The sequence below is a fragment of the Schistocerca cancellata genome, chromosome 9, assembly GCF_023864275.1.
Source record: "Schistocerca cancellata isolate TAMUIC-IGC-003103 chromosome 9, iqSchCanc2.1, whole genome shotgun sequence".
Classification (NCBI taxonomy): domain Eukaryota; kingdom Metazoa; phylum Arthropoda; class Insecta; order Orthoptera; family Acrididae; genus Schistocerca; species Schistocerca cancellata.
In genome coordinates, this window is record NC_064634.1 from 443139746 (window position 1) to 443211834 (window position 72089).

Below are 72089 nucleotides of genomic sequence, written 5' to 3' on the forward strand. Positions count from 1 at the left end.
ATACAGGCGACTATGAAGGCATTTCATCAGAAGTTCTCATAATGATTATCATGAAAAACTCATAATTCTGGATCTTAACGAGGTAGGAGGAAACGAAATAATACAGAAAACTGATAAATGTTGGTTATCCAGACAGAATAGAGAGGAATAGAAAAGTAATAAAGGACTCTGAAGCATATCATATGAAAAGATGTTTTATTCTTTATTACCTTATTACTTCGAAGAAACCATCAACCTGTAAGAAATTCTTATATCACAGAGTCTATATGTCACAGCAAATACAGAAGACAATAAGCATTAAGCGTAAAAAGCAGTCTCTGTTTCTTATTGATATATTTATTTTTTATTTTAAGGAAACAAACAAGGCTTGAGGAAGCGACGACATACTGTTCTGGCCACTCACTTGTGTTTCAGGTCTCTTTGTATTACGAGGTACATGTTGATTTATGGAACAATAATTTTATCCGAGATTACTGGTGTCTGCAATTACTGTAGTAATCTTTCTCATTAGCATATTAATTTTATTTCATGATCTCATATGTTTCAGGTAGATGAATCAAATAGAACCTGCAGATCTATTTTTACGAACTCATGTGGATGCCCATATAGTATGTTTATGATCAAAGAGCCTGCAAACAATGATGGTGTTTAGTAGCCACTAGGTCTGACACTTCAAGAGATCAAGATGCGCAGAGGCGTAGGCATTTGAATGAAGCTGATTCAGTCTAATAGAAAACTCCATTGTATCCCGATGTTTATCGTATTACTAACCACATAGTGCCATCACAATCGTAGCGTGTCTGTCCCGGGGCTAGTCTTTCTTCATACGTAGCATACTTTCATCAGATTTCAAATATTACTCGTTTATCTGGCGCAAAGGAAAAATAGTTTATAACACGAAAACCATTCCTGAAGACAGTGATGGAAATAGATAGCAAATGTAAAGAGAGGATACGATGACAGAACTACGATATTCCAGGAAAATAAATGGAGAATATGGAAAGGTGTTTTGGAGATGACAGCCTGGAGATTCATCACGACAGGACATTGCGTCACTGATAAAAGAGGAGGCGATAGGTGAGGTCCACAGTAACTACTCAGTGAGTGATGGTATCTCGCACTCTGGAGGACGGTGGTTCATAAGACCATACGGATATGCAGATTCAGGTTTTCCGTGATTTCTCATAACTATTCGAGGCACTTGTCAGAGTGGTCCCTGAGAAACGGCGCAGCCGACGTCTGTTCTTACAATTCCCCAAACGTTGCTTGCACTCCATCTCTAACGATCTTGTCATCGACAGGACGTTAAGTCCGAATCATTCTCCTTTCCTTCGATCAGCTGTGAAACACTGAAGGCAATCGGTAGTTGTAATAAACATTTGTATTCTGGATAATGCTGATCACCGGAGTTGTATGTTTATTGATTTATCTTGGTTCCCTGTTAATGTGCAGTGCACTTACCTAAATCATATACTTCTAGAAAGCGTATTGATTAGTGTACAACTATGGAATTAGCCCCGCAGAAGGAACTTTAAATGGGGAATAAAGTTACATGACACAAACTCTGAAGATCAATTATTCATATTTATTGTAACAGTATAAAATATTTTAATTTCGTAAGTGTTCCTGCTTTGTTGTCTTCTGCCTTCATGAACGACCTGGCTTTCAGTCTTGTGGCCTGTTTTTGGGCAGCGACTGGAACAGAGAAACAACAAACTTACAAAGGTACAGAAAACAGGCAGGTCACACAGATCAAAACTTATTGAAGCTTCAGTCTGCTGACCTAGGTGGTGCAAAAGCCATTGAATTTGTAGCTGGAGTATTTTAAATATAGTTATTATGTAATAAAAAATTAATTAATTAATTAATTTGTGTAAAGGAAGCTTATGTTAAAGTGACACGTTCCACATCGCTACGAAATGTCGTATTCATGATCTTTGGAATAAGGATTAATGTATGTGTGTATGTATGTACGCTTTGTTGTGTAGTCAATGTGTCACGTTAATGTATAAATTGTATAAATAAATTAGTATAGTTAATTTCTCTTTATTAATAATGGAAAAGAAGGATGTAATAATATAACATATAATAAGAATACATTATTCGAATATTAGATCTAAACTTTTTATTGATGATAAAACAATTAAGGTGGTGTGGTCATAAGAGACACGTTATATTCTTGTATAAATTTATATGTAATAATTCCTATTTTCTTCGTTATACTGTTATGTAAAAGGTTGGTTGGTTGGTTAACCAACCATCTTAAGTAAGGTTTAACTATTATTGAAAATTTTTGTGTTCTGTCAAAAGTTATATACGTGCTCATGTATTCACCTTTTCTTTACCTCATACGTTATCCTATCTCACCAGTTTCTCTGACACCTGCTGCTGCCTTTACATATTCTCATCTTTGCGATTTAAAATATTACTCAATATTTTATTAATGTTCTGTTACCTGATCAACGTAAAATTTAAGTTGTTCACTGCAACATTAAACTTTTAAGCGGTATCCCCACCCAACCCAGGACTGTGCTCCTCACTGCTAACTACCATTTCAGAAACTCTACAAAATGCTACCTTAAGGTTGGCAGAAACTACCCTCTGTCGTATGACGGGCCATTTAACAGTTAAAAATTACTTCAGTCCATCTCTGGAAAGTACATAAATTCTCTTGTGATAAGATTCCTCTTTACGGTGGTAGTTCGAACAACGCACAGTAGATTGAAATGTTCTATACGTGAATCTACAAACGAAATATTACCATCTCCTTTTATCTTCACGTTCTGTCAAAAGAGATTTTTTTGTGAAATGTGCATATGAAATATTGACAACAAACACTTGAGACACGTTGAGAACTCTTAAAGGCCAATAACTTGAACTTGCAACGGACTGCAGACAACTGTGGTGCATAAACACAGCGATGTTTTAAGCGGGTCTCTCCTAGTCCTTACAGCTCCAATTACGTATAACAAATAATGATACAGAAAAACTGTTCGTGTTGCCATCTTCCGCAGCTTTCTCATTTTTTTTTCTAACGCGCTGTATTTTAAGAAAATTTTGCTTTAAGTACAAAGCATTACCTTTGCCGATTTTGAAAACATTCTTGGATTCGTAATATTTTTTTCATTTTAATTCCGATGCAGATAAAAGCATTTTTCTTCTTGCTTTTAATATATTTTCTATATATTATTTGTGGCGTTTATTGCTGTAAGCGGTAGAAAGAAAATTACCCTCTTCCATGTACTTCATAAAGTTTTCAGAGTATAGACGCAGATGTAGATACCTATAGTTGGTATAACAGTGAAGAGTAGCCTATGGAATATAAACTGAATACTTTGTGGGACACAAAGAAAATTTTTCTTTCAAAGTATGAATCGTTAAAAATGAAGTACGTAGATGTGGCAGCCCTGAGTTCTGGCTGAACTACCTTCATCCCGGACAAAGTAATGCTTGTTAGTGCTTTTGAGCTTATTTTGCTAAAACAGACGAATTCCCGAAATTAATACAGCGTCGTATCTCTTGATTGCCATCTTCTTTGTAGAATGATTTGCTTAAATAAAAGTCCTCGGTATTAAGTCCATAAGTGGTATGCCGAGTGAGTAGACGCCAATAGGCACGCCAATAGAATGGCCATTTCGTTGATTCTTGTCCTGCCGTCTAGCTCAGTTTCCCCCTTCTCCCATTGCTTGTCTGAGCTCCGTGTCTAATGATGTCTTCGCTGTCTCAACTGCTAGAAATTACGATACAAACAAAGAAAAGCGCTGCCAAATCTATCAAAATTAATGGTAGGAAATATATTGTATTCGATTTGCTGATATGTCATACTTTTAGCAAATCCTGTAAAAGAACATAATTTTTGTTAAAAGCTGTATCTAATGTCTTGGACAACTATAAACTGACCATAATGACAAAAGTCTAAAATATGCTAATAGGTAAATCGAACAAACGACTAAAGGAAACGAGGTAAAAAATGCAAATGAATTTTCGTGCATGGGCAGTACCTCAAGGAAGAGTGTAAAGAATCTGGCGGATGATATCTCAAGCTCCACGTCGCTCTTCGCAGATTATACGGTTGTCTATAAGAATGTAGCAATGTCAGAAGTCTGTACGAACTGCTGGAGTAGCTGCAGAGGAATAATCTACGGTACAAGACTGGCAGTTGACCTTGAACGTAAATAAATGTAACGTACTGTGGGTGAAGAGATGAAGGAATCCGTTGATGTACGATTACACTGTTAGCGACAAATCGACAGAAACAGAAAATACTGTAAAATACCTAGAAGTTAACATTTGGAGCGACCTAAGGTGGAATTCATTGCAATAAGATTGCAATGCTTAAGCTAGCCTTGGAAATGAAAGTCATTTATCAACAGAAACCCACTTTCATGCAGGAACAGCAAAGAAATTCATTGCGTGATTTTGTTAGAGCATTTTAAGTATGATTGTGAAATATGGATTCTGGTGAAACAGAAAAGGAAAAATTAGAAGTACGGTAACAGAGATTTAGATACGGAGAAGATACACAAAAGTGTTTTAGACCGAAAAATTGCTACAAAAAATACCAAAAGAAATTAAAGAGAGAAAGCACTTGAGATTATGGGTGGATGCTGCATAAACCATGAAGTATCCATCACAAAGCGACTCAAATCATCCTGTCATCTGGAATCTTCATCTGATGATGGTTATTATAACCAAAACAAGTTACCTCCATAGGCCGAAAATAAATTGCGATTTGGAGTGTTGCTTTATATGTTTTATAAAATCTTCATAGATAAACATTACACAAAGAATGAAATCAAAATTCTCGACAAATCGTTGTTGCACACAGTGTATTAATTAATTTGTTGGCAACAAGTTTCAGTCATCAAGAGACCATCTTCAGGTGTATGTATACAACGAAAAATCAAAATAAGAAACAAAGAGTCATTACAAAAACAACAGTAAATATAGTACTCAACATTTATAACCTACTGAGAAATTGCATTGTGAAATCTTATTCAGATGTGTGACAACTCCTGTACTTATACTTACGTGCTAATGTCACCATAAAATGGTTACAATGTCTGTACCTTCATATGTTGGGTTCACTTTTAGTACATGGCTATTCAGTTCCATTCTCCTCAAGCCTTGAAGTTTAATTTAGGTTACTTAAGATCACAATTGACTTAGGGTTGATTGTACTTTACATAAACCATGAAGTAAGCAAGACACATAATGTTTTGTATGTTGGTTACGTAAATTTGTTACTCGGTCGTCAATACGGTGTGTTCACTCTTCCTGACATTTTATGTTTGTTGTATTCTGCTATGACCATAGATCGTACGGAGAATATTGTTAAGGTTTTGACAACATGGGATTTTCAGCCATTATGTTGATGTAATACTGTCTTCATATTTCCAACTACCCTAATAAATATATGAATAATGGTGTAAGATGACATGAATGCTCGGAAAGTTATTTATAAAAGGATGTTAGATGATTGTCTGCAGAGTGTGTTCATCCTTTCTAAACATTTTGCTTTGTACAAAGCTGTAGTCCACAGTGACCGTTCGTCACTTGCCTTCATGTTTCCACTTACTCGTTCGTATTTTGCCATTGTGTCAACAATAATAAGGTACCATAGATCCAGTGACACCTTTAATTTATAATTACAAAGTACTCTTTGGATCCGTAGAGCATCTCTTCCTGCCAGTATGACACTTTTGACGATCTACTCATTACTGAGAATTACATGTCACGTTTATAATTTCAAGTGCCTCAAGACAGTATTACTGGACACTGTAGTGCTCCAGATTTCCATTGCAACGGAGCTGTTGGCTTAAGCAATGATGGCTTGTAGTTGGTTATGAGTTGCCGCATGCCCGATGACATTTTCGCAGTGTAATTTCTCAGTAGTTAATAACGCTGAGTATTATGTTTACGATTGTTTTTGGAATGATTCATTGTGATTTAATTTAATATTCCGCTGAGTGTAAACACCTGAATGTGGCCTGTAGTGACTAAAACTGGTTATGCAGTAAGTTGATTAATACAGCTGTGTGCCACCATGATTTTTCAGCAATTTTTACAAAGTGTAAATCATCACCTCCTCAAAATTATGTATGAAGTAAATTATTTGGGCATCTAGTTTAAATGATAATTAAATGGACACCCTAGCTGCAAACAGGCGTTGATGTACTTCATTGGGGACATGTTGAAAATGTGTGCCCCGACCGGGACTTGAACCCGGGATCTCCTGTTTACATGGCAGACGCTCTATCCATCTTTTTTTTAAGACGCCAGCTTTTTTTACCCCTAGACCACTTTTTTTTCTTAGTGCGCGACGCTTACCGTTACGCAACTTTTCTTTTCTTCATAAGGAAGGAAAGTAAACATTTGCTCCAATTTGTAATAAGAATAGAATGAACAAAGTGTATATCATTTCTAGGCTGCCGTAGCGCAATATAAGAAATGAAATGTCTTCTTGAGGGTTTTTTTTTTTTTGAGCCAAGTAGTAAACAGAAATTTTTATGGTGCACAAAAGACTATCACTTCATAATTGAAGGAAAGTTGCGCCGCTGCTCTGCGAGAGAAGGGAAATGTGAAAACGAAAATGGGAAAGAAAAAAATGCCTTCTGCATTGGTGAGCATCTGAATAGTATCGTAAAATTCCGACAAGTACTAAAGTCCCAGGAAGCAGCATCTGAGCCACCGTGGGCACAGAGGATAGTGCGCCTGCAGGGACTTATCCCTTGCACGATCCCCGTGAGATCCACATTCCCAACATGTCCACACCACTACATTCGTAGTGCGCCTAATAGATGTTTGCCCATCATACTCATTACTCGTGGCAGATTAATCTGCCAAGTCCCGTACGAGTTCGGGCATAGCGTGTGCGTTCGCACAAGAAGGTCAATGGCCGGGAATCCATATATTTTAACTATATATGGCGGTAGTATCTGTTCCCGAAAGAACAGTTACCGTGGATGACCATGCAGCTTTGCTAGAAATGAAATGATAATTAAATGGACACCCTAGCTGGAAACAGGCGTTGATGTACTTCATTGGGGACATGTTGAAAATGTGTGCCCCGACCGGGACTCGAACCCGGGATCTCTTGCTTACATGGCAGAAGCTCTATCCATCTGAACCACCGCGGGCACAGAGGATAGTGCGTCTGCAGGGGCTTATCCCTTGCACGCTCCCCGTGAGATCCACATTCCCAACATGTCCACACCACTACATTCGTAGTGCGCCTAATAGATGTTTGCCCATCATGTAAGCAAGAGATACCGTGTTCGAGTCCCGGTCGGGGCACACATTTTCAACATGTCCCCAATGAAGTACATCAACGCCTGTTTGCAGCTAGGGTGTCCATTTAATTATCATTTCATTTCTAGCAAAGCTGCATGGTCATCCACGGTAACTGTTCTTTCGGGAACAGATACTACCGCCATATATAGTCATCTAGTTTAACACAATAACTTCATAAAAGACATCTTAGAAAAAAAAATCCTGGGAAGAATCATGAGGCTGGCTACGAACATCAGCACCGCACAGTATCATCAGTGGACAACTGCAACCAAATGGTAAAGACGCGAGGGACATAGAAAGATGGTAACGTCATCAAGGCGTTGCTTTTAGCGTCTGATAATGAGGGGTGATGAGTCTATAAAAGACCGAATCGCTTAACTCGTTGTCGGGATGATACAAGAATGTGAAAAGTGTGTGAAATCAACACATTCGAACTGTTTAGCGCTGTCGTCCATTGGTACACAGCCTAAGTTACTCGTGTGTACTGCTATGTAAGGTAGAAACGCAGGCAAAGAGCACATACTGTCAGCAAGGAGAGAGCCACGCTATCGTCAAGAAGTACCGCGTGTTCCACAGGTTTGTGTGATTTTAGTCTTGCAATCTGTCTACTCCTATGTTTTAACACGTTGTAAATGGTGCAGACATATTACAGCAGTTATAACCTGTTTTGCATTTAGATTTTTATTACTGTCTCCGATGCCTAAATAGCTGAAGGATGAAACCTGTTTTAAACGCTTGTTGTTTAAAGTAAGTGTATTTCGAAGTAGAACTTAGCTCCAAAAGTATTTCACTCTAGACTTAGTTTTAGTGTTTTCTGTAGTTGTGTTAATAATGTTTTTCTACGATTAGCGTATGCACTTCATTACAGGGCGTATCAAAAAGAAACGTCCGATTTAAGAAAAATTGTTATTTGAGATGTGCGTCAACATCATACTGTTGGAAAAAGCAAACTCTCGAATTTTACGTGTTCCCGCTAGGTAGCAACAGTGTGCGCCCACTTCAGTTCTAGTAAAAATGGTGTCGGAACAATATAAAGCGTTTTGTGTTCTACGTATTGCACAGTGCGCGTCAGTAATAAATGTTCAGAGTGACTTTCGTAATAGGTATGGTGTGGATCCTCCTATAGCACACAGCATTAGACGATGGCATGAACAATTCCGAGAAGTGGGCTGTGTGAAGGCAAATCGCCGGGCCGTCCCCGTGTGTGTGACACAGACATCGAATTCATCCGCCACAGTTTCGCAGGGAGTCCGCAGAAATCCGTTCGCCGTGCAGCTCAACAGCTCAACGTGCCCCTGATGTCCGCCTGGCGTGAGTTGTGTCGACCTTTACACATGAAACTATACAATATTCAGCTACTGCATGCTCTTCGTGAAGGTGACAAAAAATAACGTAGGCTTCCGCATCCATTGTCACAGTCAATAAAATGTCTCCGGTCTTGTGATCGCAGTAAACAAAATCATCCTGAAGAAGATCACTTGCAAATGGTTCAAATGGCTCTGAGCACTATGGGACTTAACATCTGATGTCATCAGTCATCTAGAACTTAGAACTACTTAAACCTAATTAACCTAAGGACATCACACACATCCATGCCCGAGGCAGGATTCGAACCTCCGACCGTAGCAGTCGCGCGGTTCCAGACTGAAGCACCTAGAACCGCTCAGCCACACAGGCCGGCAAGGTCATTTCCAACAGTGACCGAAACATCGGTAGTTTTATACAATGACGATGCGGTCACAAACCCAGAAAAAAATTATTGACAACAACAACCCGTGGAGTTCTGTAATTTCGTTTTTGGCAGTATTGAGGATAATATTACTGGCCTCCAAAGTCGCCAGAACTCACTGTATGTGATTATTTCTTGATGGGGTTTATAAAATACTCTGTTTATGTTCCTCCGTTACCAACAACAATGAATGAACTGAGACATCGCATAACAGCAGCTGTGTAAGTTGTAACTCAAGACATGTTCGCTGCAGTGTTGGAACGATTTGAATACCGCATTGACATATGCTATGCATCTCACGGGTGGGGAGGGGGAGGGGGCATATTCAACACCTATGGAAAGGTATCGAAAAAAAACTTCCTGAGTTTCCCGCTCATTGTATATGTTTATTACACTCATGCTCAAAAACAAAGGATAATTGCAGAATGTGGTGCCACACAACGGGGCACAACACACAACTGGCGCTAATAGAATAGGCACATAGGGAACACACACGACGCAGATCTGTAAGTCCACTGTATTGGTGATAAATTGAGAAAAGCATCCCGAAACACATGTGCTACAAAACGCCACTGTTTCCTGCGCATGTACCCCGACATCGATATGGGATATGATCACCATGCACAGGTACACAGGCCGCACAACGGGTTGGCGCACTCTGGATCAGGTGGTCCAGCAGCTGCTGGGGTATAGCCTCCCATGCTTGCACCAATGCCTGTCGGAGCTCCTGAAGTGTCCTATGGATTTGAAGACGTGCAGCGATACGTCGACCGAGAGCATCCCAGACGTGCTCGATGGGGTTTAGGTCTGGAGAACAGGCAGGCCATTCCATTCGCCTGATATCTTCTGTTTCAAGGTACTCCTCCACGATGGCAGGTCGGTGCGGCCGTGCGTTATCATCCATCAGATGGAAGGTGGGAGCCACTGAACCCTTGAAAAGGCGGACATACTGGTGAAAAATGACGTCCCGATACACCTAACCTGTTATAGTTCTTCTGTCAAAGACATGCAGGGGTGCACGCGCACCAATTGTAATCCCACCCCACACCATCAAACCAGGACCTCCATACTGGTCCCTTTCAAGGATATTAAGGGATTGGTATCTGGTTCCTGATTCACGCCAGATGAAAACCCGGCGAAAATCACTGTTCAGACTGTACCTGGACTCGTCCGTGAACATAACCTGGGACCACTGTTCCAATGACCATGTACTGTGTTCTTGACACCAGGCTTTATGGGCTCTCTTGTGACCAGGCGTCAGTGGAATGCACCATGCAGGTCTCTGTGTGACTAAACCATGTCTGTTCAGTCGTCTGTAGACTGTGTGTCTGGAGATAACTGTTCCAGTGACTGCGGTAAGGTCCCAAGCAAGGCTACCTGCAGTACTCCGTGGTCGTATGTGGGCACTGATGGTGAGATATCGGTTTCTTGTTGTACATTGTGGACGCCCCGTACCGTAGCTCATGGACACGTTTCCTGTCTGCTTGAATCGTTGCCATAATCTTGAGATCACACTTTGAGGCACACGGAAGTCCCGTGCTACGACCTGCTGTGTTAAACCGGCCTCCAGTTGCCCTAGTATTCTACCCCTCATAACGTCATCACTATGTGTTCTTTGAGGCATTTTTAACACACAGTCACCATTAGCACGTCTTGAAATGTCTGCACACTTACTCGCTGCACCGTACTCCGACATGCACCAACACACCTCTGCGTATGCGGACTCCTGCCAGCGCCATCATGCGACGACCACAGGTCAAATGCACCGCATGGTCATACCGCGAGGTGATTTAAACCCGCAAACCGCCCATCAGCGCGTTGTTTCACCATGTATCAGCATTATCCTTAATTTATGAGCATGAGTGTAGTTTCAGAAATATAGATGTACCTATTCGAATGATTCTTTTTGACACCGCGCTCTATTGTTACCGGTTTTAAAGATAAACATCTTCAGATCTGTTATAGAAAACATAAAAGAACTACGTTTAATGACCACATTACAACAAATGTAATAGTCTACCATTCTCATTTGTATAGCTTCTATGAGTGATGCAGGTATAATGTGCAGAACTACCAATTTATCCCGCCACTCAACACAAAATGTATCCTGTTGTACGCTTTTCTGTACATCACGCACACAACACGATCTGAACGTACTGTGGGTGGTACTACCATCTTTATATAGGATATTTCTCAAAGCCTATTACAGGCTTCCTCGGGGTGTAGACAGAACTTTGCACATAAATTTTTCACAAGCAAATATTGCGTTTGGATATAAAATCAATTTGAAGAAGCGATTACTTTCAGATCTTCCTCATCTCTGTAAGACCAATAACTCGTAAGAGAGTGCCGTCGTCAGTACCTGTTGCATTTAAGACGTCACGTATTATTTCTGTCCGAGTACAGCAGTGACTGCCAGAAACCGGCGACTCCGCAACTAGAACGGCAGACTGTTCAGATCCGCGGACTCATCACTCTCCCGTCTTTGATGAGGAAGTCCTCCGTCACGTAGAAGAGAACCCGACGACGAGTTCTCGGAACACTGCACAATGGCACAGACTCCTGTTGTCAGAGCTCGTTGGCTCGCTGTGGGCACCCCGTGAAGCGGCAGATTTGGAGGCGATACGATGTTCAAGCATGCTTTACATACAAAAAGTGAATTTCCCGTCATGGGCTCTATTTCAAAACTTTGTCTACTAAATCGCTCTATATCCCTAGGAGCCTGCAACAAGAACTGTGAAACACCCTGTGTAATCACACGCAAACAAGATAGGCCGCATGCTTCATCATGTCTGATATAATGAATTATACACCACGAAATAATAAATGTAAAAAATCACGTAAGTTTTCATTAAAAACTGACCTGCATTCATTGAAATTTTACAACTATAAATGTAATACACTCCTGGAAATTGAAATAAGAACACCGTGAATTCATTGTCCCAGGAAGGGGAAACTTTATTGACACATTCCTGGGGTCAGATACATCACATGATCACACTGACAGAACCACAGGCACATAGACACAGGCAACAGAGCATGCACAATGTCGGCACTAGTACAGTGTATATCCATCTTTCGCAGCAATGCAGGCTGCTATTCTCCCATGGAGACGATCGTAGAGATGCTGGATGTAGTCCTGTGGAACGGCTTGCCATGCCATTTCCACCTGGCGCCTCAGTTGGACCAGCGTTCGTGCTGGACGTGCAGACCGCGTGAGACGACGCTTCATCCAGTCCCAAACATGCTCAATGGGGGACAGATCCGGAGATCTTGCTGGCCAGGGTAGTTGACTTACACCTTCTAGGGCACGTTGGGTGGCACGGGATACATGCGGACGTGCATTGTCCTGTTGGAACAGCAAGTTCCCTTGCCGGTCTAGGAATGGTAGAACGATGGGTTCGAAGACGGTTTGGATGTACCGTGCACTATTCAGTGTCCCCTCGACGATCACCAGTGGTGTACGGCCAGTGTAGGAGATCGCCCCCCACACCATAATGCCGGGTGTTGGCCCTGTGTGCCTCGGTCGTATGCAGTCCTGATTGTGGCACTCACCTGCACGGCGCCAAACACGCATACGACCATCATTGGCACCAAGGCAGAAGCGACTCTCATCGCTGAAGACGACACGTCTCCATTCGTCCCTCCATTCACGCCTGTCCACACCACTGGAGGCAGGCTGCACGATGTTGGGGCGTGAGCGGAAGACAGCCTAACGGTGTGCGGGACCGTAGCCCAGCTTCATGGAGACGGTTGCGAATGGTCCTCGCCGATACCCCAGGAGCAACAGTGTCCCTAATTTGCTGGGAAGTGGCGGTGCGGTCCCCTACGGCACTGCGTAGGATCCTACGGTCTTGGCGTGCATCCGTGCGTCGCTGCGGTCCGGTCCCAGGTCGACGGGCACGTGCACCTTCCGCCGACCACTGGCGACAACATCGATGTACTGTGGAGACCTCACGCCCCACGTGTTGAGCAATTCGGCGGTACGTCCACCCGGCCTCCCGCATGCCCACTATACGCCCTCGCTCAAAGTCCGTCAACTGCACATACGGTTCACGTCCACGCTGTCGCGGCATGCTACCAGTGTTAAAGACTGCGATGGAGCTCCGTATGCCACGGCAAACTGGCTGACACTGACGGCGGCGGTGCACAAATGCTGCGCAGCTAGCGCCATTCGACGGCCAACACCGCGGTTCCTGGTGTGTCCGCTGTGCCGTGCGTGTGATCATTGCTTGTACAGCCCTCTCGCAGTGTCCGGAGCAAGTATGGTGGGTCTGACACACCGGTGTCAATGTGTTCTTTTTTCCATTTCCAGGAGTGTAAGAATGAAAGGAAAATAAAATAATGACAAATAATGCATACTGATTTTTTCTTATTAAAATAACAGAAATGTTAGTGGAACTAAAATCACTCTTTATTTATTTTATTTTATTCTTGTGGTACTTGGGAAGCTTTTCATCTGAAAATGGCCAACGATGAAATCGGTGATTATAATGAAGAGAATTTGCGAAATTAATCGTAGTAAAACTTCCACAAGATCTGAAGCATAGTACTTATTCTAAAATCGGATTATGCACAATGACTTTACTCCAGACTGCATTTTACCTTTATAACACTGTCACTTTAACCTAAGGTTTCGTAATTTAAGATCTCGTAGTAAATTATATTCTTTTTTTTTTGTAGTTTTATTAGACTATGTGGGAAAAAATGGAATATAATAATCTTTTTTGATATCTTCCTGTTATTTTGGCCAATTTGCACAGTCACATAGTCACTTACAAAAAACACTTTTATTAAAAAAGCCGTGGTCCACAAGCCATTAATGATGAACACAGTAGATGCATTTCTGAGAGAAACGTGTTTCATATCTCTTCTCTGAACCCCATTCAGCTTTACTTCGTTTTCCTAAGCACTGTGAAGAAATACAGAAATATATGTTGGTACGAAATGAGAAATCCGTGGTTCTGGTCACTTATTGCTGCGAATGCATTCCTATAAATGTTAGACGATACATGAAAATTAGGACCAGGTACAGCAGCAATCCAGGATTTCTCGCTCCTCGTGCACAGCTTTCTTAACAGTGTTCTTGCGCCGTTTTAAGTGTGTCTCAACGTGGCCACTGGAGTAAATGGCGAGATGCACGAAATTCTTATTTCGTGGTCACTGTCGTGCCTCAGAACAACTGCCAGCGTTAACGATGCACAAGCTGTGATGGTCGACACCACAGTGTTTTAGCTGACACAAGTGGGCCTACCTGAACCTATGAGGCCCTGTTGATGACGTTTAAGTACCCAGCGACTCCTGCGTACCATGCCTACTGTAAGCACAGAGGTGCTGTTTGATTTGATTCTCGTACGAATTCATAGCACATCACTCTTCTGGCCTACGTACGAACAGCAAACCGGGGGATCCCACTTCTCACCAATCTCCGTACATTTGACAACTGTTACTGTTGTTTACAACTTAAAAGGGGCAGGTGACATTCCCTTGGTACGACACACGAACGACACATCGTTTCTTGTTTTTAAACTGTACAAACGATTCAGGAGACAATCTGAGCAACCCTCTTAGATTATTTGCAGTTGAGGCTGTCCCTTGCCTTACTAGAATATCAACACTAATTACACAATGATGTGGTTAAGGTATCTGCACTGTGCAAAAAGTGGCAGTTGAGCCATGATGAAAAGCCTGAGTTCATCCAAGCTAGTACTAGAAAAATCTATTAAATTTAGTTTACACGATAAATCACACAAATTCAAAATTTGTCAGTTCAATTTAATTTCTAGAGTTACAGTAACGAAGAAGATACATTGGGAAAATCGTGTAGAATAACTTATGGGGAAGATGAACCTAAGATTGCGGTTTACGGCAGAACGCTCAGAAGAGTCAACTTCTCCTGAACAGACTACCTGCATAACGGTTGTCCGTCCTATTTTGGAGTACTGCTGCGCGGTTTGGGAAGTTCAAATGTTCAAATGTGTGTGAAATCTTATGGGACTTAACTGCTAAGGTCATCGGTCCCTAAGCTTACACACTACTTAGCCTAAATTATTCTAAGGACAAACACACACACACCCATGCCCGGGGGAGGACTCGGACCTGCGCCGGGACCAGCCTCACAATCCGTGTCTGCAGCGCCGTAGACCGCTCGGCTAATCCCGCGCGGCGGTTTGGGAAGCTTACGTGATTTACAGGAGAGTGTTTTGCCTTGGAACACTTCACAGAATTTCGTTTCTAGTCAGGGCTGTAATAGAACTTAAATACATTTTCTTATTCCATTTTCGATGGTGTTCACTTCGTGTGTGATGCAGTCTTTTTCAGAAATTACCAAAATTACTCCGGAAAATTAAGGTTTTCCCAAATGTCAATCACTGTTCCAAGATATGACATGGGCATGTGCCTAGAAATAAAAACCCTATTTAAATCTGAAAGTGTTATAATCGAGAAAATCTTGTTACTATTGTATTTAATAGTCTGTAAGTTACTATTGTATTTAACAGTCTCATAGTGCACAGAGCCATTTAACAGTCTATGAGTTGCATTATTACTCAACTACACACCAGTAATCACAAAGTGAAATCAAGAAGAAATATTATCAAAACTCTTTTAAAAGTTAAAACACTTTGAAAATTCACACATATTTCCATTCTCAATAGAGGGAACATTGTAGAAACACTAAACAAACTCAATTCATTATGAAATGCCATGCGTTCCATGGTAGAAGACCTTCCACTGTTTCGAGGTACGAGATGGTGCACGACCCACAGACTTAAGCGTCCGCACGTTATGTAAATACATTGAAGCGCCAAAGAAACTGGTATAGGCACGTACATTCAAATACAGAGGTATGTAAACAGGAAGAGTACGGCACTGAAGTAGACAACGCCTATTTAAGACAAGTGTCTGGCTCAATTGTTAGATCGCGATGAAGTGTGGATTTTCCCGTACGACCATTTCACGAGTGCAGCATGAATATCAGAAATGCGGTAAAACATCAAATCTCCGACATCGATGCGGCGGGAAAAAATCCTGCAAGAACGGGACCAACGACGACTGAAGAGAATCGTTCTCTATGACAGAAGTGCAACCTTTTCGCAAATTGATGCAGATTTTAATGCTGTGCCGTCAACAACTATGAGCGTGCGAATCATTCAACGAAACATCATCGAAATGGGATTTCGGACCCGAAGGCTGACTTGTGTACCGTAGGTGACTGCACGACACAAGGCTTTACGCCTCACCTGGGCTCCTCAACACCGACATTGTACTGTTGATGACTGGAAACATGTTGCCTGGTCGGACGAGTCTCGTTTCAAATTGCATCGAAAGGATGAACGTGTTCGGGTATGGAGACAACCTCATGAATCCATGGACCCTTCATATCAGCAGGGACTGTCCAAGCTGGTGGTGCCTCTGTCACTGTGCGGGGCGTGTGCAGTTGGAGTGAAATGCGATCCCTGATATGACTGTTGACAGGTGACTCGTACGTAACCCTCCTGTCTGGTCACCTGCATCCATTCATGTCCATTGTGCATTCCGACGGACTCGGGCAATTCCAGTAGGACAATGAGCGACCCCACACGTTCATAATTGCTAAAGAGTGGCTCCAGGAACACTCTTCTGAGTTTAAACTCTTTCTCTCGCCACTAAACTCCCTAGACGTGAACATTATTGAGCATATCTGAGATGCCTTGGAACGTGCTCTTCAGAAGAGATCTCTAACCCCTCGTACTCCAACGGATTTATGGACAGCTCTGCAGGATTCATTGTGTAAATTCCCTCGAGCACTATTTCAGACATTAGTCGAGTCCTTGCCACTTCCCGCTGCTGCGCTTCCGCGTGCTCGTGGGGGCGCTACACGATATAAGGCATATGTACGTTTCTTTGGCTCTTCAGTGTATGAAAAAGATTGATAAGGGAATTAAAGTTTAGGGAGTAGGAATCAAAACTTCGAGGTTGAGCAGTGGAAAATACACTCCCGGAAATGGAAAAAAGAACACATTGACACCGGTGTGTCAGACCCACCATACTTGCTCCGGACACTGCGAGAGGGCTGTACAAGCAATGATCACACGCACGGCACAGCGGACACACCAGGAACCGCGGTGTTGGCCGTCGAATGGCGCTAGCTGCGCAGCATTTGTGCACCGCCGCCGTCAGTGTCAGCCAGTTTGCCGTGGCATACGGAGCTCCATCGCAGTCTTTAACACTGGTAGCATGCCGCGACAGCGTGGACGTGAACCGTATGTGCAGTTGACGGACTTTGAGCGAGGGCGTATAGTGGGCATGCGGGAGGCCGGGTGGACGTACCGCCGAATTGCTCAACACGTGGGGCGTGAGGTCTCCACAGTACATCGATGTTGTCGCCAGTGGTCGGCGGAAGGTGCACGTGCCCGTCGACCTGGTACCGGACCGCAGCGACGCACGGATGCACGCCAAGACCGTAGGATCCTACGCAGTGCCGTAGGGGACCGCACCGCCACTTCCCAGCAAATTAGGGACACTGTTGCTCCTGGGGTATCGGCGAGGACCATTCGCAACCGTCTCCATGAAGCTGGGCTACGGTCCCGCACACCGTTAGGCCGTCTTTCGCTCACGCCCCAACATCGTGCAGCCCGCCTCCAGTGGTGTCGCGACAGGCGTGAATGGAAGGACGAATGGAGACGTGTCGTCTTCAGCGATGAGAGTCGCTTCTGCCTTGGTGCCAATGATGGTCGTATGCGTGTTTGGCGCCGTGCAGGTGAGCGCCACAATCAGGACTGCATACGACCGAGGCACACAGGGCCAACACCCGGCATCATGGTGTGGGGAGCGATCTCCTACACTGGCCGTACACCACTGGTGATCGTCGAGGGGACACTGAATAGTGCACGGTACATCCAAACCGTCTTCGAACCCATCGTTCTACCATTCCTAGACCGGCAAGGGAACTTGCTGTTCCAACAGGACAATGCACGTCCGCATGTATCCCGTGCCACCCAACGTGCTCTAGAAGGTGTAAGTCAACTACCCTGGCCAGCAAGATCTCCGGATCTGTCCCCCATTGAGCATGTTTGGGACTGGATGAAGCGTCGTCTCACGCGGTCTGCACGTCCAGCACGAACGCTGGTCCAACTGAGGCGCCAGGTGGAAATGGCATGGCAAGCCGTTCCACAGGACTACATCCAGCATCTCTACGATCGTCTCCATGGGAGAATAGCAGCCTGCATTGCTGCGAAAGGTGGATATACACTGTACTAGTGCCGACATTGTGCATGCTCTGTTGCCTGTGTCTATGTGCCTGTGGTTCTGTCAGTGTGATCATGTGATGTATCTGACGCCAGGAATGTGTCAATAAAGTTTCCCCTTCCTGGGACAATGAATTCACGGTGTTCTTATTTCAATTTCCAGGAGTGTAGTTTAGTCAAGACGGCATAGGACTTGGAAGAGCTGTTTAACGGAATGTGTAGTGTCTTGAAAGAAGATTGTAGGATGAACATTAACAAAAGTAAAACAAAGATAATGTAGTATAGTCGAAGAAAGTCAGGTGATGCTGAGGGAATTAGATTAGGAGATACGGCATTAGAAGTGGTATGTGAGTTTAGTGACGACGGGCATGCAAGAAGTAATGCAACAAATTTTTTCTCGGCCAGTCTCGGTTGAAAAACTGCGAAGTTTGTGGTGGGACATCGTGGAATATTCCGTCTTCATCCCCTATAGTTTCATGAGGTTCCGGTCGGAGGTGGCGCTATAAGTGGCCTTCAGATTGGCATCTATAACGGAGATGCGTTCCAAGATGAGAGCTGTCATCTTTCAGAAGAAAATCAGTGCATTTCAGCTACTCATAGGCTTTTGCAGAGTGTCTACGGACACAGTGAACAAAAGCACGGTGAATCATTGGGCGAGTTGTCTATCGTCCCAACAAGGTGTAACAATAGTGTACCTATAATAATTTTTTCTTTATAAATTTAGATAAATTCTTCTTTCTGAATTTATGTAAAATAATGTAAATATTATTTTGGATTTTTTTTCCTTTTCGTGTCATGTTAAAGAAACTGTACACAAATGAATGTTATTATTTATGTTAGATTTCAAGCAATTTGATAACCAAAGGAAAGTGTATTTAATGTTAAAACTACTGTATAATGTGAAAATTGTAATTTAAACACTTGGTCCATACGTAGTTAATGCATTAGGATATGTGTAGTAGAAAACCTGTGGTGAATACCCTACTTGTAGGGGCGCGGGAAAAGGTGGATGTAGGCGAGTGCGGGAAAACACACACTGGCGCGGTTCGGCACAACGGGCTCAGTGACACAGTCGGAGTTGGGCATCGGTCAGAGGAACATGTACTGTACCGAGGAGGCTATCTAGGAAAAGTGGATTCCATTGAGCCTCGGATAGGCCGATTCCGACGACTACTTGGCATGGCTATATTCTCAGGCACAAAATTGGATAGATTACGACGCTAAGAAGAATGAAAGTGCCGATACTGGGAGAGCCTTAGCCGTGCTTGTATGTGTGCTGTGCTGCCCGCTATCTCGCTGCCCGCCATCCGCCGCACCGACGTGCACAGGTCAAACATTTATTTCATCTTTAGAAGTGTATTTGTGTGGACCAGTGTCGAAACTGTTCTGACTGTTCAATAATAACATGACTTTTACCAGAATTGCCTTAGCCATCACTTATCCTTATCATTGACCTAGACAGGGTCCTTACCACATATTGTGCAACCCGAGTATCCCGAATTGAAAGTTTACAGTTAGTGATAAATCATCTGCAGACTAATCTATGCTATAAAGACGTTTAAATTCATGTTTGTTGACGCAGATGTTAGTAAAGAACAATAGTGTGATTAAATTGAAAGATAAATTTTGAATTGAGCTAGCCATGTTATTTAATTCATTTGAGACTGAAAGAATGTTAGTCAATTACTCCAGAAGCGTGACAAAAGAATAGTAATCCATAGGTTGATAATTTTGAGTGTTAATGTACCTTCAGGACTTACTAGTTTCAGCATAACGACCGTAACAGTTTCAGGGCCCCCCCCCCCCCTTCTCTTGCCTATTCTTGCACATTTTGAAGTTTACTGATCAGAATTGAATAGTAAAATTAATTTCTATATTAAACCTAAGTGTATTAGTGTTTTTTCCAATTTTAATAGTGACATTGTATGTGTGTTTTCAAAATTGCTGATTCTAGGGTAATCTATGCCCGATTTCAGTCTGATCAATATACAAAGTGCAGCTCGTAGTAATCATTGCTGTGTGGTGTTGTGTAATTTTAGCTCATCCAAATTAGTACAAAAGAAGAAAACCTTAGTTCAGTAGATTCTTTCTGGTTCTAAATTTTGCTATAAAACGCAACATTACTACGTGTCATTATGCTTGTACATGCAACTACTTGTACAGGGAAAAACTCACTCAATGCCTAATTAGGCTGGCGACCGTATGATTAATCATTGGTAGCATCTACTGCGTGTACTTCTTGTCCATGCGAACGCGTAATTATACTTTACATTTGCTTGACGTATCACTGTAGTTACTGACTGAATAAGTCCGAATTGCTTCCATTAGGTACACGCGGTCAACTTATGTACTAAAATCCTTGTTTACAAGGTGAAGCCCGTGAACTTATTACAGTACAGGCTTTATTGAGCTAACGCACGTCCGACAGGGCGGAAGTGTTACAAAGGACGCGCAAATTGTCTGATCTCTTGCATACCAACAATCTTGTAATTTGTGGACTCTCATTCGAGGTGATCGACGCATCACAATTAAACACTTCCCTGCACAAGTGGCTGTATTTGTTGGTAGTGCAGACACAGTCATTTCATCAGTTGCGGTACTCAAAGGTGTGCCCATTGGGTTCCCCGCCGCCTACGTACCTTCCATCTGTTTGGTCCAATGAATGTTGCGCTCTGCATCTAGCGGTAGGTGGATGATGGGGGGAGGTTATTGATACAGCAAAGACGTTAGCTCCGAAGTAGTCCAATAGAGTGGTACCATGCGCGCCTACAGGCCCTCCCTGTAAGGTGGCATAAGGTTGTCGCATTGAAGGAATAGTATGCTGAAAAATAGGGTTTTGCAGCCAAAAGAGTGGGGAATAATAAGGTATATTGGAATCCTGCACAAAATCAACCTGCTTTCCAGAAAAAAGTGTTGCATTATCTATTGAACGACCTTCGTATGTAGGCAACGTAATAACTATGTCCGAAGTAGAGAAGAAGAATAGATATAAAGTACAGGTTTGCTATACCAAGTCAAGTATTTCCAAAAAGAGGAAATCACTGACATCTATGGATTACTAAGTTCTTCTAGGATATTTATATACACTCCTGGAAATGGAAAAAAGAACACATTGACACCGGTGTGTCAGACCCACCATACTTGCTCCGGACACTGCGAGAGGGCTGTACAGGCAATGATCACACGCACGGTACAGCGGACACACCAGGAACCGCAGTGTTGGCCGTCGAATGGCGCTAGCTGCGCAGCATTTGTGCACCGCCGCCGTCAGTGTCAGCCAGTTTGCCGTGGCATACGGAGCTCCATCGCAGTCTTTAACACTGGTAGCATGCCGCGACAGCGTGGACGTGAACCGTATGTGCAGTTGACGGACTTTGAGCGAGGGCGTATAGTGGGCATGCGGGAGGCCGGGTGGACGTACCGCCCAATTGCTCAACACGTGGGGCGTGAGGTCTCCACAGTACATCGATGTTGTCGCCAGTGGTCGGCGGAAGGTGTACGTGCCCGTCGACCTGGGACCGGACCGCAGCGACGCACGGATGCACGCCAAGACCGTAGGATCCTACGCAGTGCCGTAGGGGACCGCACCGTCACTTCCCAGCAAATTAGGGACACTGTTGCTCCTGGGGTATCGGCGAGGACCATTCGCAACCGTCTCCATGAAGCTGGGCTACGGTCCCGCACACCGTTAGGCCGTCTTCCGCTCACGCCCCAACATCGTGCAGCCCGCCTCCAGTGGTGTCGCGACAGGCGTGAATGAAGGGACGAATGGAGACGTGTCGTCTTCAGCGATGAGAGTCGCTTCTGCCTTGGTGCCAATGATGGTCGTATGCGTGTTTGGCGCCGTGCAGGTGAGCGCCACAATCAGGACTGCATACGACCGAGGCACACAGGGCCAACACCCGGCATCATGGTGTGGGGAGCGATCTCCTACACTGGCCGTACACCACTGGTGATCGTCGAGGGGACACTGAATAGTGCACGGTACATCCAAACCGTCATCGAACCCATCGTTCTACCATTCCTAGACCGGCAAGGGAACTTGCTGTTCCAACAGGACAATGCACGTCCGCATGTATCCCGTGCCACCCAACGTGCTCTAGAAGGTGTAAGTCAACTACCCTGGCCAGCAAGATCTCCGGATCTGTCCCCCATTGAGCATGTTTGGGACTGGATGAAGCGTCGTCTCACGCGGTCTGCACGTCCAGCACGAACGCTGGTCCAACTGAGGCGCCAGGTGGAAATGGCATGGCAAGCCGTTCCACAGGACTACATCCAGCATCTCTACGATCGTCTCCATGGGAGAATAGCAGCCTGCATTGCTGCGAAAGGTGGATATACACTGTACTAGTGCCGACATTGTGCATGCTCTGTTGCCTGTGTCTATGTGCCTGTGGTTCTGTCAGTGTGATCATGTGATGTATCTGACCCCAGGAATGTGTCAATAAAGTTTCCCCTTCCTGGGACAATGAATTCACGGTGTTCTTATTTCAATTTCCAGGAGTGTAGTTTGTAGCTTTGTACGTACGTGGAATGTGGGCAGTAAGCAGTTCAGACAAAAAGAGATTAAAAGTTCGAATAACTAATGAGGGCCAGCCGGGGTGACCGAGCGGTTCTAGGCGCTTCAGTCCGGAGGCGCGCGACCGCTACGGTCGCAGGTTCGAATCCTGCCTCGGGCATGGATGTGTGTGATGTCCTTAGGTTAGTTAGGTTTAAGTAGTTCTTAGTTCTAGAGGACTGATGACCTCAGCAGTTAAGTCCCATAGTGCTCAGAGCCATTTTTGAACTAATGAGCAGTCATTGAATCGAAACGGGAAGAAAAGAAATTTATGGCAGAACTTGAGTAAAAGAATGGATCGGTTGAAATGACACATCCTGAGGCATCAAAGAATTGTGAGAAGTGTGGGGGGGAGAGAGGGGGGGGGGGAGTTGGAGACCTAGGTATGAGTATAGTAAGTAGGTTAAAAAGGATGTAGGTTGCAGTAGATTTCAGTGATGAGGAGGCTCGCACATGATAGACTAGCATATACAGCTCCATCAAACCAGTCTTTGGACTGAAATGTACAACAAAAAACAGCTCCCAAAGTAAGTAAAATATGTCTCAACTAAAGTTCACATTCTTCCTCGGTGCAGTCATTCAAAAACAATATTTTATTCAGTCATTTCGCTGATAATCTATTACGAGACTTTGATAACGCGTTACCTGTCTTTGAAAAGAAATGCTGGAAGGGATGTGGCTTCAATTATCAGACACCAGCTCGCTAGCTTCCACGACTAAGTGTAATAAAACTGCCACTCCTCCCAACGCTCTAAAAAATTGTACTACACATTTAGGTGACTGTTTCACCATTCCCCTTTTGACTAATTTGTACTAGAGTCTAATAATAACTCCTAAACCTATGTATCATTTGAAGAAAAAATTCACTGTCCGCTTCGCATCTGCTGGTGCCAACTGTAGCAGCAAGATTACTTGATGATAAACGCCTTATAGTAGAAATTGTCATAGCACAACTTTGGGATCCTGGAAATCTGTAGTTTTGAATCTTGGGTAAAGCAAGCATGTTATTCCAGCCAAATAATTATGTTGACTTTGTCCGAATCTGTGTTCTATTTGCTTGTGTAGCTCATCTTTTGTTGCCTCTACTACACTGCTGTTATGTGGATAAAAGTTTGTGGTAAGTACCAACAATGTAATAAATCATTACAAGGTACTAACATGAGTAAAAGTATCAACTGGATATGAGCGAATAATCATGTATGTTAGTTGAAAGTACCCCCATGAATCATAGACCTTGTGGTCGGTGGGGAGGCTTGCGTGCCTGAGCGATACACATAGCCGACTGTAGATGCAACCACAACGGAGGGGTATCTGTTGAGAAGCCAGAAAACGTGTGGTTCCAGAAGAGGAGCAGCAGCCTTTTCAGTTGTCGCAGGGACAAGAGTCTGGATGATTGACTGATCTGGCCTTGTAACACTAACCAAAACGGCCTTGCTGTGCTGTTACTGCGAATGGCTGAAAGCAAGGGGAAACTACAGCCGTAATTTTTCCCGAGGGCATTTAGTTTAAATTATGGTTAAATGATGATTTCGTCCTCTTGGGTAAAATATTCCGGAAATAAAATAGTCCCCCATTCGGATCTCCGAAAGGGGGGGGGGGGGGGAGGGGGACTAGGGGGACTACTTAGGAGGACGTCATTACCAGGAGAAAGAAAACGAATTCTGCAGATCGGAGCGTGGAATGTCAGATCCCTTAATCGGGCAAGTAGATTAGAAAATTTAAAAACGGAAATGGATAGGTTAAAGTTAGATATAGTGGGAATTAGTGAAATTCGGTGGCAGGAGGAACGAAACTTCTGGTCGGGTGAATACAGAGTTATAAATACAAAATCAAGTAGGGGTAATGCAAGAGTAGGTTTAACAATGAATTAAAAGAATAGAAGCGCGGGTAAGATACTGCGAACAGCATAGTGAACGCATTATTGCAGTTAAGATAGACACGAAGCCCACACCTACCACGGTAGTACAAGATTATACCAACTAGTTCCGCCGATGAAAAACAGATTGATGAAATGTATGATGAGTAAAAGAAATTATTCAGATAGTGAAGGGAGACGAAAATAGTCATGGGGGACTGGAATTCGATAGTAGGAAAGGAAGGGAAGTAGTAGGTGAATATGGATTGGGGGTAAGGGATGAAAGAGGAAGCCACCTGGTAGAATTTTCCACAGACCATAACTTAATCATAGCTAACACCTGGTTCAAGAATTATGAAAGAAGGTCGTATACGTGGAAGAGGCCTGGAGACACTGGAAGGTTTCAGATAGATTACATAGTGGTAATACAGAGTTTTAGGAACCAGATTTTAAATTGTAAGACATTTCCAGGGGCAGGTGTGGACTGTGACCACAATCGATTGGTTATGAACTGTTGATTAAAATTGAAGAAATTGCGAAAAGGTGGGAAATTAAGGAGATGGGGCCTGGATAAACTGAAGGAAACAGAGGTTGTACAGAGTTTCAAAGAGAGCATTAGGATACGATTGACAAGAACGAGGGAAATAAATATAGTAGAAGAAGAATGGGTAGCTTTGAGAGATGAAATAGTGAAGGTAGGAGAGGATTAATTAGGTAAAAAAAAAAGACCTAGTAGAAATCCATGGGTAACAGAAGAGATATTGAATTTAATTGATGAAAGGCGAAAATATAAAAATGCCGTAAATGAAGCAGGCAAAAAGGAATACAAACGTCTCAAAAAGTGAGATCGATAGGAAGTGCAAAATGGTTAAGCAGGTATGGCTAGAGGACAAATGTAAGTATGTAGACGCAAATATCACTAGGGGTAAAATAGATTCTTCCTGCAGGAAAATTAAAGATACCTTTGGAGAAAAGAGAACCACTTGTATGAATTTCAAGAGCTCAGATGGATACCCAGTTCTAAGGAAAGAAGGGAAAGCAGAAAGTTGGAAGGAGTATATAGAAGGTCTATACAAGGGCGATGTACTTGAGGACAATTTATGGAAATGGAAGAGGATGTAGCTGATGAAATGGGAGATATGATACTGCGTGAAGAGTTTGACAGAGCACTGAAAGATGTAAGTCGAAACCCTTGTTTCCGGAAGTAGACAACGTTCCATTGGAAGTATTGATAGCCTAGGGAGAGCCAGCCCTGGCAAACCTCTACCGTCTGGTGAGCAAGATGTATGAGACTGGTGAAATACCCTCAGACTTCCAGAACAATATAATAATGCCAATCGCAAAGAAATCAGGTGTTGACAGGCATGAAAATTACCGGACTATCAGTTTAATGAGTCACGGCTGAAAAATATTAACATTAATTCTATACATACGAATGGAAAAGTTGGCTGAAGCCGACTTAGGGGAAGATCAGTTTGGATTCCGTAGAAATGCTGGAACACGTGAGGCAATGCTGACCCTATGACTTACCTTAGAAGATAGCTTAAGGGAAGGCAAACCTACGTGTCTAGGATTTCTAGACTTAGAGAAAGCTTTTGACAATGTTGACTGGAATACTCTTTCAAATTCAAAGGCTATTTACAATTTGTACAGAAACCAAATGTCAGTTATAAGAGTCGAGAGGCATGAAAGAAAGCAGTGGTTGGGAAGGGAATGAGAAAAGGTTGCAGCACAGCCCCGATGTTATATTGAGCAAGCAGTAAAACAAACAAAATAAAAATTCGAAGTAGGAATTAAAATCTAGGGAGAAGAAATAAAAAACTTTATGTTTGTAGATGACATTGTAATTCTGTCAGAGGCAGAGAGAGCTGAACGGTATGTACAGTGTCTTGTAATGGGGAACAAGATGAACATCAACAAAAGCAAAACAAGGATGATAGAATGTAGTCGAATTAAATCGGGTGATGCTGAGAGAATTATATTAGGAAATGAGACACTTAAAGTAGTAGATGAGTTTTGCCATTTGGGGAGCAAAATAACTGATGTATGGAAGTGAAACATGGACGATAAATAGTTTAGGCAAGAAGAGAATAGAAGCTTTCGAAACGTGGTGCTATAGAAGAATGGTGAAGGTTAGTTGGATAGATCACCTAACTGATGAGGAGGCACTGAATAGAATTGGGGAGAAGAGAAATTTTTGGCACAACTTGACTAGAAGAAGGGATCGATTGGTAGGACATGTTCTGAGGCATCACGGGGTCACCAGTTTAGCATTGGGCATCGTGGGGGGTAATAATCGTAGAAGGAGACCAACACATGAATACACTAAGCAGATTCAGAAGGATGTAGGGTACAGTAGGTACTGGGAGATGAAGAAGCTTGCACAGGATAGAGCAGCATGGAGAGCTGCATCAAAACAGTCTCTGGACTGAAGACCACAACAACAACAACAGTTGAAAGTACTCGACACCAAGAAGCATCTGTAGTATTACCGTGTCCCTACTGCCAACGTTTCTCTGCAGGGGGACTACTTCCGCGATGGGACAATGTGTTCCCACAGTATTTCACAAGTTAGTAAAGAACCCTACGATGGACAATGAGTATTGATGTCAATCAAGAAGGAGTGTTTCAGGAGCCAAACGGGTATGGCCACTGGTTACGGAAAGCATGACATCCGGATTCGATTCACAAACTGGATAAGAGTTTAGAGGCAAATGCGGGAACGGTTTCTTCAAAATGGAGGACTGCTTCCACTGTGTATCTCGAATGAAGCTGCTGTTTGACGTGAGAACGAAAATAAAAACATAAGACTTACCGGATAGCTAGAAGCAGCGTCGGGGAAACTGCAGTCGTAAGTGACGTCACTCTGCAACAGTAGCTGAAAGTGTGGCGTCCTATTGGACGTGTCATGACGGGAGCATACGACACGCAGGCGAGTGCCATCCTCGCGAGTGGGAAGTCCGCTAATCAGAGACCGGTACATCCGTTCCTCTGTTTGCGTGACCGCTAGAGGTAACTCCGAATACACGCGGAACGCGCATTTGAGTGGGTCATCAGCGATACCCGGCAGGCTAAAATGATAACGCCTATCAAATTGGTAACTGTTTTCTTCAGTTACAATTTGGCAGAAGATGGTCGGGTATCCTGGAAACCTGAGGTACAGCATTCCAGTGTCGCGCTGGAGAAGACATTTCATTGGATAGTCCTCATGAGGGCGCTGTATTCTCAGACGGAAATATTCGTCTGGTAGTGGTGAATCAGTAGTGCAGTACATTCTGTACGTAATAAACTGTACGTGATGTCTCACATTGAAATTGAAAAGAAGCGGTGCGCTCTTTCGGATTAGGTTGAAATTACTGTCTGTCGTTGCGTTTCCTTCGAACGAGCATTTGTAGGGAGAGTACCCTCGTGGCAGACTGAGACAAAACCCAGCCTCTAAGGGGCCTACAGAGGTGCATTCGTGATCCTTGCCGGGCTCACAAATGAAGGGAGGGATATTGGCTACGAAAAAGACGAGGGCATCTTCGGGTCTAGAAGGAGAATACTGGAACTGCTCCTCCTCGAAGTAATCTCCAGCGCTGCGGCCGCTGGAGACGGCGGCCATTGTCAGCAGCAGAAGGCTGCAAACCCTGGCCGAGCTCTTCATGGCGCACTGCGTTCTGGCACTGCCCGCTCCTCAGACGGGGGGGCCCGGTACTGTGATATAAATGTAGCATCCCTAATTCACGGCCGTACGTCACTGTGCTAGTTTTTGTTTCTGAGTTTGTCCGCTACCGCAGTGTCTTGTGAGCAAGTCTCGTGGCTGACGTCAGCACAGCTGCTGCAGCTGCTGTGACCCGTCTGGATGTCGTCTCCAGTTCCCAGTGTCAACTGTCGCTCGTGACCTTCTTGGCCTTACTGTTTGTGTCTGACATGTGAGCGCGCGTAGCTGCTCGCTGAAAATGTAGCATAACACTGTTTCAGGGTGAAGTCAATGATATCACTATCCAAGGATCCCCACTAAACGTCCGAAGGCCAGCTTTGGCTGATGTCGCACAGTACACTGGGAACTAGAATAACTAAACCAATCACAAAGCAAGTTTCACCTGTCTTCAAAGTTACATATATTAAGTGTTGAATAAATGTTGTCCACAACTTCAGGCTGCGCTATGGATAAATCTGTTATCACACGTTTTGTAGAGTGTTGACTTACCTCCATTGTTACCTCACAACCTGACGTCGTGCTATGCTGTCAGATAGAATTTCTGATTTTAACATCATTCTCCTTGACATGTATCATGGAATTGTGACACGAATTCTTCCGTAACACAAATTATCTCCTTGATTTTCTGTTGGTGGTCATTCTCTCTGGGGGTCTTGCTATGTCTAAGCTAATAAGTGACGAAAGATTCTTGTTTTGATATTTTCTATTTCTTGTATTTATACGACTTCAGAATGCTTACATAAGATGCGATCGAACTTGACAACTACGTAAAACAAATTTCTGTAGCAGTCTTGTAATGAGTGTAAGTCTGGAATTTACAGCTAGTTTTATGTTCGCATTCTACGTAAAAGAGCAACGCACTTCTGTCCTGCGGTTATAATCAACCATTCTGTAATAAAACAGTAATTAAGATTCTTTTCTTTTTCAGGTGATGTGTCCCGTTTACACAATACCGGTTCCTAAGTTAGATTTATCTTCAAGCACATAACTAAGATTCATCAATCAGTCGAGATTCACATATTTGTGCTGTCTCATGAAACCCATGCACTCCTGATTTGCTCGTACCGACTTTAATTATTGAGAACGATGCAATTACGAAACTATAGTGCAACCACCAGACAAATAGCGTTAGTGGTATCACGTCTCCGCGTTGTACACGCTTTGTCTAAACACTGTCCAAGAACTTTATAATTTTCAATGTAATAGGATCCGCAGCTGCGATGAATTTTTTGAATGATTTATTGAAGCCTTCAGCTGCCATTTTCTTTATTTCCTGTACAATTTCGGCCTTAGACAATTTTCAAGTATCTAAAACGGAAGTTTCATGCATTGGATACATTAGTGACACTTGTGATTTTGATATAGGAACAAGTCATATCTGTAGATATACTAGGAGTATTATAACTTACCTTACGGATGTTTTTTTGCTAACAGATCATATCATATACGTCACTGGTCCTATGACATCATATTATGGTCATAAATTAGTTAGAGGTGTTCACGCTATATAAGCAGTACGTTACTTTCGAGCAGTTCTTGCAAAGCTCTCATATATAACGCACTTAAGACTAGGAAAATTATAATTATTTTACAGAATTTTGCATCTGCATATGCTTTTGTTCTCAGTTATATTTAATTATCGTTAATCATTGGTGTAAATATGTCTGTATGTAATTTCTTTAAAATAACTTGTAAATATTTGTTCTGTTATTGTAGGAGCACGAAATAGTACTGACAACCACGGGAGTCTAGTAAAAACTGCTTTATGGTTGCTTGATGTTTCGCATTACAGTCATATTTATTGATGAATGTAGCGATAATTTTACATTCTATGCTTCTGTAACGCTTCGCCCTAGAACTGGTAGAAAATTGTCTAGGAATTTCCCATTTCGAAGGTCTGTTTGCTCATTCAAAACTTTGTGTGACTGATCTTTTAGATGTATGTAGATTTCAATTTCTTCCATTGCATCCATGACTTTTCCTTTCTGTAGCTTATGTAAGATTCGAAGTGATCCATCTGTATTAGGTATTTTGTGGTTGGTGTCTTTTAAGTATGCAGCAAACGTGGGTGGTTTATTGTCGCTTATTTACATGCGTTCATTAAATCGAGTACTAAATTTTCTTCCTGTTTGTCCAATATAATTTTTTGTGCATTCTTCACAGCTAATTTTGTAGATTCCTGATTGCGGAAACGGCTCTGATTTACGAGGTATGTATCTCAACAATCGGTTTAGATTGTTAGTGGTTCTGTAACTGATGTATTTCTCTATTCGTGTGAGAAATTTCCACGTCTTAGTGAGGTGAAAATAAAAGAGGGGATTGTAGTGCGTTCCCGCCTACGCAGACTATACAAAGACGATCATTTCAACACCATCCTGACAGGTGAGGAAAAGTTAGCTTGGGATACTTTTGTTCAAGTGGTAACAACCAATCAGCACATCGAAAAGAGAACAGTTCTAATTAACAATGAAGTCCAAAATCACTTTATGAGTTTTTTTTCTTTTATGTAAACATTTGAATAACGCGACTGGGTACTCAACAAAAGGAAGGTACATAAGAGTACAAATGTCCCGAGTACTTTCAGTGAAATAGATCGGATGCTCTATACCAAGTTTTCGACGCTCTTCAAACGGGAAGTTCACTATCAGAGTGCCTGTTACGCGGTTTGACTTGCGACAGTGCGACATGTGAAAACAACGTAAAAACTAAGGGCTAACCTAAAAGCAAATGAGAGATGCATGTTGGGCATTATTAAGAGTGACAGCAATATGAGCAAATGTATCTGGAACTGTAACACGTAATTATGACTGATAAGGTAAGTGCAGTGGATAAGGGCAGGGCACTTAGCGTGGCGAATGGATGGTAGATTGAGTACGAAAGGTTATGCTGGTTTCCAAGCGATAAGATAAATATTCCTTAACAGTTCGTACCCGAGTGATGGAGCGAAGGAAATTGTAGCCAAGATGCCAGACAGACGAATCAAATTTCATTTCACATATTTTGCAAGGATAAAATGATTTATGTCGCGGTTGTATCTCACATGTTTGTGGATCTCGAGTTACTATTTCACACCTTGTTGCGTTTTCAGCAGTATTAATTATAATCAGCAGATAAGCTAATTCATCAGCTAACAAAGTAGTGTGGGCCGAGATGAAAAATAAAAAGCTAGTTGAAGATTGTCATTAGCGTAGATGAAATTAAGTTACTATTTCAGAATCCTACTTCTGCAATAAAAGTTCTGTTTCCACTAAGTTCCCTGCGTTGAATAGCTTTGATTCTCCTTCACTGTCAGCTTACAATTAGCATTTGAGTTGACAGTCATGAATTCTTGTCAGATAGGTGTATAATTCTACATCCATTGTCTTAGCATTTCATTGTTAATTTTCTGCAGTAAATCTAAATAAGTTTATTGAGAGTTTCATTTTAGACAAGTTTTTATCTATCGATTCGCTTTTGATGTTAGTATTTTTGTTATGCCATATGAATACGCTGGGCAGTTAAGCACTTTAGGATGGGCTGGAAGTATCGGGGAAAGTGAGGACGAAAACCTTCTGTCAGTAGATAACGCTAGCGCCTCTCGCAATACGGAAAATTCTAACGAGATTTGTTAGTGTAGTTTAGCTAAGCTGCCAAACACACTCCAAGCGTGTTGCGCAGAGTGGTGTATCTTGCTATAAACGCTGTGCAACAGTTCTGAAATTGTTGTTGGAATTTGTAAAACAGGCGAAAATGTTAAGGATAGGTTGAGCGGTTCTTTGACAATTACTGTACCCACTGCATCTGGGGAGATGTACTGGCGCAACAAGACTGTTTGCGTGATTTGCAAACCTGGGCCTTAAGAGAGAGGGTATCGGCCATAATTGAAAATGAGTTGGTTAATGAGCACTTCTTTCGGGTTCTACGTTCAGGTGAACCATGGGGGAATATACAGGGTGGTCCATTGATAGTGACCGGGCCAAATATCTCACGAAATAAGCATCATCGAAAAAACTACAAAGAACGAAACTCGTCTAGCTTCAAGGTGGAAACCAGAAGGCGCTATGGTTACCCCGCTAGATGGCGCTGCCATAGGTCAAACGGATATCAACTGCGTTTTTTTTTTAATAGGAACCCCCATTTTTATTACATATTCGTGTAGTACGTAAATAAATATGAATGTTTTAGTTTGACCACTTTTTTCGCTTTGTGATGGATGGCGGTGTAATAGTCACAAACGTATTAGTACGTGGTATCACGTAACATTCCGCCAGTGCGGACGATATTTACTTCGTGATACATACCCGTGTTAAAATGGACCGTTTACCAATTGCGTAAAAGATCGATATCGTGTTGATGTATGGCTATTGTGATCAAAATGCCCAACGGGCGTGTGCAATGCATGCTGCTCGGTATCCTGGACGACATCATCCAAGTGTCCGGACCGTTTGCCGGATCTACATCTACATCTACATCTATACTCCGCGAGCCACCTTACGGTGTGTGGCGGAGGGTACTTATTGTACCACTATCTGATCCCCCCTTCCCTGTTCCATTCACGAATTGTGCGTGGGAAGAACGACTGCTTGTAAGTCTCTGTATTTGCTCTAATTTCTCGGATCTTTTCGTTGTGATCATTACGCGAGATATATGTGGGCGGTAGTAATATGTTGCCCATCTCTTCCCGGAATGTGCTCTCTCGTAATTTCGATAATAAACCTCTCCGTATTGCGTAACGCCTTTCTTGAAGTGTCCGCCACTGGAGCTTGTTCAGCATCTCCGTAACGCTCTCGCGCTGACTAAATGTCCCCATGACGAATCGCGCTGCTTTTCGCTGGATCATGTCTATCTCTTCTATTAATCCAACCTGGTAAGGGTCCCATACTGATGAGCAATACTCAAGAATCGGACGAACAAGCGTTTTGTAAGCTACTTCTTTCGTCGATGAGTCACATTTTCTTAGAATTCTTCCTATGAATCTCAACCTGGCGCCTGCTTTTCCCACTATTTGTTTTATGTGATCATTCCACTTCAGATCGCTCCGGATAGTAACTCCTAAGTATTTTACGGTCGTTACCGCTTCCAATGATTTACCACCTATGGCATAATCGTACTGGAATGGATTTCTGCCCCTATGTATGCGCATTATATTACATTTATCTACGTTTAGGGAAAGCTGCCAGCTGTCGCACCATGCATTAATCCTCTGCAGGTCTTCCTGGAGTACGTACGAGTCTTCTGATGTTGCTACTTTCTTGTAGACAACCGTGTCATCTGCAAATAGCCTCACGGAGCTACCGATGTTGTCAACTAAGTCATTTATGTATATTGTAAACAATAAAGGTCCTATCACGCTTCCTTGCGGTACTCCCGAAATTACCTCTACATCTGCAGATTTTGAACCGTTAAGAATGACATGTTGTGTTCTTTCTTCTAGGAAATCCTGAATCCAATCACAAACCTGGTCCGATATTCCGTAAGCTCGTATTTTTTTCATTAAACGTAAGCGGAACCGTATCAAATGCCTTCCTGAAGTCCAGGAATACGGCATCAATCTGCTCGCCAGTGTCTACGGCACTGTGAATTTCTTGGGCAAATAGGGCGAGCTGAGTTTCACATGATCTCTGTTTGCGGAATCCATGTTGGTTATGATGAAGGAGATTTGTATTATCTAAGAACGTCATAATACGAGAACACAAAACATGTTCCATTATTCTACAACAGATTGACGTAAGCGAAATAGGCCTATAATTATTCGCATCTGATTTATGACCCTTCTTGAAAATGGGAACGACCTGCGCTTTCTTCCAGTCGCTAGGTACTTTACGTTCTTCCAGCGATCTACGATAAATTGCTGATAGAAAGGGGGCAAGTTCTTTAGCATAATCACTGTAGAATCTTAAGGGTATCTCGTCTGGTCCGGATGCTTTTCCGCTACTAAGTGATAGCAGTTGTTTTTCAATTCCGATATCGTTTATTTCAATATTTTCCATTTTGGCGTCCGTGCGACGGCTGAAGTCAGGGACCGTGTTACGATTTTCCGCAGTGAAACAGTTTCGGAACACTGAATTCAGTATTTCTGCCTTTCTTCGGTCGTCCTCTGTTTCGGTGCCATCGTGGTCAACGAGTGACTGAATAGGGGATTTAGATCCGCTTACCGATTTTACATATGACCAAAACTTTTTAGGGTTCTTGTTTAGATTGTTTGCCAATGTTTTATGTTCGAATTCGTTGAATGCTTCTCTCATTGCTCTCTTTACGCTCTTTTTCGCTTCGTTCAGCTTTTCCTTATCAGCTATGATTCGACTACTCTTAAACCTATGATGAAGCTTTCTTTGTTTCCGTAGTACCTTTCGTACATGATTGTTATACCACGGTGGATCTTTCCCCTCGCTTTGGACCTTAGTCGGTACGAACTTATCTAAGGCGTACTGGACGATGTTTCTGAATTTTTTCCATTTTTGTTCCACATCCTCTTCCTCAGAAATGAACGTTTGATGGTGGTCACTCAGATATTCTGCGATTTGTGCCCTATCACTCTTGTTAAGCAAATATATTTTCCTTCCTTTCTTGGCATTTCTTATTACACTTGTAGTCATTGATGCAACCACTGACTTATGATCACTGATACCCTCTTCTACATTCACGGAGTCGAAAAGTTCCGGTCTATTTGTTGCTATGAGGTCTAAAACGTTAGCTTCACGAGTTGGTTCTCTAACTATCTGCTCGAAGTAATTCTCGGACAAGGCAGTCAGGATAATGTCACAAGAGTCTCTGTCCCTGGCTCCAGTTCTGATTGTGTGACTATCCCATTCTATACCTGGTAGATTGAAGTCTCCCCCTATTACAATAGTATGATCACGAAACTTCTTCACGACGTTCTGCAGGTTCTCTCTGAGGCGCTCAACTACTACGGTTGCTGATGCAGGTGGTCTATAGAAGCATCCGACTATCATATCTGACCCACCTTTGATACTTAGCTTAACCCAGATTATTTCACATTCGCATTCGCTAATAACTTCACTGGATATTATTGAATTCTTTACTGCTATAAATACTCCTCCACCATTGGCGTTTATCCTATCCTTGCGGTATATATTCCATTCTGTGTCTAGGATTTCGTTACTGTTCACTTCCGGTTTTAACCAACTTTCCGTTCCTAATACTATATGCGCACTATTTCCTTCAATAAGAGATACTAATTCAGGAACCTTGCCCTGGATACTCCTGCAGTTTACCAATATTACGTTAACTTTTCCTGTTTTTGGTCTCTGAGGACGGACGTTCTTTATCAACGATGATAATGTCCTCTCTGGTAAGCCGTCAGGTATTTTATCGTTTCGCCCAAGGGGGGGTCCCTCTAACCTAAAAAACCCCCGTGTGCACGCCACACGTACTCTGCTACCCTAGTAGCTGCTTCCGGTGTGTAGTGCACGCCTGACCTGTCTAGGGGGGCACTACAGTTCTCCACCCAATAACGGAGGTCGATGAATTTGCAACCATTATAGTCGCAGAGTCGTCTGAGCCTCTGGTTTAGACCCTCCACACGGCTCCAAACCAGAGGACCGCGATCGACTCTGGGCACTATGCTGCAGATATTAAGCTCAGCTTGCACTCCGCGTGCGATGCTGGTTGTCTTCACCAAATCAGCCAGCCGCCGGAAGGAACCAAGGATGGCCTCAGAACCCAAGCGGCAGGCGTCATTCGTTCCAACATGTGCTACTATCTGCAGCCGGTCACACCCAGTGCGTTCAATAGCTGCCGGAAGGGCCTCCTCCACATTACGGACGAGACCCCCCGGCAAGCACACCGAGTGCACACTGGCATTCTTCCCCGACCTACCCGCTATTTTCCTGAGGGGCTCCATAACCCGCCTAACGTTGGAGCTCCCTATAACTAATAGGCCCGCCCTCTGTGACTGTCGGGACCTTGCCGGAGAATCGGCCACTGGCCCAACAGGCGAGGCATCCTGTGGTGGCTCGGAAACGATGTCATCACCACTAGGAAGCACCCCGTACCTGTTGGAAAGGGGTAAGGCAGCTGCCACGCGGCCAGATCCCACCTTCGCCTTTCGGCCAGGCACGCGAGAGCCCACCACTGTCCGCCATTCACCCTGGAGTGATGGCTGACCGGTAAGATGCTCACTGCCGGAAGACGCAGCGACATCAGGGGTTCCATGTGATTCCAAGGCCACCGAAGTAGGCATAGGTCTCACCACAGTTGCCCCAACGCCACTACGAGCCGACGCCTGCGCCTCGAGCTCGATGAGCCTAACAGACAAAGCCTCCACCTGCCCCCGAAGAGTGGCCAATTCTCCTTGCGTCCGCTCACAACAACCACAGTCCCTACACATGACTATGTTCTTTGAAGTTTCTTTCGTATGACGCTTATTTCGTGAGATATTTATCCCGGTCACGATCAATGGAGCACCCTGTATACAGGCTGGGAAAAATAACTGAGGCCCGGACGAATGGATACTATTAGACGTGAATGTGTGACAGCATTAACGGAGGAGGGTAAGACCTGCCGTTACTTCCAACAGGATGGAGCAAGGGCCCATACAGCCGGCCGTACCCTGAAGCACATTTACACAATCTTCACTCCCGACAGAATTCTTAGCGGAGATCAGTCTGGTCGCGGCCCGAGCTGACCACCCAGGTCACCTGATCTGTCAGTGAGCGATTACTTTGTATTGGGAGCCCTCAAGTCTAAGGTGTATCGCAACAACACTCACAGCAACAACACTGCAGCAGCACATTTCGGATGAGACTGCAGCAATTCCAGCAATCCAGCTTCGATCTGCCTTCACCAATTTGCTGACCAGGTCCCAAAAGTGCCAACAGATGACTGGTGGTGACTTTCAAGATCTGCTATAGTCAGGTTAGTGCTGTATTTCCTTTCATCTGCAGTGTTTCTTTGTATCGTGGAACTCAGTTCTCCGTGCCGCATTCATTTGCCCGTCCGCCTCGATTGCTGAGTGGTCAGCGCGGTGGTCTGTCATACCGAGGAGCCCGGGATCGATTCCCGGCTGGGTCGGAGATTTTCTCCGCGCAGGGACTGGGTGTTGTGTTGTCCTCATTATCATTTCATCATCGTCAGTGGAAGGCAACGGGAAACCACCACTGGAATCACTTCCCCAGACGCTCTTGCGGTGGAATTCTCTGACGAGGCTCCCCCCCATGACAAGACCTGCCGTAAGGCAGAACACTTCGTTCGTTCGTTTATTTGCCCCGCCCCGTACGAGAGGTCGCTCTACCACTCTCGCTTTCGAAGTGCATTTTTCGGAGTTGGACAGTGGCCACAGTTTTACAACTACTTAATAGGGAGCACCGCTCGCGTGTTGTGTTTTCACAGAAGCCGCTAATCTTTGGTGAACTAGATCAGTTAATCACCGACATTGATTTTGTGAAGCAAGCAGACTTGAAATGGGGGCGTCATCGGGTGTCTTGTAATGTGAGTGGTGATAGGGATTTGTTGTCAACTCGAATAAGGGTAACTGTTACTGCTGCAGGGGATCAGGACGTAACAGGGAATGAAACAGCTCGCGACCAACTAATGCCAGAAGAAACCAGGAAGATACTTCAGCTGGCTACTGTAATAAGGTTACAGCTTCCGATCTACAGGCTTTATTCAGATTACTGGAACTGTTACTAATGAGCTCCGACATATAGACCACTTTACTGGGCATTGCTTGGGATTGTTAGTCCACTGTTGTTATGTATGTCCTCAAGTTTGTGACGGGATTACACTGTTTGGCCATTAGGCACCGTTAACGTTTTATGTGCATAATATGTCAAAGTAATATTGATATACCCTCCTTTCTTAGTATGAGTGTGACGATGCCAGTTGCTTTTTTAACACTTTAGGCGCCACAATGATCCCTTTTTTTATTGTTTTACCTCATCCCATTTTGTTGCTTGTACATGTCGTGTACTATTACGTGTTTCTCATTGGTGTATTTCGTGTAGTCATACGTGTTTTTATTAGAGCATTAAATGAGGATTTTCACTTTGTAGAGTTTACACTTAACTGTGTTCCAATAGTGTTGGGACTTTAACAGTGAGGCCATGCCCACATCATCCGCTTCTATCTCATGACGCAATAGAGTGACAACTTTGATGAAAGGTTCTATTTTCATCAGTTGGTCCTCTTCTTCCTATCTTGTCTTCATACAAGCTTCTATAGGGTTATGATTGGTTTTGTTCTCTGTATTTTCTTGGTTCTTTAGGGAATTTATTTTAACTTATATACTGTATGTGGACATTTATTTTAATTTTTATTTCTGGTTACGATACAGACCGGCTGTACAGGTGTATATGTACCTCATACCACTAGCTTATGTTGGTAATTACGTTGTACGTACGATCACACCGAGTGTTAGTGGATATTTTATTTGCACGATTTCATTAACCACGTATTTTTAATGATGTCGTCTCTTGTGATGTACGCTGGGTTCCATTATTTTAGCCTTTCAAGTACGTACATGATTGATTCTTTAATTGCATATAGATACTCATTTCTACTTCCACGTTACAGTGGTTGTACAGCGATTAAGCTTTGCTATATGCGACCGTGTGCATAGCAGCACTGACATAGAATAAAACATTATGGTCACATGCCTATATACAGTATATTCAATTACAAATATTTTACAATACGCTCATTAAGATTGTATATAGGTGGTTTTTTAAATAACGGAATGAATATGTCTTATATAATTTAATTCTAGGTACCGTACCATTTCGATTTTGATGTCATGCTGTTATTAATGTTGCTGTTTTATATTACCTTTAGGGCTTGATGATGATTAATTGTTTGGCCAAAACCGACTGCCAATAAATTGATAGTAAAATTACTGCTGACAGCGTGTCGAAAATTGTAATCTTTGTATAGCTGTCCCAGAGACAGATCAACGAATATGAAATCGGCGGAAACCTGCCACATAAGCTTGTCATAGTATACTCCACATTGACATCTACATATACAGCTATATTCCGCAACCCACCTTCCAGAATACTTTGTATACCACTGTCAATCCCCTCTTCTCTTGTTTCTGTCACTAATGGCGCAAGGGAAAAATGATTGTTGGTAAGCCTCTGTATGGGCTCAAATTTCTCTGATTTTATCTTCATGGTCTTTTCGTGAGATATGGTCGAAATCACTGAACTGGATGACTCGTCTGGGAAAGTACGTTCTATGAATTTTAATGCTAGACAATACCGTGAGGCAGAACGCCTCTCCTTTAGAGTCTGCCGCTGGAGATGACTGAACATCTCAGCGACGCTCTCACGCTTACTAATTGAACCGGTAACGAAACATGCTGCTCCATTTCCTCTATTTCCAGTATTTCTTCTATCAGTCCTATCTGGTATAGATCCCAGGTTGATGAGCAATATTAAAGTATTGATCGAACAAGTGTTTTGTAGGCTATTTCCTTTGCTGATGAACTATAATTCCCAAGAATTCTTCCAGTAAATCTCAGTCTGGCACCTGCCTTACATGCGATTAATTTCATGTGATGATTGTAGTTCAGACCGTTTCATACGCATAGTCATAGATATTTTGTGAAAGCACTGCTTCCCGGGACTGTTCTGCAATGGCGTAATCATATAATAAAGGGAATTTCTGTCTATGAATGCGCAATACGTTGCATTTGTTTATGGTGAGGGTCAATCGCCATTCTTCCGCATATCTTCCAGCATTTTGCTATGATTTTCTAGCGTAAATACTTCTCTGCATGCAACAGCAGTACAGTATATGCCGCAGGCGGTCAAAAAAAAAATGAAGATCCATAGCAACCGGGATACCAATATACAAAACAAAAAGACCATGAACTTACGCACCAACCTAGTATTAACGATTTACCGCCGTGAAATTACTTTCTAGAAGTCTTCAGCATGGGATTAAACAACCAACCGGTTGCACATGAACTGTAGGTACATTGGCCTAGATTTCGGCACCTACTAGGGATGTCTTCATCAGAATAAATATTGCTAAATCCTATTAAATAATACGTAGGAAATGAGGTATGACCAAAAACACATTAATCAAGATGACAATTTTCATGACGCACAAAGGTTACTTACGTGAAATTACATTGCTAAAAAGCAGTAGTCAGAATTTGCAGGCAGCTATGCTCCTGTCAAAAGTAAAATATTACGTTGTAGCCTTTGCCACGTGTTCTCAGCTGGGAGCAACCTCAGACTGATCGACCCAGTGGCTTACATTGCTGCTACGGAAACAATACGAGCTGCGCCGCCTGTCAGGCGCAGGCAGTAACACGTACCCATTTGAAACATTATAGCAGAAATACTTGAAAAAAAAAGATAGTTAATTTTTAAAACAATATACAAAGAGACCTTCAAGTCTTTTTGAAAATACACAGTAGTCAAGAAGATTAAGTATAACAGGGCCATCTGTTAGGCTTTATAGAAATTACTATAACGTAAAGGACAGAATCAGAAAATGTTTTAAAAACAATTGTACATTCCAGAAAATATCTGAATGATGGTAACTTCAGCAGCGTATATCTATGATATTTGAAGAAAATAATGTTTCGAAACCAGAAGCAGGAAAAATATAGTAAAAATAGAGGAATCAAAATTCTGCGAACAGTGAACTGAAACCATTGAAAAAATTTTTGTTACATTGTTGTAACTAGCTGCACATATGAGTAGAGAGAATAAGGTGAGAGGAGGAGTTGCCATATATGTTAAAAGTTATCACTGTGTAAAAAGCTTAGATACAAAAAAGTTTTGTCTAGATCAACATACAGAAGCATGTGCCTGTCAACTTAAACTGAAGGAGGGCTCTTTTATAATTGTAAAAGTATATAGGTCCCCTTCAGGAAACTTTCATTTATTCCTGGAAAACTTGGATGCCTTGTTGTGCTATCTGTCAGACAGGGGAAAGCAATTTATTGTTTGTGGGGACTTCAATGTTGATTCACTGAAAGAGTGTAATAGGAAGAATGACCTGGAAGTCTTGCTTGGTTCATTCAATTTGACATCTGCCATTGATTTTCCTATTCGTGTAGTAAAGGACAGCAGCACATTGATAGATAACACTTTTATAGACCAAGATAAGTTTAAAAACATAAATTTTTGCCCTGTTGAGAAGGGCCTTTCTCATCACGGTGTTCAGCTAGTTACAGTCTATGACATAGCTTCATTCAGTAATTCAAAACTACCCTCCAAAGTTGTGCGTTCAGGTAATGACTCAACAATTAGAAATTTCAGGGAAAATCTTCAGCAGTTAAACTGGGATGAGGTGTACAAGGAACCCCATGCTAATTTAAAATATAACTTATTTCATGATACACTTGTAACAGAATTTGAAAACTGTTTCCCCAAGAAATCTAATTATAAGAAACCATGCAAAAAACCTTGGCTTACTAAAGATATCTTGTAACCACAAAAGAGAACTGTATCTAACAACAAGAAAGAGTAATGACCCAGAAACAACCAAATATTATAAAAACTACTGTGATACATTAAGAAAGGTTATTAAAAAGTCCAGAAGCATGTGCATCATGTCTGAGATCAATACCTCTGATAACAAAAGCAAAACAATTTGGGATATTATTACAAGGGAGACAGGACAACCAAGAATACAGGATGATGGCATTACCATGAAAGCGAATGGAAACTTGACGAACAACAAGCTGGAAGTCGAAAACATTTTGAATAATCATTTTTTAAATGTTGTAGAGAAAATAGGATCTAAATGTTCATTAGAAGAAGCAAGGCAGTTAATGGAAGAGGCCTTACCCATACAATTTGATACAATTGAAATTCCACTCATCTCTCCTTTTGAAATTAGCAAGGTAATAAATTGTCTCAAGAATAAAAGCTCACATAGAATTGATGGCATTTCCAGCAGGATAATAAAAGCTTGTTCCCAAGAGATAAGTGGGATTCTTAGTCACATATGTAATAGCTCTCTGAAGCAGGGTATTTTCCCAGATAGACTGAAGTATGGCATTGTTAAACAACTGCATAAAAAAGGGGATACGTCTGATGTCAGCAACTACCACCCAGTCTCTCTTCTGACTAACTTATCCAAAAGTCTTGAAAAAACTAATGTATTGTACAGTAGCTTCACACCTTTGTAAAAATAAAGTTTTAACAAAATGTCAGTTTGGTTTCCAGAAAGGTTTTTCAACGGAAAATGCTATATATACTTTCACTAATGAAATATTAAATGCTCTGAGTGACCAGAAGTCACCTGTTAGGATTTTTTGTGATCTCTAAAAGACTTTTGATTGTGTAAATCATGGAATACTTCTAGATAAGCTCACGTACTGTGGTATGGACGGGACAGCGCTCAAGTGGTTCAGATCATACCTAACTAGAAGAGTGCAGAAAATTGAAATAACCAGTTCACATAATATGCAAAAAAACTGGTGATTTCTCAAACTGGGGAACAATCAAGAATGGGGTGCCACGAGGTTCGGTCTTGGGTACTCTGCTGTTCTTAATGTGTGTTAATGACTTGCCATTCTATATTCACGACGATGCAAAGCTGTTACTTTTTGCCAATGATAGGATAGCTATCACACCCAACAGACAAGACTTAACTGATGAAATTGTAAACGATGATATTCAAAAAATCATTAAGTGGTTCTCTGCAAATGGGCTCTCATTAAACTTTGACAAAACACAGTGTATACAGTTCCACACAGTAAATGGAATGACACCATTAATAAATATAGACTTCGATCAGAAATCGGTAGCTAAGGTAGAATATTCAAAATTTCTAGGTGTATGAACTGATGAGGGGTTGAACTGGAAAAAACACATTGAAGATCTGCTCAAACGTTTGAGTTCAACTTCTTATGCTATTAGGGTCATTGCAAATTTTGGCGATATACATCTCAGTAAATTTGCTTACCACGCCGATTTTCATTCTCTGATTTCATATGGCATCATATTTTGGGGTAACTCATCATTGAGTAATAGAGTGTTCATTGCACAAAAGCGTATAATCGGAATAATTGCTGGAGCTCATCCAAGATCATCCTGCAGCTAGGAATCTTCACTATAGCCTCAAAATATATATATTCACTTATGAAATTTGTTGTTAACAATCTGAACGAATTCAAAAGTAACAGCAGTGTACATGGCTACAACACTAGAAGAAAGGATGATCTTCACTAATCAAGGTTAAATCAAACTCTGGCTCAGAAGGGGGTAAATTATGCTGCCACAAAAGTCTTTGCTCACGTACCCCAAAAAAATATTATTAAGTGTCATGTAAATATTAAGTGTCATGTATATTTAGTGTAATGTAATATCTTGTATAGACACCATTTATTAACCTGACATGTTCCACATCATTACGAAGCGTAATATTCCCGATCTATTGAACAAGTACTAATGTAATCTAATCTAATCTATCTACATTGAGCCATTCTTTTCGTTCGATTAGCATTAGTATACTAAAGGCAATCGACAGTTATAATGAACATTTTTCGTCTGATGGATGCTGAAAGTCGGAATTGTTTACTTCAGATTTTTTATTCCAAGAACTGTGCAGTACTGTTATTTAAATCATACAAAAGACTAATCGGTATGTATCTGGGAAGTGCAGCCATACCCAGTTAATGTATCGTTGTGGAAATGTGCTCTGCAGAAGGAACTTTAGAGGAGCATCGTTATAAAAAATTGTTCAAATGGCTCTGAGCACTATGGGACTTAACTTATGAGGTCATCAGTCCCCTAGAACTTAGAACTACTTAAACCTAACTAACCTAAGGACATCACACACATCCATGCCCGAGGCAGGATTGGAACCTGCACTGTAGTGCCTAGAACCGCTCGGCCACTCTGGGCGCCAGCATCGTTATAGTTGCAATAAAGTAATATAGCAGAAATGTTGAAGTTTAAACTTTCATATTTATTGCATTACTGTAAAATATTTTTCCGGTTGTTTTCATTAGTATTCCTGCTTCGTTGCCATAACAAGTCTTCTGCCTCGGTGGAGGTGCTGGCCTTTAGTCTTGAGGCGTGTTTTCTGGTTGTGGCTGGAACAGAGAGAACAACAGGCAAACTTAATTAAGCCACACTCCATCACAGGCTATCCATCTAAATTCAAAGTTACTGAAAAAACAGACATCCTAAAACAGTTTTTGGACTTGCTGTCCATTTCGAGGCGATGGATACCTAAACAATTTTTAATTATATAAAGTTAAATATACTCATAACATAATATAGTAGGGTACTTGTTTGAAAATCTTCCTTCATTAGTAATAAAAACAGAAACACAATATATATTATAATAATAAAAATATATACAACAGAAAATTAGAAAGTAGAAAGGTTTCTGCAGGCCTTAGCTAACATGTTCCCAACACTGTGGTTCAAAATATTAATCAATATTTACTTAGTTTCATGTCACTCGGTGAAATGAGTGTATGTATTTCTAGATTTCATGCCAGTCATTTTACCGTTAATCTCTTTTTAAACTCTTCACAATGCTATCTTGAGGTTGGAAGAGAGCGAGAGAGAGAGAGACTCTCAAATTTAGTTTCTAGAACAGCTCATCCACAGTTGTAGAGGGAACTGCCCTCTGACCTGTGAGGGATGTTTTGACCGTCTTGTAGCGGCACCACCGTTTAGGAAAGGGAAAGTTAATTTTGTGCAATATTCTGAGCACAATTTACAGCCAGGTGCAAGCCGGATTGCAGTGAGTTACACATACCAACAGTTGTGAAGTAGAATAGAGGCCACAGGGCCATCAAATTGCTGAAAGAGTATACGTAGCGGTTTCGCATGCCGCAAATCACAGGCAGAAGGGGCCCACTGTGCAACCTAGCGTGTTATGAGTACATGACACGAAGTGGGTCGTTTGGCTAAATGGAGGCGCACAGCTGCATATAAATAGGTGTGGGTTTCTAACGAGATTCATTCAAGTGTGATAAGACATTTCACACCACCAGCTACGCATAGCAGTAGATGGGGCGCCAGCGTTCCAGTCCAAGGCAGGACGCTAGTTCGACCCTCTGAGGCCGACGCGGGGTCCGTAACCACACAGCGGCGGGCCATTCCATGGCTCACTACCGCGGGCAGTCGCCTGGCTTCCAACACACGCCGGAAGCATCCCGAGGTGAGGGCTGCAGATTCGGACTCTGGATCATTGGCACTTGTTGTCGCCGCGATCTCAGCCACACCGGCGAGAAGCATGCAGCTCGCCATCTGCAGCTCACACTAAGCAGCGCTGAGACGGCAGGGATGCAGACCACTGAGTCAATTGCCGGCATCCTGATGACACTGCAACTCCACTGGCATACAAGGCCAACACACACAGTGTGTGCATGGGTCGTTGACGCAGCCATTCCGAGCCAAGCCGTTTTGCAGACAGTGAAGTGGTGTCCTCAGCATTGCAGGACCCAGTGACACAGATCGACGGGAACACGGCACTGTAGTCGGAAACAGGAAATCACTTGAAAAGCTTGGACAAGTCTTAATACGGTGCCTTCTATCTCTTCCTGCTACATTTGGTCATCCTGTTACATACAAATGGCTCTGAGTGCTATGGGACTTAACTCCTGAGGTCATCAGTCCCCTAGAACTTAGAACTACTTAAACCTAACTAACCTAAGGACATCAAACACATCCATGCCCGAGGCAGGATTCGAACCTGCGATCGTAGCGGTCGCGCGGTTCCAGACTGTAGCGCCTAGAACCGCTCGGCCATCCCGGCCGGCCCTGTTAGATTTGGTGGCAGAAGTTGCCACTACATTCAGTGTCAGAATAGCGGACGTCAACTGTCCAGTATGACGTTCGAGCCCACCACCTGCATTACATCCACAAGATGTGGTGAATTTGACCAGTTTTCTTTTGACTATTGGACTTTTCTTACCTTTTTCTGTTTTTGAGTATGGCTCATGACAGGACATTTTACATGTTTTGCTTTATTTTTTGTCAGAATAAGTGTTAGTGTATTTGGGGCAGTGAGATTTACTAATTTTTTTTTTTGGCATTTAATAACTTTTGTACTGACTTGAGTATGATGTTACCGAGTATGATGATACTGAGGTTTAGGGAGTTGGGTTATTCTTGTACTAAAATGTTTTATTTCGGGACTAACTGGGAACGTAAGAAATACAATGGCAGAGTCAGGGACGCGAGGTGTGTCAGAACCAGAAGTGGTACGGATTTTGTTGGAAAAAGTGGCACAATTGACAGCAAACAATACACAATTGAGAAATGAATTAACATCTTGAAGTTAACGGGAAACCGCATCTCATCAGTCGTAGACTAGGGTGCAGGAGAGTGATCCAACTGCCACGAGTTTGTTTATTCCGTTTGCTGGAAAGACATCTGAGAATGTGCGTTCGTTTCTGGAGAATTTGGAGACTTCAGCGGTGATGAATGGTTGGTCTGATGAGCAGTTGTTAGATATAGCCAAGATTAGACAAACAGGTGAAGCGAAAACATATGTAAGGTATTCTGAAGCCTTTAGGAAGGCAGGACAGTTCAAGCAGTTAAAGGAAGGTCTTTTACAAATGTACAAAAAACAGAATTGCGCTCGGTACTTTAGCGAGAGGTTAATACAACGTCAAAGAGACAGGGGGAGACGATGGAGAAATTTGAGGACAGGATAAGATAAATTAATGAGTATACTTACGAGTTGGGTCAGAGCGATGAAGCGAATAGTGTTCTGTTGCAGGAGGGCGAGCAAAGGGCACTTGATGTATTTTTGAGAGCGTTACCAGCGCATATGTCACGGAAAGTGCGTGAAGGGGCTCCGAAAGATTTGTATTCGGCCATTCAGCTGGCAATTCAGTGTAAGGAAATATACGTGGTAACAGGGGTATGCAAGAGGCAAACAGTGTTAACAGTGGGTGTGAAATGTTTTAAGTGTGGTCTTATTGGACAGTTGCAGAGGCAATGTACCCAGTCACCAAGGAATAGAGGAAGAGGTGGAAATCGGCAATGGGGAGGATAGAGAAGTGGCGATCGGAGAGACGGACTAGCGTTAAACTGCAGAGGGGGCCCAAGACCCACCTAAGGGAGCTCCCGTTTAATTTCAATGCTAGGAGTAAGTATGCAGAGGTGGAATGTTCAGTGGCTGGAACCATAGGAACTAAAAAGTTTAAGATTTTGTTGGACACGGGGGCACAAATTTCAGTGGCTACTAGGAATACAATGGGGAGAAGGAAGTTAGACCCACCACGTTATGGGTTGCGTGGGGTGGGGGACAAGGAGGTCGCGCCTTTGGGGTTGGTATCAGTTAACTTTAGAACAGAGAAAGTCCGATTTCATGCATGCATGGAAGTAGTACCATGGGTAAGCGAGGGCTACAACATGATCCTAGGAGTATATTTCTTGTACCAACATCATGCCAAAATTGACCTTGGACAACGAAATGTGGAACTTGGTGGAATGTTACTTCCCCTAGGGGAAACCTTTGTTCAATTGGTTCAAATGGCTCTGAGCACTATGGGACTTAACGTCTGAGGTCATTAGTCCCCTAGAACTTAGAACTAATTAAACGTAACCTAAGGACATCACACACATCCATGCCCAAGGCAGACCGGCGGGAAACTGTTGTCAATGCAGAGCTGTCGCAAGGGGCGTTCAACCTAATAAACAAACCACTTTAACCACATACACTCCTGGAAATTGAAATAAGAACACAATGAATTCATTGTCCCAGGAAGGGGAAACTTTATTGACACATTCCTGGGGTCAGATACATCACATGATCACACTGACAGAACCACAGGCACATAGACACAGGCAACAGAGCATGCACAATGTCGGCACTAGTACAGTGTATATCCACCTTTCGCAGCAATGCAGGCTGCTATTCTCCCATGGAGACGATCGTAGAGATACTGGATGTAGTCCTGTGGAACAGCTTGCCATGCCATTTCCACCTGGCGCCTCAGTTGGACCAGCGTTCGTGCTGGACGTGCAGACCGCGTGAGACGACGCTTCATCCAGTCCCAAAAATGCTCAATGGGGGACAGATCCGGAGATCTTGCTGGCCAGGGTAGTTGACTTACACCTTCTAGAGCACGTTGGGTGGCACGGGATACATGCGGACGTGCATTGTCCTGTTGGAACAGCAAGTTCCCTTGCCGGTCTAGGAATGGTGGAACGATGGGTTCGATGACGGTTTGGATGTACCGTGCACTATTCAGTGTCCCCTCGACGATCACCAGTGGTGTACGGCCAGTGTAGGAGATCGCTCCCCACACCATGATGCCGGGTGTTGGCCCTGTGTGCCTCGGTCGTATGCAGTCCCTATTGTGGCGCTCACCTGCACGACGCCAAACACGCATACGACCATCATTGGCACCAAGGCAGAAGCGACTCTCATCGCTGAAGACGACACGTCTCCATTCGTCCCTCCATTCACGCCTGTCGCGACACCACTGGAGGCGGGCTGCACGATGTTGGGGCGTGAGCGGAAGACGGCCTAACGGTGTGCGGGACCGTAGCCCAGCTTCATGGAGACGGTTGCGAATGGTCCTCGCCGATACCCCAGGAGCAACAGTGTCCCTAATTTGCTGGGAAGTGACGGTGCGGTCCCCTACGGCACTGCGTAGGATCCTACGGTCTTGGCGTGCATCCGTGCGTCGCTGCGGTCCGGTCCCAGGTCGACGGGCACGTGCACCTTCCGCCGCCCACTGGCGACAACATCGATGTACTGTGGAGACCTCACGCCCCACGTGTTGAGCAATTCGGCGGTACGTCCACCCGGCCTCCCGCATGCCCACTATACGCCCTCGCTCAAAGTCCGTCAACTGCACATACGGTTCACGTCCGCGCTGTCGCGGCATGCTACCAGTGTTAAATGACTGCGATGGAGCTCCGTATGCCACGGCAAACTGGCTGACACTGACGGCGGCGGTGCACAAATGCTGCGCAGCTAGCGCCATTCGACGGCCAACACCGCGGTTCCTGGTGTGTCCGCTGTGCCGTGCGTGTGATCATTGCTTGTACAGCCCTCTCGCAGTGTCCTGAGCAAGTATGGTGGGTCTGACACACCGGTGTCAATGTGTTCAGTTTTCCATTTCCGGGAGTGTATATTACCATTAAGGCTTAATTCGCATGAGTGTGCATCTAGTGGCACCGGGAAGCCACTTTGGGTAAGTGTAGAGCCTGTGGGCACAGTATGTGTTATTGTACCCGTACAGGAGGGGAACGACGAGCGAGTAGTTCCCGTGAACGTGGATAATTTTAGCGCTGTAGATGCGAATTTGAGGAAAGGAGTTTTAGTAGCAAATTTGGATGTGCCAGATGAAGAAGACTGATGTTCGAGAGGTAGGCGAAGCGATCAACCACTAACTGCCGATAGAACTGCATTGCGTGAAAAAATTAAGACTTTGGAAGGAGGAGAAAGAGAGAATATGGAAGAATTATTGTGGCAATTTAAGGATTTGTTTTCTCCGCAAGGGCCGTTGTCAGCAACTCCATTAGTTCAGCATAGGGCTCTTGTCATCAATGGAAATTATATAGTTGTCACGTGTTGCAGAATGGCATTTAATAAGAGAAACAGTGTCCAGCGCGGTAGTAAAAACCGCTGTTTCACCGTATAACGGGAGGGCTGAAGGTCCGGTAGTATTGTAATTATCGTAATATTGTTTGCTGTTTCGATTTCTCTTTCAAAAGCTTATTCTTTTTACAAATTTGCTCATTTTGTAAAAAAACAAATTTATGATTATAATTGTTAAATAAACAGATTGTGTGAAAAGAAAGTTACACTACTGGCCATTAAAATTGCTACACCAAGAAGAAATGCAGTTGATAAATGGGTATTCATTGGACAAATATATTATGCTAGAACTGACATCTGATTACATTTTCACGCAATTTGGGTGCGTAGAGCCTGAGAAATCAGTACCCAGAACAACCACCTCTGGCCGTAATAACGGCCTTGATACGCCCGGGCATTGAGTCAAACAGAGCTTGGATGGAGTGTACAGGTACATCTGCCCATACAGCTTCAACACGATACCACAGTTCATCAAGAGTAGTGGCTGGCCTATTGTGACGAGCCAGTTGCTCGGCCACCATTGACCAGAAGTTTTCAATTGGTGAGAGATCTGGAGAATGTGCTGGCCAGGGCAGCAGTCGAACATTTTCTGTATCCAGAAAGGCCCGTAAAGGACCTGCAACATGCGGTCGTGCACTATTCTGTTGAAATGTAGAGTTTCGCAGGGATCGAATCAAAGGTAGAGCCACGGGTCGTTACACATCTGAAATGTAACGTCCACTGTTCAAAGTGCCGTCAATGCGAACAAGAGGTGACCGAACCGTGTAACCAATGGCACCCCATACCATCACGCCGAGTGATACGCCAGTATGGCGATGACGAATACACGCTTCCAATGTGCGTTCACCGCGATGACGCCAAACACGGATGCGACCATCATGATTCTGTGAACAGAACCTGGATTAATCCAAAAAAATGACGTTTTGCTATTCGTGCACCCAGGTTCGTCGTTGAGTATACCATCGCAGGCGCTCCTGTCTGTGACGCAGCGTCAAGGGTAACCGCAGCCATGGTCTCCGAGCTGATAGTCCATGCTGCTGCAAACGTCGTCGAACTGTTCGTGCAGATGGTTGTTGTCTTGCAAACGTCCCCATCTGTTGACTCAGGGATCGAGACGTGGCTGCAGGATCAGTTACAGCCATGCGGATAAGATGCCTGTCATCTCGACTGCTGGTGATACGAGGCCGTTGGCATCCAGCACGGCGTTCCGTATCACCCTCCTGAACCCACCGATTCCATATTCTGGTAACAGTCATTGGATCTCGACCAACGCGAGCAGCAATGTCGCGATACGATAAACCGCAATCGCTATAGGCTACAATCCGACCTTTATCAAAGTCGGAAACGTGATGTTACGCATTTCTCCTCCTTACACGAGGCATCACAATGACGTTTCACCAGGCAACGCCGGTCTACTGCTGTTTGTGTATGAGAAATCGGTTGGAAACTTTCCTGATGTCAGCACGTTGTAGGTGTCGCCACCGGCGCCAACATTGTGTGAATGCTCTGAAAAGCTAATCATTTGCATATCACAGCATCTTCCTCCTTTCGGTTAAATTTCGCGTCTGTAGCACGTGATCTGCGTGGTGTGGCAATTTTAATGGCCAGTAGTGTATATTGGTGGCTCCTCCCTTCCACGTTTTCCCTAATTCCAGTAAGTACCACGTATCACTGAGATTAGTAACAGCGAGGACATCGCCATTTAAGCAGTGTGTTTTTCCCGCGCTCGATACGCAAAATGAAACTGAAGAAACCTGCATATGTAGTCGATGAGCTTCATAGCAGCTTTCAGAGTATGCACTAAATGCATGCATCGTTAGTGCAATAACAACCAGTAGGTTATGGACTGTCTAATGAAAAACATGGGGAACGCAAAGAAATTCTTGGTTCCAAAACATTTAGTGATGAAACTGACCGTGATACGTATGCGTAACACCTCCGAATTCTGCAGCATAGTTATAATTAAACTTTCGCTGCTTTAGCCAGTGGGGACGGAAAACTTTTCACCGTATGGGTACGCAAGTTTATAGGAATGACGTTCAGACTGTGCACTGCAGGATTTACTTTGTCAGAGGTGACAGCGTGATGACTTGCCGTTAGGCGCCGCTACTGTTTCAGCAACGTAGGGTCGAAACACAGAATCAAATGGTTCAAATGGCTCTGAGCACTACGGGACTTAACAGCTATGGTCATCAGTCCTCTAGAACTTAGAACTACTTAAACCTAACTAACCTAAGGACAGCACACAACACCCAGCCATCACGAGGCAGAGAAAATCCCTGACCCCGCCGGGAATCGAACCCGGGAACCCGGGCGTGGGAAGCGAGAACGCTACCGCACGACCACGAGATGCGGGCTGAAACACAGAATCAATACGCACTACAGTTGCAGACCGTCAACATGGATCTCGACAAGGTGAACATGACTTTCTCGTAAAGCTGTGTTATCAAAATAACACCAATATGCTGCTACTTCTAACGAGTATCGACGCATTAAAGGAATACGGAGAGGTCCTCTTTGGTTGCCAGCTCTCTGAGCGCGCGGTTCTAGTCGCTTCAGTCTGGAACCGCGGGACCACTACGGTCGCGGGTTCGAATCCTGCCTCGGGCATGGATGTGTGTGATGTCCTTAGGTTTAAGTAGTTATAAGTGCTAGGGGACTGATGACCTCAAATGTTAAGTCACATAGTGCTCAGAACCATTTGAACCATTCTTTCTGCGTAAGGGTTGAAGAACGTGATTCAGAATTCAGGATTTTCCAAAATTCATAGCTACCAAGATCAAGAGATGTGAATACGTATGATTTCTTGCTGTGGGTTTATCCGAAGGATAGGGTTTATCAGTGAGACACTAACACAGCTTGGAGGTTGAAGACGAGCATAGCGAGGGAGGTAACCAACATCCCATCTGAGTTGTTTCGGGCATTGCGATTTCAGATTGTCGTGGATGTCGATGGTCGTCTCACAGAAGAATGTTTGTAACCTGGAACGTAAACATGGTACACAATTAACAAATTTTGGCCTCCGACGTGGAAATTAAAGTGTGTGTCTTTCAGTGGTTTATTCCTTATTTATGTTCTATATGCTCTTACAAAGGTTTCCTTGAAATTTCATTGTTCTACAATCACTCTTTTTTTCTTGAAGGTCCTCACGTTATGTTAGCTAAAACAAAGAGCAAAAATCAGTATAACGTTGTATCTCTTGACGTCCATCTAGTTTGCCTCTGCATTAAGCCCCTAATTGATATTGGCGAGCAAGTACACAGTTGGTTAGTAAGTTAGTTAAGGCGCTGCATGCTTATTCGGGATGAGGAAGGTTCCAAACCTAGTTATACCATCCAGACTTCGGCTTCTCGTGCTTTCCCCAAAGACGACACGCGATTGCCGAAGTGGTTGTGTTGGCTACACTACAGCCGGATAGCTTAACTTCACCACCCCCTGCCCATTGCGAGGCTGAGCTCCGTCTGTAGTGACGCCTTAGTCGTTTCAACTAAAGGAAGTTAATGAAAGCTAAAAAATGCAATACAAACAACGAAATGAGGCACGAAAGATATCAAAATTTCTGACAGAAAATACATTGCTTGCTAATGACGCAGTAGCCTTATCAAATTCTGAAAAAGCCAGCCGGAGTGGCCATGCGGTTCTAGGCGTTACAGTCTGGAACCGCGTAACCGCTACAGTTGCAGGTTCGAATCCTGCCTCGGGCATGGATGTATGTGTGTTGTCCATAGGTTAGTTACGTTTAAGTAGTTCTAAGTTCAAGGGGACTTATGACCTCAGCAGTTGAGTCCCATTGTGCTCAGAGCCATTTGAACCAAATTCTGAAAAGGACATGAATTATATGTTAAAAACTTTGTCCGATTCCTTGAAGAACTTTACATTGACAACTAAAAATAAGACCAAAATAATGGTGAAAATTTAATGCAACAGACAAGTAAAGGCAAAAATTAAGACGGAAAATATAGTACAAACACAGGTAAACGAATTGGAAGCATAAACTCTATGAAAAGCTTATAAGATTATGGAAGAGTAGGTTGTGCTGGGATATAATTCGATACGTTGTGCCGTTTCCGAGTTAATTAGCACTGAAGTTAGCCAATAAGGTCGTGACGCGCGCATCTTTAGGTGGCCCACCAGCTACACTTAGTGTCAGTTGTTCTCAGAGCGTAGATGGCTCCCACTGAGGTTGACCCCTCATCCGTCGTCAAGTGGGAGGTCCTTCGAAGGTGTGACAGGCAGAGAAAGACTTTTCGGTGGGCCTCCCCGGGTCGTCTCACAAACAGTTTCTGAGCACTGTCTGTGACTGACAAAGACCTTATTCCAGGTGCAGCCACCCGCCCTGTTCCACAGGAAGCCTCTCGGCCATCAAGGACTGGACATGGTGGGATTACTGGTAGTTGGGATCTCCAACATTATGAACGTAGTTACGCCCTTTAGAAACATGGCTACCAAAAAGGGGAAGGTATGCACTCTGTGTGCATACTAGGAGAACCCGTTCCAGGTGTGGGACAGGTACTACCAGATGCCGCGAAGAGCAAAGGGTGCAGCCAACTCAATGGTGCCATATCTCGCGGCTAACAATGTGTGTCACTTTGGATCGGAAGAGATGGTTTCAGGCGGCTAGCTGTCCTGGTAAAGACTGCCAGTGTTGCTTGCGAGGTGAAGGTGGTGCTCACCATCTGTAGCGTAGAACCGACTATGGTTTGTTTGAGCAGCGCCGAGTAGAGGATCTGAGTCAGAGGTCCAGACGGTTCTGCGACTGTTTAGGCTGCAAATTCCTCGAGTTGCGCCATCGGTTGCTGCGTTTCCAGGTTCCACTTAATAGGTTAGGTGTCGACTACGCACGGGAAGCTGCTACAAGGTTCAAATGGTTCAAATGGCTCTGAGCACTATGGGACTTAACATCTATGGTCATCAGTCCCCTAGAACTTAGAACTACTTAAACCTAACTAACCTAAGGACAGCACACAACACCCAGCCATCACGAGGCAGAGAAAATCCCTGACCCCGCCGGGAATCGAACCCGGGAACCCGGGCGTGGGAAGCGAGAACGCTACCGAACGACCACGAGATGCGGGCTGCTACAAGGGTAGTGGCGGCTGTCTGGAGGGAATTGGGCTGCTTTTTAGGTTAGAGGGTTTCAGGAAGCTACAGAAAGCGCGTTAGTCTAAAAGGTGCAGGGCAAACACAGGAAAGTAGACCTAGCAACGACAGAAATTGTAGGTGAAATTATCGTAGCTGTGTTGGGAAATAACCAGAGCTCCAAGCGCTAATAGGAAGCACTCAAGCACAAATCGTTATAGGTACGGAAAGCCGGCTAAGGCCGATAATACATTCAACTGAAATTTTTACAAAGAACCTAACTATTTCAGAAAAGACACATAGAGGCGGTGCAGAAGTGTTAATTGCTGTCAGAAGTAGTTTCTGTTGCAATGAAATTCACGTAGATAGATCCCGTGAGTTAGTATGCGCAGAGGTTGTACTTGACAACCGTAATAAAATAATAATTGGTTTCATATACCGAACCCAAAACTCTGATGTTACGCTTGCTGAACAGTTCAAAGAAATCTTGAGTCTCATTTCAAATAGATCCGCCGCGCGGGATTAGCCGTGCGGTCTAAGGCGCTGCAGTCATGGACTGTGTGGCTGGCCCCAGCGGAGGTTCGAGTCCTCCCTCGGGCATGGGTGTGTGTGTTTGTCCTTAGGATAGTTTATGTGAAGTAGTGAGTAAGCTTAGGGACTGATGACAGCAGTTAAGTCCCATAAGATTTCACTTACATTTGACACAAATAGATCCCCATTCATATTATTATAGTTCGAGATTTCAATCTAGCCTCGATATGTTGACGGAAATACATGTTTAAATCGGTGGCCGACATAAAACGTCGTCTGAAATCATAATGAATTCTTTCTCAGAAAATTATTTTGAACAGTTTTTTGGAAATTTGTGGTAAGTTCCTATGGGACCAAACTGCTAAGGTCATCGGTCCCTAGGCTTACACACTACTTAATGTAACTTAAACTAACTTACGCTAAGGACAACGCACACACCCATGCCCAAGGGAGGACTCGAACCTCCGACGGGGGTTTGAATAGTTAGTTCAGGAGTCCACTCAAAGTGTAAATGGTTGCGAAAACCCCTTAGCAACAAATAATAATCCTGAGCAAATATGGAGCATCATGACGGATACAGTAATCAATAACCGGAAAGGTGCGTAGCGAGACTGAGCACCGTAACATCCAAACCCACCAAAAATAAACGCGATATACATGTATTTTAAAAAGCGTTCCTAAGAGACAAATCTCCGCTCCTTCCAGTCTACGTAAGGGCAGACCAGATGTGGTTTGAATTCAGAGGAATAGTATTGAGAGATATATACAAATAAATTAATAAGAGACTGTACTGACTCCCAATGGGGCACAAATCAGGTCAGTACACTGTTGCAGAAGCAACAAAAACAGCATACCAAATATAAAGGAATGGAAAATTCCCAAGACTGACGAAGTCTTACAGAACTTTGAAATTTAGCGCGAATTTTAATGTGAGATGCCTGTAATAGTTTCTATAATTAAACCCAAAAGCTTTTGATCGTATATAAAGTACCAATTGCAAGAAACAATCCTTACTTTTACTGCGCCATAACAATGATGATGTTACTGACGATAGTGGTACTCAACCAGACATACTAAACGCGGTTTAAAGAAATTCCTTCAGGAAAGAAGACGAAGTAAGTATTCCAGCATTCGAATTAAGAACTACCTCCAACATGCGTAACTTCGAATCAGATATCCTCGGTGTAGCGAAGCAGCTTAAATCAATAAAGGCAAGGTCCCTAGTCGAAATTGTATACCAGTCAGTTTCCTTTCAGAGTGTGGTGATACAATAGCTTCACACTTAGCGGTCACATACAACTGCTCACTCTTAGAAAGATCCGTACCCAAAGACTGAAAAGTTGCACACGGTACACCAACACTGAAGTGAGGAAATAGAAGTAATCCGCTGAATTACAGACCCGTATTTCCGAAGTCAATTTGCTGTACGATTTTGGAACATATATTGTGTTCGAAGAATATGAATTACCTGGAAATAATCGATGTATTGACACAAAGTCAGCACGGTTTCAGTTAGTATTGTTCTTTCGAAACATAACTAGCTCTTTATTCTCACTAAATCATGAGTGCTATCGACAGGGGATGTCAAATTCATTCCATATTTTTAGATTTCCAGAAGGCTTTTGACACCGTTCCTCACAAACGACTAACAATGAAAAGTATGACATCATCCACATGAGCACTAAATGGAATCCGCTAAATTTCGGTTACACAATAAATCACACAAATGTAAAGGCTGAAAATAATAATGACTAAACAGGAATTCCAATTACAAATAACTTAAACTGGAAAGATCGCGCAGGTAATGTTAGGGGGGGGGGGGGGGGGGCGGCACAGCAAACCAAAGCCATTGACTTATTATTGACAGAATGCCTGGGAAATGCAATAGATCTACTAAAGAGATCGTTTACACCACTCCGTCTTCCTCGGGCGTGTTGCTGTGGGGTGTGAAATCTGCATCAGATAGAACTGACGGAGAAAACAGTTCAAGTTCAAAGAAGTGCAGCTCGTTTTGTACCATCGCGAAATAGTGGAGAGAGTGTCACGGATATGAAACACAAATTGAGATGGAAATCATTAAAATAAAAGCGTTTTTCGATGCGGTAGCATCTTCTCATGGCATTTCAATCGCCAACTTTGTCCTCAGAGTGTGAAAATATTTTGTTGGTGCCCACCGTATAGGATGAAATTATCACAGAAACAAGATACGAGAAACTTGGTCCCTAGTTCAAGTCTCGGCCCTTCACACAGTTTTCATCTGCCATGAAGTTTCGTATCACCGCACACTCATTTTTCATTCTGGAAACATCCCCCAGGCTGTGGCTAAGCCATGTCTCCGCAATATTCGTTCTTCCAGTAGTGATAGTTCTGCAGGTTCGCAGAAGAGCTTCTGTGAAGTTTGGAAGGCAGGAGACAGAGTACTGGCAGAATTGAAGCTGTGAGGACAGGTCGTGAGTCGTGCTTGGATAGCTCAGATGGTAGAATATGGAAACAAGAAATAAACTAGTCGTGTCGTATATTTAGATGGTTTTCTGATAAGAACACCACTGGCTGAAAGGAGATACAATAAAAAAATATAAAATGAAATTAAAGAGGAAAGGATGTTTACATTTTGGTAACATGCTGAAACGTTCGCTATTGTACACAATATAAAAATAAAATGCGACAGTCCCATTTCAATTTATTTTCGTCCTACTTGTGGTAACCGGTTTCCGTTATAAATTATAATCGGAACAACGTAACACACAGCAAGAAGAGCTGGTGATCCGAGCTGATGCGCACAAAAGCTCTCAGAACCGACTCTTCGTGTTCTCTGATGATGGTTATTACAACAAAACCCGGTTAGCTGCAGTAGGACGGAAATAAAATGCGACTGTTACTTTTTAATTTTGTAAGAAGAACATTAATGTGCTACAGAAAAATTTTATTTTTATAAGAAGGATATTGATTAACATGCTACAGAGAATAAAAATGAAATTAACTGAACACTTAAGTCGAGACGGAAACTTCATAAGAAACATCTTGCAAGGCAAAATGTTCGGGAAAATTCAGCTGGTAGCGCCAGAACTTCCAGATTACACACTGCTACCGATGGTACAAACCGAGTGTAACCAAACGGCAAAAATGGTAAGAGAAAGAGGTGTCGCTACATTGACAAGGTGGTGCCTTCAGCGTCTAACGATCATTAACGGGGTATTCTGTAAAAGACGCCTCGCTTAGCTTGTGAATGGGACGACATATCAATGAAAGAGGCGAAGGAAATCAAGGCAAAATGGTTCAAATGGCTCTGAGCACTATGGGACTTAACTTCTAAGGTCATCAGTCCCCTAGAACTTAGAACTACTTAAACCTAACTAACCTAAGGACATCACACACATCCATGCCCGAGGCAGGATTCGAACCTGCGACCGTAGCGGTCACGCGGTTCCAGACTGTAGCGCCTTTAACCGCTTGGCCACACCGGCCGGCGAAATCAAGGCATAGGAAACGTTTAACGGAGAGGTCAGCTGGTAGACCAGTTTAGTTACTACTAGCCTGTACTACCGACTATGTAAGCCAAAACGTGGCAGGCAAAGAGCACGTTCTTGGAACCAGTAGAGAGCATCCCTATCGACAAGAAGTGCTGGAAGTGTCACAGGTTCTTGTTAACGTGGTGCAAATAGTATTCCAAAGATAAACAAATTTTCTTCTACATTTTTATTGGTGTATACGATGTTTAAATAACATTTTACAAAAGCATGTTGTTAATAGTGACTGTAGCTCGAAATGGAATTTAGCTCCAAAAATATCACTCCAGTAACAGTTTTAATGTTTTCTGGAGCCTGGAGACCAATACTTTTATTTTCATTACAGATACTTTTTTTTAATTTGGAAGTTGAGATGTAAAATTATGTAACAGAGTATCAGCAAAGCAGCCGAATAGCACCCAAGCGAGTGAGACGGGGTTGTAGCCTGCCCCATTGTTATTCAATCTGTTAATTCAGTAAACAGTAAAGGAACCAAGGTAAAACTGAGAAAGGGAGTTAAAGTTCATGTAAAAGAATTAAAAACTTTCTAATTTGCCGATGGTATTGTAGTTATGTCAGCGATGGCAAAGAACGTAAGAGAGCAGTCGTACGGAATGCATAGTGTTCTGAGGTTATAGGATGAACATCAACGAAATTATAACAAGTGTAATGGATTGTTGTCGAATTAAATAAGGCGACTCTGAAGGAATTACATCAGAGAATAACATAAACGTAGTAGACAAGTTTAAATATTTAGGCAGCAAAATAACTAATGGAGGCCGAAGTACAGTAGATAACACAAGATGCAGACCGGCGGTAGCAAGAACAGCATTTCGGAAAAATAAGAATTTGTTGATCTAGTACAAATCTGTTAGGAAAGCAATTTTGAAAGTATTTATCTGGAGCGCAGCCTTACACGGGAGTGAAACGTGGACAGTAAGCAGCTCAGACAAGAGGACAATAGAAGCTTTTCAAAAGTGGTGCTACAGCAGAATGCTGAAAATTATATGAGTAGATCGAGTAACTAATGAGGCACTGAGTCGAAATGGGGAGAAAAGAAATGTATGGTACAACTTAACTAAAAGACGGGACCGGTAGATAGGACACTTCCTGAAACATCAAGCAGTAGTCTGTTGAGTGATAGATAGAAGTTTTGGGGAGTAACAGTTGTAGAGACCTACGCATTAATTCAAGAAGTAGGTACAAATGAATGTAGGACACAGTTGTTGAAGAGGCTTCGAAAGGACGGAATAACATGGAGAGTTTCACAGAAATGTCTTCGGACTCAAGATCACAAAGATAACATTACCGAAAGGAAAGTAAATCAAATCTTAAAGAAATTTCCCATTCTTTCTCCTATCGTTTCGCAGATAATTTGATGCATGACCTTAAAAGCGTATTGTCTGTCGATGAAAGTAAAAGCTAGGAGGATGCTATGTGGCTGGAATTGTTAGCTTATCTTTCGCTGGCTTGTACAACTGTGAGAGAAAAAAAATCACGTTTTACCAATGCTTTAAAGGTTTAGCCCACAACAATACGTGACTGATTCATCTTTTTATCTTTGGTTTGAAGTGTGCTAATGTGTTATGATGACTCCAAACGTACCGTTTCAGGAGAAGAGTCACTATCTTGTTCGCAGCTGCTGGTTCCAGTGTTAGCAGCAAGATAAGTTAGTTGCTGACAAATGCCTTATCGTAGAAATTCTGAACATATATATTTTCGAAACTTGGGTTAGAAAAACATGATACTGCAGCCTCATGCTTATATTCAGTTTGTCCAAGTTTGCGTTCTATTTCCTTGTGTAGCTTATCTTATACTTCCTCCACTACTCTGATGACAGTGCAGTAACCAGTAACGCCGCCAGAATTTTGGGTAAATAAGAAAAAAATGTGATAAATCGTAACTAGGATTCATGAAAACCATACTTGTAAAATATAGCATAAACTGAATATTATGGAATAAAAAAGTTTTTCCAAGTTGAAAGATCTCGACAGCAAGTCCGTACGGCCAACTTTTCTTGCTCTGGGGTTGTTCCAACGATGGCAGAACCTCTTCCCACGCTTCATAAATTAGGAAGCATCCCGAGAATTGACAATGACAATTCATGTCAAACAAGCGGGCTTAGAGCATGAGCAAAATAGTTAAAGCGACTGCCTATGAATAGGAAGATCGACTGCTTGTGAATAGAAGGATATCCAGATACGATTCACAGTCCGAGCTCAGTTGTAGACCCAAACAGAGAAAAAAAGTCGAGCTCCTTCTTCTGTGTACCTTGAATTCAATTGATGCTTCGCGTGAGGGACATGGACGAAGCTGTGACACAATGAAAATAAAAAACAAACAATCCTGTTAGCAGAACATCCGCAACTGAGCATTATAGCAGAGGTAGAAAATACCGCTTCAGTCGTAAATTACTTTATTTTCACAGGACCGGTTTCTGACTGTTATAAGCCCATCCTCAGGTGTCGTAGCTGTGCTGTGGTCCCCGAGCGCCGCGTGTATTAGGCGCGGTGTGCTGCCTATGAGCGCAGAACAGGAACTCCCTGTGAACCGTATCTGGATATCCTCCTATGCATAAGCAGTCGATCCTCCTATTCATAGGCAGTCGCTTTAACTATTTTTCTCATGCTCTAGGCTCGTTTGTTTGACATGAATTGTTATTGTCAATTCTAGGAATGCATACTAATTTATGAAGCGTGGGAAGAGGTTCTCCCACTGTAGGGACAACCCCAGAGCAAGAAACGATGGCCTTACGGACTTCTGCGCTCATAGGCAGCACACCGTGCGTGGTACACGCGGAGCTCGGGGACCACAGCACAGCTACGACACCTGAAGATGGGCTTATAACAGTTCGAAACGGTCATGTGAAAAGACAGTAATTTACAACTGAAGCGGTGTTTTCAAACTCTGCGAAAATAAAAAATTAAAAATAAAGTAAAAAAAAACAGTAGCAGTCACACTTATCACAGTGGGAGGAACAACTTCAGGGAAACTGCAATCATAGGTGGCGCCACCCTGCAGCTGTAGCTGAAAGTGCTCAGTCCCATTAGAAATTGTATGGCGAGAGCAAACGACACGTGGGCGAACGCCATCCACGTGACCCGGGAGTCCACTAATCAGAGACTGGTAGAGCCGTTCTTCTGTGTGTGTCCCCCCTAAAGGTAATTCTGAATACACACGGAATGCACATTTGAGTGGTTCATCAGCAATACCTGGCAGATTAAAATGGTAACGTTCTCTGATGGTACTAAGTTGGCAAACGATGGTGGGGTATCCTGGAAACCTCAAGTACAGCATTCCACTGTCTCTCGGGAGGCGACATTTCACTGGACGATCCTCAATGTGGTGTCACCGCCAGACACCACACTTGCTAGGTGGTAGCTTTAAATCGGCCGCGGTCCATTAGTACAAGTCGGACCCGCGTGTCGCCACTGTCAGTAATTGCAGAGCGAGCGCCACCACACGGCAGGTCTAGAGAGACGTACTAGCACTCGCCCCAGTTGTACGATGACTTTGCTAGCGACTACCCTGACGAAGCCTTTCTCTCATTTGCCGAGAGATAGAATAGCCTTCAGCTAAGTCCATGGCTACGACCTAGAAAGGCGCCATTAACCATTTCTATAGAGAGTCTTACTTATCATCAAGAATGCTGTATACAAATGATGGATTAAAGTTAAGTATTACAGCAGCTACGTACTTTTCTTTATAGCATTCATTACGTATCCTGTTTCAGACCTCACGCCAGCCGGCGTGTGTGTACGCGTGCATTTCGGCTACTTCCGAGTGGCGTGGCTGTCTTGCTACGCCACAACACTCATTAGGGCGCTGCACTCTCAGATGGAAATATTCGTCTGGCAGCTGTGAATCGTTAGTACAGTACATTCTCAAACCGGTAAAACTTACTTTCCGTCCCCCACTGAAACCGAAAAGATGCGGTGCACAGTCTCGGACCAGGTTGAGGTTGGCGTGTTTTGTTTCATTTCCTTCGAACGTACATGAGTAGGACGAGTACCCATGTGGTAGACCGCCGCCCCCAACCCGATCGTCAACTTTCTCCGGTTCACAAATGAGGGGCGGAGCATTGCCTATGAAAAAGACGAAAGCGTCTTCGGGCCTAGAAGGAGAGTAATGGAATCGCGCCTCCTGGAAGTAATCCCTGGCGTTGCGGCCGCTGGAGACTGCAGCCATCGTCAGCAGCAGAAGGCTGCAAGACCTCCCCGAGCTCTTCATGGCGCACTGAACTGTGACACCGCTTGCAGCTCAGGATGCGAGGCCAGTGCTGTGCTATAAACACGGCGTCCCTACGTCACAGCCCTACGTCATTGTGTTAGTTTTTGTTTCTGAGTTTGTCCGCTGCCGCAGTTTCTTGTGAGCAAGTCTCGTGGCTGACGTCGCCGCAGCTGCTGCGGCCGCTGTGAGCAGCTCTCGCCGTTGTCTCCCAGACTCACCTGTCGTCCTGCGACTTTTGTGGATGACTGACATGTGTACACACGTAGCTGCTCGCTGACGATACTGCGCAAGACTGAGAGTGAACTGAATGATGAGACTCTCCCTCCATTACACCTCTGCAAGCCACAGTAGGCCCACCGAGTACCATAGTTTTCTTGCTGCCCCCTATACTTATTTCCTCGAATAGTGAAAGATGCAGAAACAAACGACTTTGGTGGTTAATAGTTACATAGTGTGCGTCCTCTCTGTTACACTTGAAATTCTGAGGAGGGAGTTTGCGATATATGTATAGGGTGAGTAAGCAATCTCCATAACCCTGTAACACCCGTTTAGCGTCAAATGTTATTGTGCAGGCTGGTAGCTATGTTTCTTCTTAACAACTGTTGGGATTCATGTTTACATGTTTTCACAGTCGCAGTCTAGTTTTAATTTCTAGCCATGGCAGATTCGAGCGTTCATAGTCTCGTTGTTAAGGAGTGCTTAGTGACAACTGTGTGAGTGGATGAACGACAACACAAGACAGTGAGACAGATTATCGCAGCATTCCAGGAAAGATTTAATAAATCTCCGCCGGGAGAAGCAACACTTCTGGACTGGAAAAGATGTACTTTTGCTTTTCGTAGTGTTAAAGACAGGTACCAGTGTGGAAGGAAGAGGAACAATCTCATATCGACACGTAAACATGCTTCGGAACTCGGTATAAAGAGGACAATAATGTGACGTCACATGAGGAAAGACGTTTAAGGGTCAGATGTTTTCGACTGACTTTCGTAAATGAGACCAGAATGAGCACATGCTTGGTTAACTCAGTTTTCAAATGCAGTGAACTGCGCCAAATTTAAGTTTTCAGTTTAATGAGTCATTTGTCGCAGCACACTTGCTACAAATAGCGTCGTTTGGGTCAAAGAGAATCCTCAGTTAGAAAGGAACCTGTCTCACGTAACGGTATGGAGAGCGATGACATCACAACATCTATTTGGGTCGACTTCTTTAAAGGAGCTGTTGATGGCAGAAATTATTTACACATGTTATAAACATGATTAATACCTCAGCTTGAAGAAAGGGGCCTCACAGAACACATGTAGTTCCGGCAACATGGAGCTTCTCCTCATTACGCTCTTGGAGTTCACGAAGTCCTAAATCAACACTTTCTGGGCAGTGGGTAGGTCGTGGTTCATCAGCAACACCAGCTCCCTTGAAATGGTCACCAAGCAGTCCTGACCTCACCACACCTAACAACTCATCGAGCGGAGTCACTAAGACACGGGTATCTGCGCTTCATTATGCTAGAAACGAAGAACTGCGCAACGCTATTGAGGATTCCTTTCGCACTATGACATCAGACATGCTCAAAAATATGTCAAGAAGAACACGGGGGCGCATGAAAATGTGTTTACAGCACGAGGGGGAAGATACCAATGTATTGCACATTTAGTACGTAAGCAAGTATTTGTAATAAAACAAATCAATCAGAATTCGATAACAAGGGATACGGGGACTTCTCGCACAACCGGCACCTATGAGCATCAACGTACTCGTCCTTCACCTTCAAAGTACTGGCCTTCACCGCTAACATCCATTGCAACAAATGGCAACTGGTTTTTCATTCAAAAATCTCAATTGTGATTGTTTGTTAGAAGGTCCGGTATTGCCTCATATATGGACGTGAAATGCCTGCGACCATATGTCGGAATTAAGACAACGGCATGGCCCATAGAGACTGCGGCACGTCGTTCCACGGTACTGCTGCTCGTGTTGGTTGCGATCCAGCGACTGGCCTTGCGAATATGGAATCGATGTATACAGAACGGTCAGACTTGGCTCCGCGAGGGATGTCAACCACGCCACATAACTTGCGCCCGAGATTACCATGGAGGTATAAGGAGGGGAGATGCCATGACGTCACAAGGTTGAAGCCGACAGAAACCGAGCTCCGCCATTGCAGTTTGGTCAGAAGACTCGTTTCCGATTGTGCTACTGTGTAGAGCTGCTGAAGATTTTTTCATTTTAAAATGCCGGTTTGCGTTGTTTACGGGTGTACTAACCGTTGGAATAGTGCTACCAAGTTAAAAGGAATCACGTTCCATGCGTAAGTGGCCCCGTTCGTAAAATATTGTCGTTTATATTCGTGAGATGTGCGGCCTTGTTTACGTTTTGTGAAACTGTTTTCTTCTTATTTTATTTCAGATTTCCGATCAATGAAGCTCGTAGGGCTCTGTGGGTTCATATGCTTATTTTTCTTGACAAAGCACAAACGATGTTTGTATTTACAAATGAAATTTTGTATAAGTGTGTAAACGAGTAAGAAATATCATCCGGTATGTAAACTAGCATAGCTTTCGGGTTCTCCTTTCAGTTTACATCGACACAAATACAGTAAAAGGTGATTTGAGTTTGAAAAGAGCTTTGTACACTGTTATTTTTCATCATTCGAAGTTCGTATCCAAAAGAAACACTTAAGTTAACGAAACCAAATCAGTCGTATTGCTGGGGCAAAAACGCATTAACAACAAAACGAAAACACCTGAAAAAGCTATACTGACGTTGTGTTATGCATGTAAACATTGTAACACTCATCATCTGAAATTATTTCGCAGACATAACATTACATATGAAGAACACGCAATTCTAACAAGAGCTCTGTCACTGTTTTGACCAATCAAACATGGCGGCCCACCGGCTTCAAACAGACGTACAGCAGACGGCCATAGTGCCATCTCCCCTCCTTATACCTCCATGGAGAGTACTGACTCAGGGCGGCTTCACACGAGGCACCAAGAAGCGCTTCTCTGCAGCGCGCCGAGTCTTCTCATCGCACTGCGCTGTGCGGCGTAGTACACTCATAAATTAAGGATAATTTCAGAATGTGGTGCCACACTATTGTTCCAGTGACCATCTACTGTGTTCCTGACACCTGGCTTTACAGGCTCTCCTGTGACGAGGGGTCAGTGTAATGCACCTTGCAGGTCTCCAGGTGAATAAACCATGTCTGTTCAGTCGTCTGTAGACTGTGTGTCTGGAGACAACTGTTCCAGTGGCTGCGGTAAGGTCCTGAGCAAGGCTACCTGCAGTACGTTGTGGCGGTCTGCGGCTACTGAAGGTGATATATCGTTCTTCTTGTGGTGTACACTCTCGACTTCCCGTACTGTAGCGCCTGGACACGTTTCCTGTCTGCTGTAATCGTTGCCATAATCGTGAGATCACACTTTGTGGCACACGGAGGGCGCATGCTACGACCTGCTGTGTTTGACCAGCCCCCAGTCGCCCTAGTATTCTGCCCCTCATAACGTCATCAGTATGTGTTGTTTGAGCCATTTTCAACACACAGTCACCACTAGCACGTCTGAAAGCTCGCTGCACCGTACTCTGACGTGCACCAACACACCTCTGCGTATGTGGACTGCTGCCAGCGCCACCGTGCGACGACCGCAGGTCAAATGCACCGCATGGTCATACCCCGAATTGATTTGAACCCGCAAACCGCCCACCAGAGGGTTGTTCTACCATGTATCAGCATTATCCTTAATTTATGAGCATGAGTGTAGAAGCAGAAGCGGCTCCTTTGTCGTGGCGCTTCGCCGCTTTGCTCCGCCGATGCTGCAGTGCTTCGGTTACGTCATAGGGTCTGATGAACAGGATGCCTCTCTTGTACTTCTCTTACTCAGCAATCAAGTCAAAAAGAGGCGATTTAAAAGTAAATCGTGGGTGCCACCGATCTTCGAGGGAAAGCAATTAAAGGTTTTCTAAAAAGGCAGCCAACTCACCGAACTGAGTGGCCGCTACAAAGGATAAACATACACCAGTCATAAACGCAGCTGACTGCGGGTCACTTTAATATTAGAACAAAAACATTTTCTCAGTATAGTCGGTTGTGTGCTTCCCCTCACCGACTAATGCTCATTAACACTAGAGAAAATAGTGGATCGCCAGACTGACCCGTGTTCAAGAACTAATTACTTCAGAAGAAGTAATCTGACAGTGAAACTAAATTTTGTCAAAGCAGGCAGTTGTATGAAGCCTGTAATTACTTCCCTCTTCTAATCGTTGGCGATTAAGGTTTCGGTATCTCATGTTTCTTACTGCGTTAATACGGAGCCAAATTCTTTTCAAAGACTTGACAGATACAGCCTCGGTAGAGCTAGAAGATATCTTAAATGTACACTACTGGCCATTAAAATTGCTACACCACGAAGATGACGTGCTACAGACGCGAAATTTAACCGACACGAAGAAGAGGCTGTGATATGCAAATGATTAGCTTTTCAGAGCATTCACACAAGTTTGGCGCCGGTGGTGACACCTACAACGTGCTGACATGAGGAAAGTTTCCAACCGATTTCTCATATACAAACAGCAGTTGACCGGCGTTGCTTGGTGAAACGTTGTTGTGATGCCTCGTGTAAGGAGGAGAAATGCGTACCATCACGTTTCCGACTTTGATAAAGGTCTGATTGTAGCCTATCGCGGTTGCGGTTTATCGTATCGCGACATTGCTGCTCGAGTTGGTCGATATCCAATGACTGTTAGCAGAATGTGGAATCGGTGGGTTCAGGAGGGTAATACGGAACGCCGTGCTGGATGCCAACGGCCTCATATCACTAGCAGTCGAGATGACAGGCATCTTATCCGCATGGCTGTAACGGCTCGTGCAGCCACGTCTCGATCGCTGAGTCAACAGATGGGGACGTTTGCAAGACAACAACGACCAGCACGAACAGTTCGATGACGTTTGCAGCAGCATGGACTATCAGCTCGGAGACCATAGCTGCGGTTACCCTTGACGCTGCATCACAGACAGGAGCGCCTGCGAGGGTGTACTCAACGACGAACCTGGGTGCACGAATGGCAAACGTCATTTCTTCGGATGAATCGAGGTTCTGTTTACAGCATCATGATGGTGGCATCCGTGTTTTGGCGCTATCGCGGTGGACGCATATTGGAAGCTTGAATTCGTCATCGCCATACTGGCGTATCACCCGGCGTGATGGTATGGGGTGCCATTGGTTACAAGTCTCGGTCAACTCTTGTTCGCATTGACCGCACTTTGAACAGTGGGCGTTACATTTCAGATGTGTTACGACCCGTGGCTCTACCCTTCATTGGATCCCTGCGAAACCCTACATTTCAGCAGGATAATGCACGACCGCCTGTTGCAGGTCCTGTACGGGCCTCTCTATATACAGAAAATGTTCGACTGCTGCCCTGGCCAGCACATTCTCCAGATCTCTCACCAATTGAAAACGTCTGGTCAATGGTGGACGAGCAACTGGCTCTTCGCAATACGCCAGTCACTACTCTTGGTGAATTGTGGTATCGGCAGGCATCGTCAGCATAGGCAGCTGTACCTGTACACGCCATACAAGCTCTGTTTGACTCAATGCCCAGGCGTATCAAGGTCGTTATTACGGCCAGAGGTGGTTGTTCTGGGCACTGATTTCTCAGGCACCCACATTGCATGAAAATATAATCACATGTCAGTTCTAGTATAATATATTTGTCCAATGAATACCCGTTTACCACCTGCATTTCTTCTTGGTGTAGCAATTTTAATGGCCAGTAGTGTATTTCTGGCACTGTTGCTAATGAGTGGAGAATTTTTGATCGACATTCGAATGGATGTTGCACAGTTTTGTTGCGATCGAGACAAATCCAACACGAGGGGGAAGAAATACCAGCGTTGCTCGCCAGTCATCGTCACCAGCACAGTACCCAGACATGAATGCAACTGAGGACGCATGTGGCATGTTGAAGGTAGCCAGTGCACAGAAATATAAGGAGTGTTAGGGACAGATAACTGCTTATAGACTTTGACTCTGATGTTCCTGGTTCAGCAGGAGAGCGCCACTTAAGCGATGTAACAATTCAGTGACTTCCTGCACTGTGGTACAAATTACATGGCTATTTCGGAGGGAGCTCTTCGTGGGAAGAGTGAATGTCCACGTAAGTAACAAACGGTATTCCATTCCAATCTACTGACAAACAGGTTATTGAATATAGAATGAAATCTTCACTCTACAGCGGAGTGTGCGCTGATATGAAACTTACTGGCAGATTAAAACTGTGTGCCGGACCGAGACTCGAACTCGGGATCTTTGCCTTTCGCGGGCAAGCGCTCTACCGACTGAGCTACCCAAGCACGACTCACGCCCCGTCCTCACAGCTTTAATTCCGCCACTACCTCGTCTCCTACCTTCCAAACTTTACAGAAGCTCTCCTGCGAAGCATGCAGAACTGGCACTCCTGAAAGAAAGGATATTGCGGAGATATGGCGTAGCCACAGCCTGGGGGATGTTTCTAGAATGAAATTTTGGAAGGTAGGAGACCAGGAACTGGCGGAATTAAAGCTGTGGGGACGGGGCGTGAGTCGTGCTTGGGTAGCTCAGTCGGTAGAGCGCTTGCCCGCGAAAGGAAAAGGTCCTGAGTTCGAGTCTCGGTCCGGCACACAGTTTTAATCTGCCAGGAAGTTTCAGGTTATTGAATGTTGTGCAGAAGAAGCTGAATTTACTGAAACTAAATTTTCGGCCATGGTTCTCTGTAGGTCCGCTAACCAGGTTTCGTATCATTTCTGCTCAAGCTGAAAAGAGTAAGTTCGAGTATCAATATACAGGTGAATCACTTAAAACTTGCAGCGCAGATATTGCGGAAATGGGAAGTGCTACGGTTCTCACAGAATGTATTGGTAGATAGGGACTCGTATTGTTAACCAATAGCCATGACCCGCCATAAACTGCCTATCGAACATAGGCCGGTGTGAGGTGGAGGTTACACCACTAAGTTAAGTAACGTTTTAGACTTTGTACATATGTACTGTTTGTGTTCCCCTTTTTTCGTTTATAAATGTATAGCCATGGTGTTCTTTTAATCATTGACAAAGGTCCTCTCAGGCACTTGTGGGTTTTATTGCTCTGAAGAAGGTGTAGTTATCTACGCCGAAACCTAGGTAAACACTAGGTGCTTTTTTCGCAGTCGAGGCGGGTTTCTAGTTTTTATTATACTTTCCACTTCCGCAATATTTGCGGTGCATGTAGTAGATGATTCACCCTGTATAAAAAGTATCAAAAATTATTAGTGTGTTGACTTAAATATTAACTATACACGGAAAAGACTGTTGGAATAGGGTGTCGTCGAGAGGAATAATTTTGCACTGAGGTCGGCCACTGCAAATATGCTTCGTGTACAAGCAGCATCATCTGCTGCGCCAATCTGTACGACGCAGGAGCCACGACAACCGCAGTTCGCAGCCGCCATCGCAGCGGTGTCTGCTACGGAATACAGCGACGAGAGCCAGGAGAGACTTTTGTTTGAATTCCGACTTGGGGTTCGTCTCCAGCGAGTGTTCTGTTTCCGCCTCCAAAGTACAGGGTCGACGTTTCAGGGCTCTCTCTACCGAGCTAGTGACAGACTTGTTCTTGAGGGTATTTTTATTTCCGTCGTTGCAGCGTGATTTTTTTTGTCACCAGACGTGTTTCGCTTTATTGAGGTAATGCATTATCAGTGGTCTGTAACTAAGTTATTTACATTTTGATTTGCTTTTAGGTCGAAAAACAGTCCGTTAAGAATAAATTGATTTGTACTTACGGTGATTTTCGTTTGATTTCTCGTTAACATCAGGAAATGCCGTCTGCTAGTACATCATTGTTTTTCTGCGTTAGACACTGATAATTTTTGTCTAATTTTTAGATGTTCTGCAATACTATTCATTTCTTATGTTTTTGACGGCACATTTTTATGCAAGTATGTGCTGTGGTTTGTGTTTTGTAGTGTTGCCAACACAACTTTTCCACTACTTTGTCTTTGACCTACAACACCTTTTTTATTTTAAATTTGATTACTCTATTTGTGTAATCTATTTAATTATGTTCCTGTGTATTTATGTACTGTGTAAGAGTAGAGAAGGAACATCGATGGAGGGATTTTTTGTGTGTAGGGAAGGGGAAAACAAGGTTGGGTGGACATAGGTACATAGCAGTGTGATGTGATGGAGTGTGAGCAAGAGGAAAAGGTGAGGAGCGAGAAGTGAAATGAAACTGTGAGTGGTGGTGGGGGGGGGGGGGGGGGGGGTTGCTTGCTCTATGGTATTCTTGTTTTAGATGCTCCGCAAATGTTGAGTGATTTGTGCCCTATTTAAATACGTGTTCTTTATATGTCGTGTCAAATGTCTTGCCAATCATTCCATTGTATATTTCCTCACAATCTCTGCAACTGATCTGATAGACACGACATTGCTGATATCTGTCTGGTTTTGATTTCTGATTTGAGATGTGCTTTTGTATGGAATTGTTTGTTTTGTAAGCAATATTTATGCCTTGTTTTTTGAATATGTTACATATTTTATGTGTGAATTTGTTGTGGTAGGTCACTGTATGCCATTTTTTTTGTAGTGCAAGCTGTACGAGTTAGTGTGGTTTGGTTGGTTTTTTCATTATTTGTCTCTTTATATTTTTGTTTAGTTTATCTACCATTGTTTCTTTGTGTTTATTTTTAATGCTACTTGTTTTATAATGCCTAACTCATACTGGTAATTGGAAGTGTTATGGGGGATCCTGTTCAGCCTGTTTAACATGTATCTGATAGCTGCTTGTCTGTGGTTCTGTGGGTGGTTTGAGGTTTCTTGTAAGATAATGTCACTTGTTGTGAGTTCTTGGTATATGTCAAATGTGTGTTTATTATTGT

General features: G+C 43.5%; 1 protein-coding gene across 1 annotated transcript; it reads right to left on the reverse strand.

The window, feature by feature from the left end:
* Window positions 1–1563: 1563 nt before the first annotated feature.
* On the reverse strand, window positions 1564–28368 carry LOC126101553 (uncharacterized). The gene is made up of 2 exons (XM_049912190.1): window positions 27478–28368; window positions 1564–1695 (listed from the first exon to the last, which is right to left on the reverse strand). Exons 1-2 carry the CDS (start codon window positions 28306–28308, stop codon window positions 1666–1668), a joined length of 861 nt encoding a protein of 286 aa, XP_049768147.1. The 5' UTR covers window positions 28309–28368; the 3' UTR covers window positions 1564–1665.
* Window positions 28369–72089: the final 43721 nt, after the last annotated feature.

Excerpts from the sequence above, each read along its gene's own strand:
- LOC126101553 (XM_049912190.1), bottom strand. The coding sequence starts at position 28,308 with ATGAAGAGCTCGGCCAGGGTTTGCAGCCTTCTGCTGCTGACAATGGCC. Across the intron at positions 1,696-27,477 it reads ACGCTGCTTCTAGCTATCCG|TCGCTGCCCAAAAACAGGCC; the intron begins GTAAGTCTTATG and ends TCTCTGTTCCAG.